Source organism: Myxine glutinosa, chromosome 5 (assembly GCF_964187855.1).
Source record: "Myxine glutinosa chromosome 5, kmMyxGlut1.1, whole genome shotgun sequence".
NCBI classification, from domain to species: Eukaryota; Metazoa; Chordata; class Myxini; order Myxiniformes; family Myxinidae; genus Myxine; species Myxine glutinosa.
In genome coordinates, this window is record NC_136265.1 from 120245445 (window position 1) to 120298029 (window position 52585).

General features: G+C 45.2%; 1 protein-coding gene across 2 annotated transcripts; it reads left to right on the forward strand.

The window, feature by feature from the left end:
• The first annotated feature begins 8854 nt into the window (after nucleotides 1-8854).
• NEURL2 (neuralized E3 ubiquitin protein ligase 2) lies at nucleotides 8855-45540 on the forward strand. 2 transcript variants are annotated; one of them, XM_078778605.1, is made up of 6 exons: nucleotides 8855-8975; nucleotides 35769-35933; nucleotides 36073-36274; nucleotides 36367-36559; nucleotides 37572-37715; nucleotides 43454-43910. In XM_078778605.1, the coding sequence occupies exons 2-6, from the start codon at nucleotides 35776-35778 to the stop codon at nucleotides 43567-43569; spliced, it is 813 nt and encodes a 270-aa protein (XP_078634731.1). In that variant the 5' UTR covers nucleotides 8855-8975; nucleotides 35769-35775; the 3' UTR covers nucleotides 43570-43910. The 2 variants fall into 2 exon arrangements, with proteins under 2 accessions (XP_078634731.1, XP_067972510.1); XM_068116409.2 differs by lacking the exon at nucleotides 8855-8975 and adding an exon at nucleotides 9057-9132 and having other exon boundaries at nucleotides 43454-45540.
• The last annotated feature ends 7045 nt before the right edge of the window (nucleotides 45541-52585 follow it).

The window sequence follows — 52585 nt, forward strand, 5'->3', positions numbered from 1 at the left end:
TGAGATTGGATTGTGCAAAAGCCATTGATTTATAAATGCGCTGTGTAATGAGAGATTCTCTGGAAATCACCGTTTGAACAGGTGGAGAGATCCTTCCTGGAGGTACGAGTGAAGCTTTAGAGGAACAAACTACAACACCTCCAACGCTACTTTGATAAAAGGCAGAATGGGAAATGGAGCCTGCAAGAATACGCAAGGACAACCAGAGATTCCACAAAAAGGTACTTGTACACATCATATGTACGACCGTTATGGTGCCGAAGCTATAAGGCAGGTCGAGAATTGGTATTTGTGGACAAAGGGACATGATGAGGAGTTTCCAAGAGATGGTACATTTGAGCGAAGTCGATTGGAAAGATTGGAACAAAGATTGAAAGCCAGGAAGAGACAGAATCTAACGGTAGACTGGCTTGCATTCCATCTTTGGGATGGTGAATCCAGACAACGGGAACAGCAAGAACGGATAACGGATCTAGAACTTAAAATAAAAAGGATACAGGATACAGTGGAGGAGACAAATGCACAACTGCCCTCGAAATTAGGAATGAAAGTGACAGTTGTCCCATCTGATTTCCAGTTGTCTCCCCAAAAAGGACTGTACAGAGAATTTTTTCGTGTTTCAGGAGATAACGAGAGATTGCAGTGGCAACTCAGGGATGTAGAGATGCAGCCCAGCAATACAAGTGCACAGGTGCACAGACCAGGCAACGACAGAAACCGGTGTTTCAAGTGTGGACGGATGGGACATTGGAAAAGAGGATGTCCGTATACCAAAAGGAAGACAAGTTCATAGGGTAAACCAAGATCAAGGGTACCAGTGCTGACCGATACCTCAGACAATGATTAGGCCTTCATTGCGACAAATCCCAAATGACGATTGGCCTCAACAAATTAGATTACTGGACAAACATGAATAACTGTCGATGATTCTTGGGTCTGAAAAGTTGTCGGAGCAAGAATTATTCATTTTTCTTTTGCTTGTAAGCAAATTGATAATTAATTGATCAAATGCCGAAATTGGATCTTTTATGTTGGGCACAAAATTTTAAATTTACAAAGTTTGGAACAATTGCTTTGCAATTTTTTTGGCAAACCAAGTGACAAGAGTCACATCATGACCAGGTGGGAATTTCGGACTATTGTTCCACACGAATAATAGGTCAGTGGTCGACTGACATACAAATGGGTGGGTAGTCAAATTTGGATAAATTATTGTGGGAACTGAAAGGGTAATGTCAATGTGACGTCATAGGGGTTTTCTAAGAATAAACTTTTTGGTCCATTTGTGTATTAGTGCTTATAAAATTGAAGGACAAATTTTGAGAAATTGAAATAAAGTTGACACCCATCCGGATCTGTAAATAAGGGTTCCAACGCAAACAAATACGCATAATGCATGTGTGTGTGGGTATTTTGTGTGTCAGTGTTTTTTTGTTTTTGTGTATCAATCTTACAAGATTGTTGACACCGACAGTGTGCCTTGTCTGGAAAATAGATAGTTCCATGGGGATGGGATCGCATATCGAGAGAATTCGTAAAATAAAAAATAGAAATATAATTTGATTATAAAAATTATCACTTTTGTCAAGGGAGATGGAGAATAAAGATTTGATTTGCTGAGTTATGAGCAGCTATTCATTAATAGTAAAAATTGGGAGTAATCTTGGGATTCCATTGGGATCGAATTTATATGAGAATCAAAGCTATTTATGGATATGAGCTTCATAAAAATGTGGGAGTACAAAATTAGCCAAATTTTGGAGAGGTCTTACACTGACTTCCGAGAGTACTCTGCTCATGGATTTTTTATATATATAAACTTGAATTTTATCAGCATATAAATTGTGCTGTATGTATGGATGTGTTTTAGGCATAGATGATATGGGAAAATAGTAAAGAAAATTTTGCTGGTTTGAACTATTATGAGTTTTTCAGTTCTGGAGTTCAAACAAAGTCACTGGTTAACAGATGAGAAAGGATAGTAAATAAATTATTCGATGATGGGTAAATTAAGTACGATATTACTAAGACTTATGAGAGCTATTGTTCTTCCTTACAGCAGTGGAAAATTATTGGAAAAAAATTAGATCCAACATCATGAATCTATAAAAGAATGTGATAGGGATAATATCCTCAATTTGTACTAATTATTTGATTGTGGGTAAAGGAATTAATTTATCGTAGTGGATTGTTAACAGCAGCCTGAAAATGTCCTGAGAGTGTGCATCCATGTAATCAGAAATCCCAGATTTGTTTTTACAAACAACATTTTGGTAGAGGTCTTGTGTGGACGAACACTTCCTTGGTAGATAAAAAACGGTACTGCATGCTGGCAGCCACTTTTGCGGCCAGTTAGGCCAAACAAATTGAGAGGAAATTGTAGTTAAATACGTAAGTTACACAAGGCTATTTGAAAAAAAGGAAATTTGGTGAGATGGGAAACATTTTTCAAAGGTTTATTAAAGTGTTATAATATGACATGTGGCAAGGCAAACTATTGGATGGGAAAATTAGATCTGGCTATAGAATAAATTTATTGACCCCTTGAAGTTAATTCTTCGAATCATTGTTTCACTGGCATTTTTTGTTCAAATTGGAAATAGTTTGGTAGAGCTTTGGTTAAAACCTTTGGTTGCGGTATCTTGGAACGAAATGACAAACCATAGGAGATTGATAAGAATAGGAAAAAATATGGACCCAAAATAGAAAGTTGGATTCATGCCCCTCATTGCAAACAAGCACATGGGGCTAAGGTGGACGATCCCACAGAAAATGAGGCTGCACTTAGCAGCCCAGCAGAACATTCAGTGGCAGATAAATGATAGTCGTGATTTACAGTCATTTGAATTACATTTTAACACCCCTTGCATTGATAAACATTACATTTTCAAAATGTGATATTCATACTTGGGATAGTGACATTTATTTGCCTACATGACATTCAATTACCTGCTGATATTAATACAACATGAGTAAAAAATGTATCACAACTACACTCATGATCAGGGGATTGAGTTCAACCCCGGGAGATAGGGGGATCAGGGTAAGACAAATAATCTGATTTATGTTACATATTAAGGGATTTTCTTTATTTACCTTTTAGGAAGCTTGTTAGTTTGGTATATAATGTTGAATGTCATCAACATATAATTATGTCATAGGTATGAATATATACAAGGAGTAGCAGACTTGTTTGTTGGTTTAGTAGTTATATTGGCAATTGTTTTAGTGGTGGCTTGCTTGAAAGCCTTAGTGACGGTGTGTCTGAATAAGGTAACCAACAACACGATGATAACACATGAAGTGACAAATGAGGAAAGAAATGTGGAACCAGAAAAGGAAGACTTTTATGGCGACATAAATACTGAGATTAAAAGATTAAATCAAGTGATGTTGCAAATGAATACAGTAGAATTAAGATAATGGCATAACGACAATGTTATGAGTTGTGTCAATTACAATATCAGTGAACTCATATCACCATGAGTGACACACTGTTAGGAAAAGAAAAGGAAAAAGAAAAGTGGAGAGGAATTATGGTAATAATACATTATGCTTAATTTGTTGGTTTGGGAAAATTGTTGTTGGGAATTAGATATTCCCGTTTGTGATTGTAATCATATACAATTTATTTTCTTAGAGTAGTGCTAAAATACCTGCATGAGTTAATTTTTGAACTATATTAACCTGAAAGCAATTGTGGATGCTATTCTTAGTTTAGTAGTGAAATACATACCTGATTGAATATTATTTGTGTGACGCATATAAATGAATATAACTTTTTGAATGTGTTAAGGAAAAACAACAAATTGTTGAATGTGAAACTGTCGGAAGATATACATGATTATGCTGATTTCATGGTAAGATGTACCCTATCTGATTCAGTGTGTGCGGAAAGCAGATTCAGATGTGACTGAGCATAAGGATAAGACGAGATCACATTTTGAAGGGAGTGCTAACGGAATTGGGAAGAAGTTCGAGAAAGAAAATTTGTGGCTAAAAATGAAGTTAATCATGGCATACACCCTCTTTCTCAAAGAATGATGAAGACATTCTCCCGTGTAACTTGGAGATGAATGCTTACCTTCACCAAGGAAATTTATGGGACCATTTGCCTGGATCACACTGCAACATATGAAAGAAAGGCGATCACTTACTCTTGTTCGAAGGCTTCGAACATTCATCACATCAGAAGTTGCAGGACAACGACATTTTACCCGCAACCTCTGTGAAATGCGGGGACATATGTTATTACTTCACCAACTTCCGGGGAGCCAGCATGGAGCTGCAAACCAATGGCTGTGCCTTTTCACAACAGCTGTGCGCGATTCTGCGGGCCACTCCTGGTATGGACCATGGATGACCTGAACACCATGGTCCCAACATCATTGTGGATGCATCCGGCATCCCTGTTCCACATCTTGCTGGCCAATCAACGTCACACCAATACTTGCTGCCCACTCACAATGAGGGAGGAGGCAAGTCGACTACAACTGGGTGAAGGCCTTGTTCAGGAATTACAATGGTTTACAGCAAAAAGTGGCAAGAATGCTACAAGGAGAGCAGGGTCAGTCTATGACTCCGCAATGTTACCACAACAGCGAAATCCTACACGAAGTAGTGCAGGAGCTATGAAGACATTAGGAGAAAATGTTTCATACCTGGATTCAAACACAAGTGATCAGCCCTTCCTTTCAAACAAAGTCAACATTTGTGTGGAGGCAAACGTTTTTTGCCAGATGGTGCAGATGCTTTACAAAACTTGAAAATGAAGTGAAATTGTTGTATCTTGGTGATGGTGAAGTGTTGTTTTGAAAATATATTTGTGATGCAAATGCAATAGATTGAACAATATGGAAGGAGTCAATGACCAACGAAATGTTTTGTGATTCTTGCAGGATGACGGTGTATGCCTAAGGGAATTTGATTACCAAAGTTATGATTATTTACTTATACTTGTAATGATGTTTACTTGCAGTGATTGATTATTTACTTATACTTGTAATGATGTTTACTTGTAGTGATTGACTGTTTACTTATATTGATGTTTAGATTAATGGTTAATATAAACAAAAACAAAAAAGATGAGGGAATTGTGGAAGTGTAACTCAGTGTAACTTATTGATTGGCACTGGTAACTCATTGATTAAAGACTGGTAACGATTTCGTAAATGGATGCCAAGAATGTGCACGAACATGGTAATCTCTTGTCCACCTGGTCACAGCCCCAGGCTGGAGCACCCCCCTATCGTTTGGTAAACGGAACTCGCAGCAGGAGGGGAGCGAGCTGATGCCAGGACTCGGTGCATGCATGACCTCGGGGCATTAGCGGAGAAAGGATTAGCGCGACAAGGCCCATAAAAACCAGAGCAAACGATGAGTCAGGAGACTTGTCACCAGAAGCTCTGACCTACGGAACGGAACGGAACCCTGTGAACAGCGCTGAGAGAGAGCACTCATACTCAGGACCTCTGCCCGACGGGAATGGCAGAGGAACATCGGCCGAACGAGAAGGACCATGCGGATAGAGTGACCTGGTCCATTGAGTTAAACGGTAGTTATTTGGTATTGGAATGAAAGTGAACAACCAGTTAATAATAAAGTCATGACCGTTTGTAAAACCTGTGTCCAGTCATTGGAGTCTTGAGTCTCCCTCACCATTTCCCCTACAGGAGCAATATGAAATCTTGGATCGGCTACACGAGGAAACGACCCGACGCACACATCAGATAAGTGACATGAACATGAAGTTTGCGTTTCTCATGTGACTCAATTATGTGATGGACTCAGCCAACGACAGAGACATTGCCATGAAAATCCATCATCTCACAGAAACGTGTGACGATATCATCGCCAGCGAGCTACAGAGGGAGATTCATCGTCTTCGTCAACACATCAAAATGTATGAGGAAACAACTGGAAAGGAAACGGTGGACTGGAAGGCATATTAAATCTTTCAATATGTTGTGAAGTTGGGATTCGAGGGATCTTTCCCAAACCTTCTCATCACATTGAGGACGTTTCTCACCATATGTGTGTGATTGTTGCAGCGTGTGAGAGGAGCTTCTCTAAACTGAAACTGATAAAGACCTACTTCACATCCACAATGAGCCACTCTAGGCTCAGTAATCGAGCCAAACTCTCCATTGAGTTGCAGTGTGTGAGAGGAGCTTCTCTAAACTGAAACTGATAAAGACCTACCTCAGATCCACAATGAGCCACTCTAGGCTCAGTAATCGAGCCAAACTCTCCATTGAGTTGCAGCATGTGAGAGGAGCTTCTCTAAACTGAAACTGATAAAGACCTACTTTAGATCCACAATGAGCCACTCTAGGCTCAGTAATCGAGCCAAACTCTCCATTGAGTTGCAGCGTGTGAGAGGAGCTTCTCTAAACTGAAACTGATAAAGACCTACCTCAGATCCACAATGAGCCACTCTAGGGTCAGTATTCGAGCCATCCTCTCGATTGAGTTGCAGCGTATGGGAGGAGCTTCTCGAAACTGAAACTGATAAAGACCTACTTCAGATCCACAATGAGCCACTCTAGGCTCAGTAATCGAGCCATCCTCTCCATTGAGTTGCAGCGTGTGAGAGGAGCTTCTCTGAACTGAAACTGATAAAGACCTACCTCAGATCCACAATGTGCCACTCTAGGTTCAGTAATCTAGCCAAACTCTCCATTGAGTGTGAACTAGCTGAGTCAATTGACATCAAAGATGTGATAGACGAGTTTGCCTCACTGAAGGCCAGGAAGAGGTGAACCACACAGTCACCACAACCTCACGCTTAGTCAGCCAATGACCATTTATAAAGGCAGAAAAAAAAACTTGAACTGTTTACTTGTAAAGTACTGTACCTAATTTGATTTGTAATAAAGTTATTTCATTGGGCTTTGTGTTTAATTGAGCATGTGAGTTATGAGGGGGCGGCAATTTGACATCTCACCCTGAGCTTCATTTTCCCTTCATACACCACTGGTCTCGGGTGCAAGTTTTATTTAAAATTTCACAGCTATGTCTGACCAAGATGGGCAGGCCAAGGTGGATTAATAGAGGAGGCTACTGTGTCTGAAAATGACATTATGGGAGAGGAAACAGTAGGGGGTGCACTGGTGCAGTTGAGGTGCCCAATGTGGACGATGACCCCCACTCCATCACCCGGAAAACACGGCGCCCCCAGTGTGTGTTCACGCCACAGGACAGTGGGTCGGCATCATCACCACTGCTCAGTTGAGGACAAAAAATGAAGTTGGTTCAGGAACAATTGGAAAACAGAATGGATAAGGGGCAGGTAGATGTTGAGGTGATGTGTCGTAAAAAGTTGAAATTTGGCATTCTGAAGGACATCCAAACCCATACACCGGGAAAAATCACAGAACAGTCGGAAAACGTCTGTAAATGGAAATTTTAATTAAAAAACCGTAAACACGTCTGTAAAAAATATTAAAAGCTCAATCGATATCGAGCATTTGAAAACTCTAATTTCTACAACTGTAAACTGTGAAATAAACATCTCAATGAAAATTTACGTAAAAACCATAAATGCGTCTGTGAAATAAATAAATAAACCTAAATTGATATCTAGCAGGAGGTCGGCGATGTTTGCCTATAATCATAAAGCTGCTATTTATTATGTACCTATGTACGAAGCACGGTTTGTTGTTGCTTCCGCAATGTGTAAGCACACCCCACAAGTATATCAGGTACACATTTTATATATAAACTGGACAGTGTTCCATAAAGACCTGAACTATTTTGGTTGTTAATATATTTAGTACCACAAATGATACAAGCAAGAACGACCTTGGTCAGGGAGGTGACCAATAACCCAATGACCACTGACAGGGCCACAGAGTTCCTTGGCTGAGATGGGAGAACCTTCTGGAAGAACAACAGTCTCTGCAGCACTTGACAAATCTCGGCTCAGTGGGCGAGTGGCCAGATGGAAGCAACTCCTGAGAAAAAGGCACATGACAGCACACCTGGGGTTTGCAAAAAGACACGTGAAATTTTCTGACAATATGAAGCAAAATATTCTGTAGTCCGATGAGATGAAAATTGAACTCTTTGGCCTGAATGCAAAGCGCTACGTCTGGCAGAAACTGAGCACAGCTTATCAGCCATATTACACCATCCCTACCGTGAAACATGGTAATGGCAGCATCATGCTATGGGGATGCTTTTCAGTGGCAGGGACTGGGAGACTTGTAAGGATACAGGGAATAATGAATAGAGCCAAAATACAGGCAAATCCTTGAGAGAAACCTGCTTCAGGGTACAAAATAAATATATATATATATATTTTTAAATCTCAATTAAATTTTCTTTAAAAGCCGTAAACGCGTCCGTAAAATAAATAAATAAATAAATTGATCTAAATTGATATCTAGCACCAGGTCGGTGATGCTTGCCTATACTCATAAAGCATATATTTATTATGTACCTTCAATCCTACATACAAAACATCTTTTGTTATTGATATATGTATATAAATAAAATAAAAATGGATTAAATTGAGATTATACATATAACTCATTGGTGAAGAATCACTTTAAAAATTCTACTAGCCGGATCCGGATCCAGATCTTCACCAAAATTGAATCAATTCTTCCTTGTCAGACACCCAACCTGTCCACCAAGTCTCGTCCAAATCCGTCCACAACGTTTTGAGATATCCTGCTACGTATCGTTTTTTACCCTATCTCCCACTGGTGAAGAATCACTTAAAAAATTCTACTTTGCGCATAAAGAAGCCTTCTTATGAATCGAGAGCGTTATATTATTAAAATAGAGAGAGAATGGGAAAAGAGGCAAGGGAAGGTAGAGAGAGAAGGGTAGGGGGATGAAAAGGGGGACTTTGAGAGGGAGAAGAAGAGGAAAGAAGAGTGGCAACCAAGGAATGTTGTGAAGAGGGGAAGAGGAGGAGAAAGGAAAAGAAGGAAGACTGGAGGAGCGGAGTGACTATCATGATGAGTGTATGAGTTAGCACACACACACATATTATATATACTGTGCCCCTTCTTTCATGACTGTCTGGAATGGCATATCGGATAATTATAGGAGGCACGTCCAGTGGTCTATTCTGGGTACGAGGGCCACAGTCTAAACCGGGCCTTCTAGCCACACAAAGAGGTAAATCAGAATGGTGTTTGTAAATTTCAACTGGTAAAAGTTTTATATTATGAGGTTACTATCGTTGTTATATATTTTTTATGGATTAACAAACTGTGAGGAGGAGGTGCCTGGGAAGATGTTTTATATATAGCTGTTTGGCTTAATTGTGTCAGTGTCACATTGTGGAGTTGATGGTGTGTTATTACTATCAGAGAAAACATATCAGCGATTAAAACCAGTTATATTATTATTATTATTATTATTATTATTATTATTAAGACTTTACCATGGTCTTGAAGATCCCACTGCTCACTGTAGCTTCATATCAGCGGGCTATGAGGCTGGTGCCTTGACCAAAACTCTTAAGGTCTTCCCTCTAAATAATACTTTAAGTAGATGTTTAAAATCCGCTCAACCTCAGAATCTTAGTGGTCACCTTTATCGGTTTCAGGTGAATGGCACAAAGAAAACATTACAGAACTTGTGTTGTGCTTAGTAGAAGGCTATACTGTAGTAGGGAATGCAGAGAGAGTGTTATATATAATGGTAGTATCAACTGTATGTGTGTATGTATGTATGTATGTATGTATGTATGTGTGTGTATGTATGTATGTATGTATGTATGTATGTGTGTGTGTGTGTGTATGTATGTATGTATGTATGTATGTATAGTTGTGGCTAAAAATATTGGCACCCTTGCAATTTTTCAAATAACTCACAATTTTCTCGACAAATAAGTGGAAATTGACCAAAAAAATTGGTCTCCACAATTCTTTATTTCACTGTTAATATTACAGAACCTTTGTTTTTTTATTTAGAACTTAATATATCATTTTAAATCAGAAAATAAAAAGAAATGGCATTGACAAAATTATTGACTCCCTAGACTTAATATTTGGTAGCACAGACTTTGGACAAACTATAATCTACAGTCAATCGCTTCCTATAACCATGAATGAGCTTCCTCCACCTCTCTACTGGCAGGTTGACCCACTCTTCTTGTGCAAACTGCTGAGGTTCTCCCAGATTTCAAGTTTGCCTCTCTAATCTTCAACTTAAATTACTTATAGAAATGTAATATCACGAATATTACAAATAAATGTGTGCAAAATAATTACCTCCACCACCAAAGGTTTATTTTGTTTGTATTATGATTGGTGTAAATCATGACAATACAGCAAGTCAGGTACAGTCATTATCCTCAGTTAAAACAAGCCCATTCCTCTGTAGCGACGTGTGGACAGGCGAGCGCAGCGAGCCGAGCCAAGCTAGTACATATATATACATATTGTTACTGATCGCGGTTTAGGATGTTGTTTGCCAAGCGAAGGCTCCGCGACCGAACAGTTGTTCCCCGACTCACCCGATTTTCACCCAGAACTTTGGCCGTATCGCACCGCAGCTGCCCAATCTGGAAAAGACTAAAACGACGAAATGCAAAGAGGAAAAGGAATAAGACGAGAAGACGGACAGAAGAGTAATTGGATTTATTATACACACAAGCAAAAAGAAAGCAGTCACGTTTATTTACAACACATAAGACGCAGGTGACACAGTGCAAATACTAGCTTATACAGACTTAATTAAATACCCAGGGACAAGACACACAGAACAAACTCACGTACACAAGAAGGGTGGAAAGGCAGGAGGTGGATGGCTGGAGGGAGAGGAAGGTCCAAGGGGGTCCTGCAGCACGATCGGCGCGTTTAGCAGCCGCCGTTCCTTCGCGGCCCTGCTCAAAACCGCCGTCCAGACCCCAAGCGGCTGTTGGGTGTTGTTGCTGCTGTGGCCGCCGCTTGCTTTGCCAGGACTCGTCTGACTCGTCTGGTCCAAACCCTCAACTCAACAACACTCTTGCACGTCTCCCTGTCCAACCACTCTTTCTCTCTTGGTCCAACCACTCTTTCTCTTTCTTGGTCCAACCACTCTTTCTCTCTCTTGGTCCACTCACTCCTCACCACCGACCTCCACCGACCACCCCACGCTTCTTGCGCGCGCGCCTTTATAGCGCCTCCGGCGATCAAGCCGCCGGCCTTCAGGACACGCCCATCGGTGTGCTCACCTCGGCCCTGGTTGGTCACGCGACCCTCTGGCTCCGCCCTTGATGACGACGGGCGGGCACGCCCCTCTTCCCCGACCCGAGCACATGTTCAATGGTGGTTTTGGAGGGGATGTAATTGGCAATCGAGGCTTGGCAATGACGAAAGGGGATGTGAAAGGAAATGGAGATTTTGGGGATGGGAATGAAAGGGGATCTATTCTCTTTCACTGGTGCAATGGAGTACTTCAATTAATGGGAGACACAGCCTTACCCTAAAACACAGAATAAGATATAACTATCGAACAGGGGTATTCTATTATTGGCTGACGTGTATGCTTGTGGACTAATTATGGGATGCCCTTTCACCTTTACACAGCTCCGGAGGCAGGGGGCGCAGAATAAACAATAATAATAATAATAAAGCACACAATCAAAAAAATACAGTCCTCATATCCGCAACATATAACTATAACATAAGATTCTATTATCGATATACCAAATATACCTCATTCGCTATATATCACCTTTAGCTCTTTTATAACCTAAAATTAGAATCAGGTGCACCAGCTCAGGTGTAAATGATTAGAACATCGTTGGAGAGGATCCTGGAGGAACCTGTCTTATTTAAACCTCAGACATTTAGTTTGGTTTCCTCTTCGTTGTTGAAGTGTGCGGCGTCACCATGCCGAGATCAAAAGAGCTCTCTGAGGCCTTCAAAAAGAAGGTTATAGATGCCTACGAGTCTGGGAAGGGATTTAAAAAGATCTCCAAACAATTTGAAATCAATCATTCGAATGTCCGGAAGATCATCTACAAGTGGAGAAGATTCCAAACAACTGCCAACTTGTTCAGGCCGGGCTGCCCCAGCAAGTTCAGCCCGAGAGCAGACCGCAAGATGCTGAAAGAAGTCTCTAGGAACCCCATAATGTCATCACGGGACCTACAGGTAGCTCTTGCCACTGTTGATGTCAAAGTGCACGAGTCTACCATTAGAAAGAGGCTGCGCAAATTTGATCTACATGGGAGGTGTGCCAGGAGGAAACCTTTGCTGTCCAGAAAGAACATCAGGGCAAGACTAAAGTTTGCCAATGAACACCGAGGCAAAGACCAGCACTTCTGGAACAATGTGCTCTGGACAGATGAGTCAAAGGTAGAGCTATTTGGCCACAGTACCAGAAGACATGTTTGGCAAAAACCAAAGACAGCATTTGAGCACAAGAACCTGATACCAACTGTAAAGCATGGTGGTGGAAATATTATGGTTTGGGGCAGCTTTGCTGCATCAGGGCCTGGGCAGCTCACCATCATAGAATCCACTATGAATTCTTCATTGTACCAGAGGGTGCTTGAGGATAATGTGAGGCCATATGTCGGAAAGTTGAATCTCAACCGAAGGTGGACCCTGCAACATGACAATGACCCCAAACATACCAGTAAATCCACCAAGGAATGGCTGAAAAGAAAGAAATGGAGGGTTCTGGAATGACCAAGTCAAAGCCCAGATCTAAGTCCCATCGAGATGTTGTGGGGGGATTTGAAACGAGCTGTGCATGCAAGAAACCCCTCAAACATCGCACAGCTGAAAGAATTCTGCATGTAGGAGTGGGAAAAAATTTCTCCCAGTCGATGTCAGAGACTGGTAAACAGTTATAAGAAACGCCTACTTGAGGTTGTTTCTGCCAAAGGGGGCAATACCACCTGTTAGAGCCAAGGGTGTACTTACTTTTTCCACATGCGAAATTTGCATTTATGTTTATTTAAATTATACAATGGACTACAAAATGTAAATGTTTCATGATATTTGTTATATTATATCACCTTTAGCTCTCAATATTGTTGAAATGAAGATCAAATAGCTGTATGTTGAAATATGTTGAAAAAGTCAAAACTTTACACGGGGTGTACTTACTTTTTCACGTGACTGTATATAATTTTATTTATATATATATATATATATATATATATATATATATATATATATATATATATATATTGTTGCGGATATGGGATTTGGCCTCCATCCATATCCGCTTGTAAATATTCCCCTATTTCCCCAATACTTCCCAACTATCCCCAATCCCCCATTCCCTAGTCCCATTTTCTGTAAACAACACTCTGTAGCCCCGATCTTCCCCTATTTCCCCCATTAAATGTCGCACCCAGGTTCACCGCATCTCACGTAGACAACTATAGGACATCTTGCTAGTTATTCTTAGTCTATGTCAGTTAAGGACTCGTTTCCATTAATTCTGACTCTTCGTTGCACCAGAATGTGATTGTATGGCACCGTTAGAAAGTTTAGGACCTCCCAATACCTCCCTGCAGCTCTTCCTCATGGTACAACAACAACTACAACAACAGCGGCGGCGGCGCGGGGAGTGTGCGTCCTCACTCCGGCTTGGTTAGCCGCCATTGAGCATGTGCTCCGACGGGGTTACCACGCAGGGGCTCGCTGTCAGCTCCTCGTCAAGGGCGGAGCCCGGTAACCCCCCGCACCCAATGGAAGCGGCGGACCGATTCCATCTGGGGCGGAGCTAACGAGCCGAGGGCGTGTCACTCCCCGCTGGACATGCGCAGGAAGAGGGAGGTGACGTCAGATGCGCCCACACCACGGAGAGAGAAGACGCCACCTCCAAGCGCTGAATACCTCCCCGCATCTCTGGATTGGACCGAGCTGTATCCTGTCCCTGAGCCAAGGTGCACCTTGAGCTATCGACTGCCTGCCCTTCCTTGCCATCAATCCCTGTGTAAGTCAGTCTTGTCCCGTTTGTCTGTGGTCTGTCGGGGATAAGATAAGACTGTGTCTAAGTGCCCATCTTTTCTGTGCTTTACCTCTTACCGTGTAATCTACCCGTTTCTGCATCACCAATATTATATCCTCCTCCGGAGGTCTTGAGAACTGTACCCCTTGTGTCGTTGCATTTATCCCAGCCGTTGTGTCCTTTCCTTCATTGATTTAGCATAGCGCGACTTGGTCAACGTCGAGTGGAATCGGGCGGGATAGGGTTCTAATCGGGGAGTAACTGTGCGGACGCGGCAATACCAAACCGCTCGGTAAACTAACATCTAAAACCGCGTCTGTAACAATATACAGTGGAACCTTGACTTACGAGTTTAATTCGTTCCGTGACCGAGCTCGTAACTCAAATTGCTCGTATCTCAAATCAAATTTCCCCATTGAAATGCATTGAAATGCTATTAATCCGTTCCAACCCGCCAAAAACCACACCATTTTTTTTTTTAATATACAGTATATATAAAAATATCTCGCGCTTTATATTTCACCTGTATGCAGCATACAAGTTGACAGGATGGCCTGGACTGGAGGTACGCACACTTGACTCTAAAGTCTAAACTGTCCAGCCTGGGTTTGAATCCCGACCCAGCTATAACCTGTCATGGGTGAATCACAGGCAGGGTGATTCATCAATGTGTGTACCGCTAAACTGGGCGCCCCGTTTGCGACCCATTAGTTGTTGGATGTTAAGGATCTCACCGTGTTTTCCACAAAGAGAAGGCGAGCTATCGCCGGCACTCTGAACAAGTTGTGGCCTGGCATGGCATGAACATGAAAACATGAACATGAACATGAAATGTTCGACATGAACATGAAATTTTCCGAAATAACCAAAATGCGAAAACTAAAATGCATCGCTATACGACAGAGATACGTACTGTACTTGAACGGCAAGATAACCACGTGACCAGAACCTACCTGGCGGCGTAAACTCGAAATAACCAAAATGCGAAAACTAAAATGCATCGCTATACGACAGAGATACGTACTGTACTTGAACGGCAAGATAACCACGTGACCAGAACCTACCTGGCGGCGTAAACTCGAAATAACCAAAATGCGAAAACTAAAATGCATCGCTATACGACAGAGATACGTACTGTACTTGAACGGCAAGATAACCACGTGACCAGAACCCACCTGACGGCGTGAACTCGAAATAACCAAAATGCGAAAAAAAAAATGCAGCGCTATACGACAGAGATACGTACTTGAACGGCAAGATAACCACGTGACCGGGTGGCGAAAGCTCGTAACTCGGATCTCGGCTCGCATCTCAAAGCAATAAACTGCCGGAGCGACGGCTCGTATCTCGAAAAACTCGTAAGTTGGGGCACTCGTAAGTCAAGGTTCCACTGTATATATATATATATTGTTACGGACCGCGGATAAGGATTTTGGTTTGCCGAGCGGATGGCACCGTGGCCGAACAGTTACCCCGACTAACCCGATTCCCGAACGTTGGCCGGATCGCGCCACAGATATTCAATATGGAAAAGACAAAAGCGACACGGATGTGAAGGAGAAGGAGACAGAAGTAGGGAATACGAATATAATTTATTTACTATTTATAACCAAAAGTAACCAAGGAAGAAGGAAAGATAAGAAAATAATTTACAGAAGATATTAGAGACACAGTGCAACACTAGCTTACCTACAGTCTTAATTAACCCAGGGACAGAACAAACAAGGACAGACTCACGTGGGGAATGATGATAGGACTGGCAGGAGGTGAATGGCTGGAGGGAGAGGAAGGTCCACGGGTACTGCAGCACGATCGGCGCGTTTAGCAGCCGCCGTTCCTTCGCGGCCCTGCTCAAAACTGCCGTCAAGGCCCCAAGCTGCTGTGGCTGAAGCTGCTGTGGCTGCTGCTGCTGCTGCTGATGCTGCCGCTGTTGCTGCTGTGGCTGCTGCTGCTGCTGCTGTCTGTACGTCGCGTGCTTTCTCCAGGACTCGTCTGAGTCGTCTCGTACTCAGTCCAACCACCCTTTCGCTTCCTGCGCGCGCGCTTTTATAGCGCCTCAGGCGATCAAGCCGCCGGCCTTCAGGACTCGCCCATCGGTCAGCTCGCCTCGGCCCTGATTGGTCGGCACGGCCCTCTGGCTTCGCCCTTGATGACGATGGGCGGGCACGCCCTTCTTCCCCGAGCTGAGCACATGCTTAATGGCAGCCTTTGGGCGAAATCAACAACCACAGCTGTAGCAAACCTGGCAAACTGCCCAGTGCAGTTGGCAATGGAGGCTTGGAGGGGATGTAGCTGGCAATTGAGGCTTGGCAATGGAAGTTTTGGGAGTGGGACTGGGGAATGAAAGGAATCTATCTTATTTCACTTGGTGCAATGGAGTGTCATTTTAATGGAAGACAAAGCCTTAACCTAATACACAGAATAAGGAAATAAACTACTGAACAGGGATATTATAGTGTCCTTCATGTATGCTTTATGGAACTAACTACGGGAACGCCCTTTGACCTTTATACAACCACTAACGGAGGGAGGAGGGGCGATATTTTCAACAACCTTTTACAACAACAATAAAATAAAATAAAACATTCTCATATCCACAACACTATATATATATATATATATATATATATATATATATATATATACACACTAGCCGAAACCCGTGGAACATCCACGGAAGGGAGGATGTGGTGTATGGATAGAGTGTACCATTATGGATGGCATAGGGGATTTGCTTGTCCGAGTAAGAGTTAGGAAGAAAGATGAGAATGAAGAGTGTGTATATGAACAACGATCGCCGACACCGGCACACATGCATGCTCTGGATTGTCCACTCACTGGACGGCTTGCTTTCGCCTTCGCCTGTCCAATCAACGGACGGCTTACTTTGCCTTCGCCCAGCAGACGCCAATACGATGGCGTCGTAAGATGGCGTCGTATCGGCAGTTAATCGGATGCTTTTGGGCCCCAACGTCGGCTCATTCAGATTTTTCGAGTATGTCTGTGCGTGATAAACAAAGAGCGTGGTTCGTAGATCGTAAATCCATTAGTGCAGTGGCATCGGGTCACTGGGTGCGGCGTAAAAGGGATAACAAAGTCGAGTCCTTACACTATTATTATAGACTAGCCGAAACCCGTGGAACATCCACGGAAGGGAGGATGCGGTGTATGGATAGAGTGTACCATTATGGATGGCATAGGGGAGCGCTCATGGGATCTTCTTCTTCCGTTAAGCTCCAATTTTTTCTCTTTAGGTTAAGTCCAATCAGTCCTCTCTGCTCGAAGTGCTCAGGCCATGCCTTCCCGCTCTCATACTTTTATTGCCGTTCGGTGTAGAAAGGGATTGACATATCGTTCGTCTGTTTTCAGCTCGTTATCTTTAAGCTTCCTTACGTCTCGCCACCTGCTACACCTCTCTGAGTTACGAGGATTTATGCAACGCACCCCGAGTATCGCAACGTCACTCCATTTAACTTTATTAAAATGACGATAAAGACGTTTCCTTATATATCCTAATTTAAAATGTTCAAGGGAATAAAAAGACCATTTGGTTCACACCACCCATCACACCACTCGACTGTCGAATCAGCGGACGGCTCGCATCGCCTTCGCCCAGCAGACGCCAATATGATGGTGTCGTAAGATGGCGTCGTATCGGCCGATAATCGGATGCTTTTGGGTCCCAAAGTCGGCGAATTCAGATTTTTCGAGTATGGCTATACGTGATAAACAAAGAGTTTCGTAGATGGAAAATGCATTAGTGCCGTCGGCATCGGGTCACTGGGTGCGGCGTAAAAGGGATAACAAAGTCGAGTCCTTACGGTATTATTATATAGATATATATATATATATATATATATATATATATATATATATGTATGTATATATATATATATATATATATTGTTACGGCCTGCGGATAAGATGTTGTGTTTGCCGAGCGGATGGCCCCGCGGTCGTACAGTTACCCCGACTAACCCGATTCCCGAACGTTGGCCGGATCGCGCCACAGATATTCAATAGGGAAAAGACTAAGGCGACACGGATGTGAAGAAGAAGCAGACAAAAAGGTTGGAAATACGAATCTAATTTATTTACTATTTACAGGCTCAAAATAACCAAGGAGAAGGAAAGATAAGAAAATAATATACAGAAGATTTTAGAGACACAGTGAAAATCGCTAGCTTATCTAAACAGACTTAATTAATACCCAGGACAGAACAAACGAAGACGACTCACACGGGGAATGATGATAGGAATGGCGGAGGTGGATGGCTTGGAGGGGGGAGGCCGGTCCATGGATACCACAGCACGATCGGCGCGTTTGGCAGCCGCCGTTCCTTTTCAGTCCTGCTCAAAACGTCCGTCCAGGCCCCAAGCTGCTGTGGCTGCAGTTTCGGTGGCTCAAGCTGCTGTTGATGCAGCCGCGGTGGCTCAAGCTGCTCTCTTCAGGGATCCCTTACTCAATTCTCTTCTCGGTGATCTCTTCGCCGCCACTCTTGTCATGGACCTCCTCTCACGGCTTCCGCGCGCGCTCTTTTATATCGCCGCCGGCCTCCCGGACACGCCCATCGGTTGAGCTCCTTCGGCCCTGATTGGTGGGCACAGCCCTCTGGCTCTGCTCTTGATGACGAGGTCCAGACCTGCCCTTCTTCCCCAACCTTGCCTCGTGGCCAATGGTGGTTGAAGAAAACCGCCCAAAATGCAGTTGGCCATTGAAATGAAATGAAAGGGGATCTACTCTTATTTCACTTGGTGCAATGGAGTATTTAAATTAATGGGAGACACAGCCTTACCCTAACACACATAATAAGGATATAAGCTACTGAACAAGGGTATTATAGTGTCCTTCAATGTATGCTTTATGGAATTAACTACCGGAACGCCCTTTGACCTTTATACAACAGACTGGAGGCAGGAAGGCAATATTTTACAACAATTTACGATACAATAAAAACACAATTAAAAAAACACAATCCTCATATCCGCAACAATATATATATATTGTTGCGGATCTCGAGCTCGTCGACGTACTGAGGGGGGTTAAGCCCTGCTCCCCCTCGAGCTTCGAGTCCACGAGGCCGCCACCCACACTACACTCGTGGGGGGGCGGATTGCGAAGCAATTCCAGCCGCCGAACCCACAGCTAACGCGTGGAAGGGTTAACGGTCATGACCCGAGTACCTTCGACACACGGCAGCCGTGAGAACGGGGACTGAACCTCGCACGAGTCACACTGGTATTTAACGCCCGAGCGGTTTGTGCATCGCGTAACTCGTGCCGTTAACACTATGGAACCCGATCGAGCAGTTTCAATTCGTGCAATGCTAGGTCAATGGTGAAAAGACGATGATGGCCAGGTTGGAAACGAACCACAGGATTTATTCACAAATGTACAGTATTCATAGAAAAGGGACACAGTGAAGAATCTTAACGGCCTTACTTACGTTCCCAGACAAGGGCCCTCAGACTTGTTTGGGGAAGGGGAGGAAGAGGGGAATGCGCCCAAAGCGCGGCCGCTCATGCAGTTTGCCCGGACGGGCTCATTTGGCAGATACCCCCAAGGATCGCTCCAACCCCAGGACACTACAGCCGGGGATGTTCACGGCAGGGGCATTGATCATGGATGTGCACGTAGCAGGAATCCGAGGAGCATATCTCAAGGTCAGCGAGGCAGAGCGCACGTGCAGGGAGTCCAGGCAGAGAGAGCTTTCAGAGCCCCGGGCCAGAGAGAGCATTCAGAGTCCGAGCCAGAGAATCCAGAGAGTCCAGAGAGTCCAGAGAGAGAGAGAGAGTGGGGTACAGGTCGGGTTTTATAGCCCCCCCACTCCCCCCCGGAGCCCCACTCGAATGTTCCATGGCCTCCACTGGCCGCCTGGGGTCACGTGTCGTGACAGCCCCTTATTGGTCACCCTCGGCCACTCCCTTCAGCTCTCATTGGCTGTAACTTATAGGCCACTCCCTTTAGCTCCCGTTTGCTGTTCGCTGCTCTCCGGCCACGCCCTCCAGCTCCTCCCTCGGCCTGCAAGACCTGTCCTCGGCCCATGACACGGCACTTCAGGCTGCAATGAGGCCTACCATTACTCTACCTGCCTCAACGCATACTAACACTGGGAAGGAGACTATACTTCACATTTAATAAGAAATAACTAACTAAGCGAGGCTACATGTTGTGGTGGAACGAACAATGGGGGGGTTGCCTTTATTTACAAAACCGCAACAATATATATATATATATATATATATATATATATATATATATATATATATATATACACACAAACATATTATAAATGAACAGGATGATAAATAATTAAATTGAGATATGTGGGAAAATTACACATCCAGACCAGGAATCGAACCCAGGTCCTCCAGAAAGCCATACCAGTTCTCTGCCATCTGAGCTATCAATGCTTCCGGGGCACTCGATGCCAACAAACACAGCAACAACGGCCTGACCACAAGAGGGTCTTCCTCTAATAGGAGGAACAATACGCAGGACCTACGCTGGAAGAACTATTACACAAACTAGTTGGTGGGAAGAAGTATACGAAGCTTGATTTGTCCCAAGCCTACCACCAATTAGAGTTGGCCCCTGGGAGCAGAAAGTATACTAGGTAAATACACACCGAGACCTGTACCAATACCGAAAACTCTCATTTGGGGTAAACACAGCCGTTCCAGTTTTCAATGTACCATGGAGAATTTGCCAAAAGACCTTCGCGGGTGCTGCGTGTATATTGATGATATCCTGGTGACGGGAGATAGTGATGACAACCATTTTTAAAACCTTCACAGGGTTTTGAAAAGGCTGCAGGAAAACGGAATTACATTAAAACGTGACAAGTTCCACCTCATGCTGGACGAGATTGAGTATGTTGGATTTGTTATTTCGGCTGCGGGGGTATTCCCAACAAAACGGAAGCTTGAAGCTATCCAACAGGCAGAGGACCCCGAAAACGTGGGTGAATTAGTCATTCATTGGCCTCGCAAATTTCCTTTGTCGTTTTGTTCCAGATTTTACCGAAATCATGTCTCCTTTGTGCAAGCTACTAAAAAAGGAGGTGAAATGGAAATGGGGAAAGGCTGAAGGTAACTAATTTGAAAAAATTAAAGCTGCTTTGTGCTCCAGTCACGTACTACGTCATTACAACCCTCATGCCTGCTTGGTCCTTCAGGTGGACACATCCTCAGTTTTTTTTTTTTTTTTTTTTGTATACTGAATCGAGGCTCGTGAAAGAGCTGACATTTATTTCACAAACAAATCAACCAGACAAACAAAATATATAAAAAGAGGGAGTGGAAGACAAGAGAAGGGGAAGCACACAAACACTTGAGGGCACACAACATTTAAGAGCAGGGAGATGTGTGGGAGGGAGAGGGCTTGGGGGGAGGGGGTGGCAGAAGTATCAAACACAAGGACACCAAGGACTTCCAGGACAGAAGTTGGTATTTCAAAAAAGTGGAATTGGGGTGAAATTAGCGGGGATAGAAAAGATCAATGTTTTGGATGGGGGAAGATAAGAGATGGTGGTGAACAGCTGTTTTAAAGACCTGGAGGGTGGAGTGGGATTGAAGAGAGTGGGGGAGTTTGTTCCAGAGGCGGGAGAAAAGAGGAATGAAGGAGTGAAGGTGAGCAGAGAGCCGAGATTTTGGCAGTTTAACCATAAGAGGGTTTTTTTTTTGTTTGTTTTTTTGTTTTTTTGTATACAAGATCGAGGCTCGTGAAAGAGCGAACATTAATCACACAGAAAGACAAACAGACACATAAAACAAATAACATCGGGAGCGGTAGACAAGATGGGGAGAGAGGGGGAAGGACACAAACACAACATTTGAGAGCAGGGACCGAGAGACATGGAGACATCGAGAGATCTGTGGGAGGGAGAGGGCTTTGGGGGGGAGGCATGTGAAGGGGGGGAGGCATGTGAAGGGGGGGGGGGGTGGGAGAGGTATAAACATATGGACACTGCCAGGATTTCCAGGAAAGAAGTTGGAATTTCAAACAAGGTGGATCTGGGGTGAATTAGTGGGGGTAGAAAAGATCAAGGTTATGGATCGGGGAAGATAAGAGATGGTGGTGAACAGCTGTTTTAAAGACCTGGAGGGAGGAGAGGGATTGAAGGGAGTGTGGGAGTTTGTTCCACAGGCGGGAGAAAAGAGGAATGAAAGAGTGAAGGTGAGCAGAGAGCCGAGATTTCGGCAGTTTAACCATCAGAGGGTTGCTGGCAGATCTTGTGCGACCTGTAGGAATATTTGGGGGACAGAGCACAGAGAGAGCTGGGGGAGCAAGGCCGGAGAGGAGTCGGTAGAAGACAGAAAGACCACCTACCTGCCTGCGGTGAGTGAGTGAAAGGCCCTCAGAGATAGCTTCATCGCGGGAGATTCCAATGATTTTGAAAGCTTTGGATTCAACAGCGTGAAGCCGAGCCAGGTGTGAGGCAGGAGCACCAGCCCATAGGGGAGAACAGTATTCCATTGAGCTGCGGATGAAAGCCTTGTATGTGGTGAGGAGCTCAGGTGTGCCGAGGAAGGACTTCACACGACGGAGGATGCCCAGTCGGCGACTGGCTTTGGAGGCCAGCTTGGAAATGTGGTTTTCCCAAGAAAGATCATGGCAGATAGTGAGACCCAAAAGCTTGAGTGACAGAACTTCTTGGAGAGGATTGTTGAGAAAGTAGATGGGAGGGTTGTCCAGTCGATCTTTTCGGAGAGACATAGTAAGAGAGTGAGATTTGTCAGGATTGAAAGACATGTTCCACTTGTTTGACCAGTCTGTGATTTTGTCCAGGTCTTCAGAGAGTGAGGAGGCTGCAGACTGCCGATCTGAGGGAAGAGGAATGGAGCGGCAGAGAGTGGAGTCATCAGCAAAGAGATAGAGAGGATTTTCCAGAGATTCAGAGAGATCATTGATAAAGACCAGAAAAAGCACAGGGCCAAGCACACTTCCTTGGGGAACTCCAGCCTGAACAGGAAGGGGAGATGAGAGAAATCCATTCAGGGCAACACGTTGACTACGACCAGAGAGGAAGTCCGCAAGCCATGCATGGAGATTTCCATGGATACCATAGGAGGAGAGTTTGGTGAGCAGAGCTGGGTGCCAGACCGTATCAAAGGCCCGTGATATGTCAAGGGAGACAGCTCTGATTTCCTGTTTGGCATTGAGGACCTCCATCCATTGTTGAGACAGCAGAAGCAGCATGTCCAGAGTAGAGTGACCTGGTCTGAAACCAAATTGATGATCAGAGATCAAGCCATTGGAGAAGAGGAAAGATTTCATATCCGAAGCAATGATGGATTCCATGACTTTGCTGATAATTGGGAGCAGGCTGATTGGTCTGTAGTTGCAAGGATCTGTTTTTGCACCTTTTTTGTGTAAAGCGGTAATGTTAGCTGATTTCCAGGATGCTGGCAGATGACCTTGAGCAAAAGATAGGGTGAAAAGAACAGAGAGAGGGTGAGATAGAGCGGCAGAGCAGGATTTTAGGACCCGTGGGCTGATGCCGTCTGGTCCAGTTGCAGAATCAGAGTCGAGGTTTGACAAAAACTCCTCCACCTTGTCAGGAGAGAAGGACACAGAGTCCAGGAGCAGTTGGGTTCGACTGGGAAAGGTGGGAACAGAGAGAGATGGGTTTGGGACTAAGGATTTCGAGGCGAACACAGAGTTGAGGCATTCGGCTTTGTCACGTGCGATGTCAACTGTGTGGCCATTTGAGGTAAGGGAGGGGATGGAGGGGGAACAAACACCAGAAACGGATTTGACCAGACGCCACCAGGATTTGGAGGAAGGAGACAGGTTTGAGAGTTCATTCTTGAGTGAGGAGAGGTAGTGCTTCCTGGCACTCCTGAGGGTAGACACACACTTGTTCCGAGCTTGGTGGAAGGAACTGAGATTTCCTTCAGTTGGATTAGCCTTCCAAGAGGCAAAGGCAAGTTGTTTCAGGGCAACTGCCTCACCACAAGATTCAGTGTACCATGGACGGGAGGAAGGGTAAGACAATTGAAGGCGAGATGGGATAAATCTGTGCATGAGAGAGATCAGTTTGCTTTGGAAGAATTCCCAGGAAGAATTGATGTCAGAGGCAGTGGAGATGGGAGACCAATCCAGACGATTGATGGCTGCTTGAAGACCGTCCCAGTCGGCCTGAGTGAAATGCCAGACTCGTCGACGCTGAGGAGGCTCTCTGAGAATGGCCAGAGAGATGTCCACTTTGACAAGCACATGATCAGAAGAACCGATTGGAGCAGAAGAAGAGCAGCAGACATTAGCAGGGAAGTTTGTCATAACCAAGTCTAGAAGAGAAGATACTCCATTGGCTGAGATCCGGGTCGGGAAATTGACAGATTGTGTCAATCCCAGTGAGTCACAGAAGTCCTTTGCTGAGGTGCAATGACTAGTGAGAGAGGAACCCACACCCAACCAGGTGGCATGATGACAGTTGAAGTCACCACATATGAGGAAGAGAGAGTTGGGATGAGTGGATAGAAGTTGGTCCATGTTGTCAGACATTGAAATGTAGATGGAGTCATCACTGTTTGGGGGACGGTACAGAACACATCTGAACAAAAGGTGGGAGCGGAGAGGAAGCCGTAACCAGAGGTACTCCTGCGGGTGAGGAGGAAAGAGAGCAGTGCAAGGAGAGTGAGGAAGAGAGTTTTTGACAAAGATAGCCACCCCACCACCAGGCCGAGGCTCAGGTCTATCATACCGGAGGAGGGAGTAACCAGGAAGAGATATTAAGGAATCAGAGACATCTTGAAGGAGGAAAGTCTCTGTTAAGCAGATCAAGTCTGGATTGTCAGAAGCAACCTGTATGGAGAGATCAGTCAGGTTTGAGCGAAGGCCCCGGATGTTTGAGGTCCATACCGTTAATGAAGAGAGAGGGGGAGCATCGGGTACAGGACAGGGGAGGGGAGGAGTAGGGTAAGATGAAGGATGAGAGGGGGAGGTAGGGAGAGCAGTTGATAGTGTTTCAGATGTTGCAGAAGAGTTCCAAGAAAGGGAAGGATGAGGAGGATGAAAGGTTTGATGGTGAAGGGATGCGGCACAGTGAGGGGTTGTTTGAGGGGGGGCAGAGGAAAGTAGAAGGTTTGGGGGGGTGGAGGTATGAGATAGAAGGGAGACGAAGTGGGGAGGAGGCAGCTTGGAGGAGGAGGGGGGAGGAGAGAGAATTGGAGAGGAATGGTATGGGGGGAGAATTGAATGGGAGGGATTGGGGGGGAGTTTTGAAGGGGAGGAGTGAGGGGGGAGTTTAGGAGGGGAGGGGCAAGGGGGGAGTTTTGGAGGGAAGGGGAAAGGGGGGAGATCAGGAGTGGAGGGGCAAGGGGGGGGATTAGGAGGGGAGGGGCAAAGGGGAAGTTTAGGAGGGGAAGGGCAAGGGGGGAGTTCAGGAGTGGAGGGGCAAGGGGGAAGTTTCGGAGTGTAGGTGCAAGGGGGGGGATTTGGATGGGAGGGGCAAGAGGGGAGTTTAGAAAGTGGATGATTAATGAAAGACGAACATTGATAACAAATTCGGTTTGTTGTGATTTTCAAGTTAGCAATCCGATTCAGAACGATGGAGGAGGGATGGAATGAATGTGAATTTAGACCATGTAGTGAGGGAGACGTATAAGATATTGAATTTCTTTTTTTTGAAGTGGAATGAGTTGGAGAGGAAATTGAGAAAAGCCTTTTAAATAGGAAGAAAAACAGCGTGTTGTAATATACCACTGAATAAAAAACAGAAGGGGAAAGGTTAAACATATTTAAATAATATTTAAACAGAACTATGAACAATCTTATATGCACAAAAATACCAACGGGGGGAGAGCCGAGACGGACCACCACGAGTCACGTGAAGGGCAAACGGTGGATGGCAAGGAGATAATGGGGGTGGGGCGAACAGCACACCTGGACAGAAAATACAGGATGAGCCAACAGTACACGTGGAGAAAAGAAAATAAATGTTTTTGTTTTTTTTGTTTTTTTTTGGGGGGGGGGGGGTGGGGATTTAGAACGTTAGACAGTATTATGTTCGGGGTAGAAGGGAAAAAACCAAGAGCCAAGCAAAACACGCTTAAGTTAACAAAACACCGACGGGGGTACAACTACAGTACAAGGCCACACACGAGGAGCAGAACACGATTAATTAATTACGAGTTACAGGAAATTCAAACCAAAACTAACTATAACTAGAACGGGCACTCGGTAGAGCGCATACCTTCGCCGCAGCTATGGTAAAAATACGATTTTGACCTTTTCGTGACCTTGACCTTGACCTTTGACCCGATTGCTCCCAAAATCTAATCAAATGTGTCCCGTATAATAACCAATCATCCCACCAAATTTCATGCAATTCGGTTGAATACTTTTTGAGTTATGCGAATAACATACACACACACACACAGACATACAAATAAATACACAGCGATCAAAACATAACCTTCCGCTTTTGCGAAGGTAATCAAACAATATCGCATGGACGATAAAATAACGAGTTGAAATTTGACAATCTATCTGGGGAAATGGGGGAGAAACACGTGGTCGAAGAACGAACGAACGAATAAGAATGAATAAACGAATGAGCACAGAGAAGGTAATGTCTTTTTTTGTTGTTTTTTTGAGTTGAGATTTACATAAGGAAGTAGGCTTTGGGGTGGAAAGACTGCGAAAACAGAGAACGAAAGTTATTGGATCACAAACGACAGGCGCTGAGAGAAAAACAAAGCCTCAAGGTTGTACAGTGTACACTGTACAAGGCCTCAAGACGACACGAATTAACACGATTTTCAATACAGGTATGAAAGATTTGCACCGAAAATCTTTGACGGGACAATATACGTACATACACCATAAAAGAAATACAGTTATAACGAAAATACAAATGGGAACAATTACTTAACTTCGATTTCGATGGAGAGCGTGTCCAGCCGCGAAAAAACGAACCATCGCCAGCAAGACCGGAAACGGAAGTGAATCTTGGAGAGGTTGCATGCAGATCTTGTGCGACCTGTAGGAATATTTGCTGGACAGAGCCCAGAGAGAGCTGGGGGGGGCAAGGCCAGAGAGGAGTCGGTAGAAGACGGAAAGACCACCAACCTGCCTGCGGTGAGTGAGTGAGAGGCCCTTGGAGTTAGCTTCATCGCGGGAGATTCCAATGATCCTGAATGCTTTGGTTTCAACAGCGTGAAGACGAGCTAGGTGTGAGGCAGGTGCACCAGCCCAGAGGGGAGAGCAGGATTCCATTGAGCTGCGGATGAAAGTCTTGTATGTGGTGAGGAGCTCAGGTGTGCCAAGGAAGGACTTCGCACAACGGAGGATGCCCAGTCGGCAACTGGCTTTGGAGGCCAGATTTGAAATGTGGTTTTCCCAGGAAAGATCATGGCAGATAGTGAGACCCAAAAGCTTGAGTGACAGAACTTCTTGGAGAGGATTATTCAGAAAGTGGATGGGAGGGTTGTCCAGTCGGTCTTTTCGGAGAGACATCGTAAGAGTGTGAGATTTGTCAGGATTGAAAGTCATGTTCCACTTGTATGCCCATTCTGTGATTTTGTCCAGGTCTGCAGAGAGTGAGGAGGCTGCAGACTGCCGATCTGAGGAATCAGGAATGGAGCGGCAGAGAGTGGAGTCATCAGCAAAGAGATAGAGAGGATTTTCAAGAGAGTCAGAGAGATCATTGATGAAGACCAGAAAAAGCACAGGGCCCAGAACACTGCCTTGGGGAACTCCAGCCTGAACAGTGTTACGTGGTCCCCTCGGTGACTACCTGGTCTCGGTGACCCCCGGACCGTGAGAGGAACTTCGCCAGAAAGTGGTATTATATATGCGCTTTCGCAACGCAATCCCTATGAATTCCACCCAAGAGAAAACTGATTTTCAATGATATATTTCAATGGTAATGATACCATACAATTTCAATGATACAATCAAGGATATATTCCCCGAGCAGTCCCCCATCCACAATTCACACTCAACAATCAATCCCCTAGATGATTAAGATGGCCATCTTACATACGTGTGTCCCCTTTTGTACTCACGACCCCCTTTGGTCTCTGTCCCTCACAATGTCTCTGGGCCCCTCCTGACCAAGATGATGGTCGGCTTCGCCGCACTCGGGCGGTTGAACGAACCCCGGGTGGACGTTTTTCCACCGGGCATGTATCGTACCGGGAACCACGGCTGCAGCCCCCTCCTGGCCACGCGAAGCAGGTACTGTAAAGCAGGCAAAAGCCACACGCCGCTTGCAACGCATGTTAGGCCCCAACGTGCGACCCGTACGCGTCTTTGTAGACGGTGCCGCGAACGGTGCCAGACGCTGGGTCGGTGCACGGCCCCACGGCAGCTTGACGTGTCCACCGGGTAGGTACCCGTCCCGGTAACTCCTCTCGCCAGACGGGCTTGGGAACGCCGCTTTTCCACACGGCTCAATATCGATCCCACCTCTCGTCGGAGCGGGGCGAGGAAGAAGAATCCTCGTCGCTTCCCTCGACCTCGTGTCTTTCTTCTTCCGTTTCCGGTCTCTTTTTCCAGAAGGGCTCCTGACCCTCCAACCACAACAACCCTTAATCGACTACACATTGATAAGCAAAGACCTGAATAGTAATTCACATACATTCCCATAAATATGTAACACTCCCCCCCTTCAAGAAAGAAAGTTTGAACCCAGCGAAAACTTTCTTTGCCGGCCAACTTGGATAAACAAACCAGATAACTCAACCCCCAAATCATCAGTTCCCCTGGGCAACAATTATCACAACTCAAAAATAAAGCAACAAAATTTCACAAAACCCCCAGAGATTTTCAAAGGTAATTCACTCTGGACAAAGCACCAGCAACGACATTGTCCCTGCCCTTTACATGTTCAATTTCCCGTTGGACTCCTGCCAAGCCAAACTCCATCTCATGACCCTCTGACTTTGACTGTCAGTTTCTTGTGAATGAAGGTTAAGGGGTTGATCAAAGATCCAAAGTTAAGCAACTCGATAGCACTTTTTCCGGGAGGCCAAGCCGAGTATTCACTACATGGATGCCTTTAGGAACGTGGAGTTCACGGTTAGTCCGTGCAGGAAAGTTCTCTACATGGACGCCTTGAGGAACGTGGAGTTCACGGTTAGTCCGTGCATGAAAGTTCACTACATGGACGCCTTTAGGAACGTGGCGTTCACGGTTAATCCGTGTAGGAATCTTGGCTCGGCGGCTCCGCCGCATTCAGTGCTTCAACTTTTCAGAACTTCCCTAATAATTATGGTGGGACCGCTTGTCACTGTAGTCCCATGAATAGCGGTCTCCTTCTCGGCCACTACTTTGACAATCCTTCCTTCGGGAGCTGCCGTAACTCAGGGAGCCTCCATAATAATATTGATTGCGGCCACCACCAAAACTACCGCCCAGTTGTACTCTCCTGTAGACCTCTCGACGCCTACGAAATGCCTTCCCTACTGTTATGGTCCGACCCTCCAAATCCTTGCCATTCCAATTCTTCTCTGCCTCTCTGGTGTCTTTTGTGCTTGCAAACGTGACAAAGCCGAACCCTCTTGACTGTTGCGTTTCCCTGTCTCTTACCAACCGCACTTCCACCAGCGGCCCATATCTGTTGAAGACAGAGGTCAGAACTTCTTCCTCTGTTTTGAAGTTCAGTCCCCCTACAAATAACTTGGTACTTTTGTCGCCATCCCGAGCTGGTGTGGTGTTATTTTCCCTGCTGGGCTCTTTACCAACCCTCAGGTTACCATAAACTTGACCCCCGGCCAAATCATTCCCGATAACCACAGATACACCCTCTACAGGAAGTGTGGCTTGTAAACCGACGGTGACCGGTCCTGACACCAAATCGGACTCCAAATGGATGACATGAAGTGGAGCACTAACACCGCCCCCGATCCCCTGTAAACGAACACTATCCCCCGTTGCCGTCTCCTCGGACCATGGCAAAATGCCTTCAAGCATTAAAGATTGATGTGCTCCTGTGTCCCTCAATATCCTAACCGGTCTCCGGTTAGTCGAGGCTCCATCCAGTGACACAAACCCCTCTGAAATAAATGGTTGGTAACCCTTTTGATGGCGATTTCTCACAATGGCCATTGCATTTGGAGTCGTACTAGTCGAACTCCGCTCCTGATTTTCCTTTTTCAGGGCATAACATTGGGACATCACATGTCCAGGTTTCTTGCAAAAAGCGCAAGTAGGCCCGGAGGAAAAACTCGTGGTCTGCCTCGGGCCCCCCGGAAAATAAGTTTGTCTTGGGCCCGTAGCCCTCTGATTTCTAACAGTTGGGGTATCATAGTTGTCCCCATAATCATCTCGAGGCCGCCGCCATGTAAGGTCGTTCTCCGCACCGGGTGTTCCATAACTCCCCTGCTGAAGTCTAGGCGAGGAGTTAGGTTTGTGGACCCCTATTCGGTGGGTTAAGGCATACTCATCTGCCATGGTGGCTGCGTCCCACAACTTTGGTACTTTCTTTTCCTGCAGGTACACTTTGATGTCCTCGTGGACACACTGCTGAAATTCCTCCACCAGGATCAAGTCACGCAATGTTTCGAAGTCTTTCCCGACTCCTTTTGACTCACACCACCGATCAAACATGTTTTCTTTCACTCTGGCAAACTCCACATGGGTCTCACTCTCCCTCTTCCTGGCATTCCTGAATTTTTGCCTGTAAGCTTCCGGAACCAACTCATAGGCTTTGAGGATGTGCTTCTTCAGTACCTCATAATCTGCACATTGGTCCATTGGTAGCGCCGAATAAATCTCTTGAGCTTTTCCCACCAGCACACTTTGCACTAGTATGGTCCAGGCCTCCTCCGGCCAGTTTAATTGTCGAGCCACTTTCTCAAAGTGTGGAAAAAATTTCGCGACTTCCTTTTCACTGAACGGTGGAACCAGCCTCACATGTCTGCCCACATCCCAGGTTTTCTGGTTAGGTGTCGACCCCGTCAGCAAGGGTGGTGCCTCTCCCCGTTCTCTCATTAACTCCAGCTCCTTGAATTTAATTTCCTGCCGAAGCTCCATGTCACGTTCCTTTAATTCCCTTTCTGCTTTTCTCTCCTCTGCTTCGAGTTCCCTTGCAGCTCTCCTCTCCTCTGCTTGTTTCTCTTCTCTCCTCTCCTCTGCTTTCCTTTCTTCTTCTGCTCTTTCCTTTTCTGCTTTCCTTTCTTCTTCTTTTAACCTTTCCTGGAGTTCTCGTTCCACTCTCCTTTCCTGTGCTTGTTTCTCTTCTCTCCTCTCTTCTGCTTTCCTTTCTTCTTCTTTGATCCGTTCCTGGCTCCGTAATTGCAACTCCAGTTTCCGGAGCTCAACGTCTTCTGGTTCTTCGGGTAGCCACTCCCAGGCTAACTCGTCCCATGTTCCTAATCCCACCATAGATTGTATCACCGTGGCCTGCAACTCTGCCTTCCTCAAATTAGTTCGGACCTCCAAGTTAAAATGTTTGGCCAATTTCAAGAGGTCCGACTTTAGTAACGCTCGGAACTGTGCCTCACTCGGGGTTACCGCAAAGTTCTGTGCCACAAATGCCATGGTGCCTATCGTTAACCCCTGTTAACCTTCACCCAATACTTTACCCCCAATTTCCCCAAAAATTTACCAATTAATACTTAATTAATAAATTTTAATTAATAAAAATATTATTTTATTATTTTATACAATTTTAGATCCCGGACGTAGACCCAATTGCGAATCCGCAAATCGTAATTTGGACGAGCCCCCAATTCTGTTACGTGGTCCCCTCGGTGACTACCTGGTCTCGGTGACCCCCGGACCGTGAGAGGAACTTCGCCAGAAAGTGGTATTATATATGCGCTTTCGCAACGCAATCCCTATGAATTCCACCCAAGAGAAAACTGATTTTCAATGACATATTTCAATGGTAATGATACCATACAATTTCAATGATACAATCAAGGATATATTCCCCGAGCAATCCCCCATCCACAATTCACACTCAACAATCAATCCCCTAGATGATTAAGATGGCCATCTTACATACGTGTGTCCCCTTTTGTACTCACGACCCCCTTTGGTCTCTGTCCCTCACAATGTCTCTGGGCCCCTCCTGACCAAGATGATGGTCGGCTTCGCCGCACTCGGGCGGTTGAACGAACCCCGGGTGGACGTTTTTCCACCGGGCATGTATCGTACCGGGAACCACGGCTGCAGCCCCCTCCTGGCCACGCGAAGCGGGTACTGTAAAGCAGGCAAAAGCCACACGCCGTTTGCAACGCGTGTTAGGCCCCAACGTGCGACCCGTACGCGTCTTTGTAGACGGTGCCGCGAACGGTGCCAGACGCTGGGTCGGTGCACGGCCCCACGGCAGCTTGACGTGTCCACCGGGTAGGTACCCGTCCCGGTAACTCCTCTCGCCAGACGGGCTTGGGAACGCCGCTTTTCCACACGGCTCAATATCGAACCCACCTCTCGTCGGAGCGGGGCGAGGAAGAAGAATCCTCGTCGCTTCTCTCGACCTCGTGTCTTTCTTCTTCCATTTCCGGTCTCTTTTTCCAGAAGGACTCCTGACCCTCCAACCACAACAACCCTTAATCGACTACACATTGATAAGCAAAGACCTGAATAGTAATTCACATACATTCCCATAAATATGTAACAACAGGAAGAGGAGATGAGAGAAACCCATTCAGGGCCACACGTTGACTATGACTAGAGAGGAAGTCCGCCAGCCATGCGTGGAGATTTCCATGGATACCAAAAGAGGAGAGTTTGGTGAGCAGAGCGGGGTGCCAGACCGTATCGAAGGCACGTGATATGTCAAGGGAGACAGCTCTAATTTCCTGTTTGGCATTGAGGACCTCCATCCATTGTTGAGAAAGCAGAAGCAGCATGTCCAGAGTAGAGTGACCAGGTCTGAAACCAAATTGATGATCAGAGATCAAGCCATTGGAGAAGAGGAAAGATTTCATATCCGAAGCAATGATGGATTCCATGACTTTGCTGATAATTGGGAGAAGGCTGATTGGTCTGTAGTTGCTAGGATCTGTTTTTGCACCTTTTTGTGCAAAGCGGTGATGTTGGCAGATTTCCAAGCAGATGGCAGATGACCTTGAGCAAAAGAGAGAGTGAAGAGAACAGAGAGAGGGAGTGAAAGAGCGGAAGAACTGGATTTTAGGACCCGTGGGCCGATGCCGTCAGGTCCAGTTGCAGAATCAGAGTCGAGGGTTGACAGAAACTTTTCCACCTTGTCAGGAGGAAAGGACACAGAGTCCAGGAGCAGCTGGGTACGACTGGGTACGGTGGGTACAGAGAGGGATGGGTTTGGGACACAAGATTTAGAGGCAAACACAGAGTTGAGGCATTCAGCTTTTTCACGTGTGGAATCAGCCGTGTGGCTGTTTGAGGTGAGGGAGGGGATGGAGGGGGAACAAACACCAGAAACAGATTTGACCAGACACCACCAGGATTTGGAAGAGGGAGACAGATAAGAGAGTTCTCTCCTGAGAACGGAGAGATATTGTTTCCTGGCTCTCCTGAGGGTGGACACACACTTGTTTCGGGCTTTGTGAAAGGAAATGAGATTTCCTTCCGTTGGATTTGCTTTCCAGGAGACGAAAGCAAGTTGTTTCTGGGCAATAGCCTCACCACAAAATTCCGTGTACCATGGACGGGAGGAAGGGTATGACAACTGAAGACGAGATGGGATAAATCTGTGCATGAGAGAGAGCAATTTACTTTGGAAGAATTCCCAGTATGAGTTGATGTCAGAGGCGGTAGAGATGGGAGACCAGTCCAGATGATTGATGGCTGCTTGAAGACCGTGCCAGTTGGCCAGAGTGAAATGCCAGACTCGTCGACGCTGAGGAGGCTCTCTGAGAATGGTCAGAGAGATGTCCACTTTAACAAGCACATGATCAGATGAGCCGATTGGAGCAGAAGAAGAGCAGCAGACATTTTCAGGGAAGTTTGTCATAACCAAGTCCAGAAGAGAAGATGCTCTGTTGACTGAGATCCAGGTCGGGAAATTGACAGATTGTGTCAGTCCCAGTGAGTCACAGAAATCCTTTGCTGAAGAGCCATGGCTGGTGAGAGAGGAACCCACACCCAGCCAACTGGCATGGTGACAATTGAAATCACCCACATATGAGGAAGAGAGAGTTGGGATGGGTAGATAGAAGTTGGTCCATATTATCAGACAGCGAGGTGTAGATGGAGTCATCACTGTTTGGTGGACGGTACAACACACATATGAACAAAAGGTGGGAGCGAAGGGGAAGCCGTAGCCAAAGGTATTCCTGGGGGTGAGGTGGAGAGAGGGCAGTGCAGGGCGAGTGAGGAAGAGAGTTTTTTATAAAGATAGCAACTCCCCCTCCAGGACGAGGCCTAGGTCTATCATACCGGAGGAGGGAGTAACCTGGGAGAGATACCAAGGAATCAGAGACATCATGAAGGAGGAAAGTTTCTGTTAAGCAGATCACGTCTGGTTTATCAGAAGCAACCTGTATGGAGAGATCAGTCAAGTTTGAGCGAAGGCCCCGGATGTTTGAGGTCCATACTCTTAAAGAAGAGGAAGGGGGAGCATCGGATACAGAACAGGGGGGGGAGCGGTAGGGTAAGATGTGGAAGAGGAGGAAGAGGTAGGGAGAGCTGTTGAAGGTGTGTCAGAGATTTCAGAATAGCTTGGAGAAAGGGAAGAATGGGGCGGACAAAATGTTTGATGGTGATTGGTTGAGGCGCAGTGAGGTGTTATTTGAGGAGGGGGAAGAGTGAGGCAGAAGGTTGAGGGAGATGAAGGTGAAAGTTGGAAGGGGGAAGAAGCGGGGAGGACGCTTTGAGGAGGAGGGGTGAGAGGGGAGTATAGGAGGGGAGGAGTGAGGGAGGGTCTTGGAGGGGAGGGGTGTGGGGGGAGTTTAGGAGGGAAGGGGCAAGGGGGGAGATCTGAAAAGGATGGGTGATGGGGAAGATTTGGAGGGGAGGGGCAAGGGGGAAGATTTGAAAGGGATGGGTGATGGGGAAGATTTGGAGGGGAGGAGCAAGGGGGAATATTTGAAAGAGATGGGTGATGGGGAAGATTTGGAGGGGAGGGGCAAGGGGGTGGATTTGGAGGGGAGGGGTGATGGGCAAGTTTTGAAGGGGAGGGGTGATGGGGAAGTTTTTGAGGGAAGGGGTGATGGGGAAGTTTTGGAGGGAAGGGGTGATGGGGAAAATTTGGAGGGGAGGGGTGAGATTGGATTTTAGAAAGTGTACGATTAATGGGAAACGAACATTTATTGCAAAATGAGTTTCTTGAGACCTTCGAATCAAAAATGCGTTTGAGGACGCTGAACGATGGGTGGAGTGCTGGAGAGTTTAGGGAATGTATGAAAGAGGCACTGTAACTGCAAGAGATGAAATTTTTTTTGGAATGAATAGATTTGGTGAGCAAGTCGAAAGCATCCTTTTATAGAAGAAGAAGAAAAAGGTGTTATAGTATATGACAGAATACAGTTCTTCAGGGGACAGTTGAAACATTTTTTAACGACGTGAACATGTGATCACGAACAACGTGGTCGAAGCACCAACAAACAAATAAGAACGAACAACGGATAAGAATAGAGAAGGTTTTTTTTTTTTTTTTTTTTTTTGTTAGTTGAGATGAAAACAGAGACAGAGACCGAACGTGAAACGTGAAAAATAGAGACCGAAACCCCTTCTCTATTCTTATCCGACCGAATAAAGAGACCGAATATCCGCTATTATAAACACCACTGGGGGCGCAGTAACACAATTATATAAATTAACAGGATTATAAATAATTACTTGACATATGTGGGAAAATTACACGGTACAGTTCACCAGATGATTACACAGTAGGGTTCACCAGATGATTATACGGTACGGTTCACCAGATGACCTGGGCGTGTAATCTTTGCGTTTTTGTCTTCCACAGTTTGGTTATGCTCAGCATATACGCAGGTGAGTTCAGCGATGATGACAAAGACACACAGCAGACATATGCTCGCTTCCACCGTGTACATGGACAAAATGTGATGCTGAGCGATGGACGCACGCGCTCTACCCGCTTGCACAGCTTCGCTGGAGGTGTTTGCTTCAGGTATACCGTAGTTGATCTCGCTTCATGTTTTTCAGCATATGATGTCATTCCTTTTGCCAGACCAATACAGCTCAACAACATACCAACAGAGAAGCAGCATTTACACTTTACAATGGAATGACTGGGTGTCCTTTCCCAGTGAGGAGCCACTCTGTGAGGGTCGCCCCTTTGTGGTGGAAATCGCGGAGAAGGAAAATGGTTGGTGTGGCCACTTGCGACTAGGCCTCACAAGCCGTGATCCGGCGAGGCGCCAGACCGTCCCGGAAAGTTCCCTGCCAGACATGGCCAACTCCGGTGAGGCCTGGATCGTGGCCATCACACGTGGTCTCAGCCTGCTGCCGGTCAGGGCCTGTTAACAAATGTTCATGTGATGTCATTGTAGGTACAAAATATTATCATCGGTGGCTGATTGTCATTGTTGTTGTGGCCCTAGGATAGTGGTGAAATGGGACCCACATTGCAGGTTGGCGAATACCTCATACCGCGGGAGAAGCTGGTGGGCCGAAGCCTTCCAGGGCGCTACAGCCATGTGCTAGATGCTGCCTTCCATACCGGAAGTATTCCAGCGACGGCCCGGGGTAGCCGTGTAGGTGTGCTGTACACCGTGTTGTCACGAGGCCCTCACGGTGTGTTTCAATAACATGTACCAGTTGTGTTGCCAATCATTCATACACATATCACATGTTGGTACCATAGTGCTGCTGGTTGTATTATACGAATGATGCAAACCCCCACTCCACATTCCCCCCCCCCTTCCCATGCCTCCTCCCCCACCCCTTCCCATGCTTCCTCCCCCACCCCTTCCCATGCCTCCTCCCCCACCCCTTCCCATGCTTCCTCCCCCACCCCTTCCCATGCTTCCTCCCCCACCCCTTCCTATGCCTCCTCCCCCACCCCTTCCCATGCTTCCTCCCCCACCCCTTCCCATGCCATGCCTCCGCACGCCTCCTCCCCCACCCCTTCCCATGCCTCCTCCCCCACCCCTTCCCATGCCTCCTCCCCCACCCCTTCCCATGCCTCCTCCCACACCCCTTCCCATGCCTCTTCCCCCACCCCTTCCCATGCCTCCTCCCCCCCCTTCCCATGCCTCCTCCCCCACCCCTTCCCATGCCTCCTCCCCCACCCCTTCCCATGCCTCCCCCCACCCCTTCCCATGCCTCCTCCCCACCCCTTCCCTTGCCTCCTCCCCCCCCCCCCTTCCCCTCCCCATGCCTCCTCCCCCCAAGCCCTCTCCCTCCCACAGATCTCTCAATGTCCCTGCTCTCCATCTTGTTCTCCCGCTCCCTTTATCATATGTTTTATGTGTCACTTTGTCTTTGTGTGATCAATGTTAGCTTTTACACGAGCCTCGACCTTGTATACAAAAAAAAAAAAAAAGTTAGGAATATGACAAATGCATTATCTGAGCAATTCACACAAAGAAGATGTACAGGGAAAGACAAAATAAGAGAAAAGAGCTGCTGCACATTGTTGATGCTGTATCTTGTAAAATGCGAGTCATCTAACCCTAACCCTAATATCTGCAAATAGAATCTCAACAACGTGGTGACTTACTAACATCACCCCCATATCATTCCCCAACTCCCTCCTCAATCCCTTCTTCATTTCCGATCTCATCGTGCCGTACACCTTGAGCAGGTGTGGCTTCCATGCACCTGCTCGTGAACGGGAGGCCCGTAGGACCGTGTGCCACTGAACTTCCCATCAGCAGGCCTCTTTGGGCCCTCGTGGACGTGTTCGGCTGCACCAAGGCGGTGCAGGTGATCGAGCTGGAATATGGAGGTGTGCACGGTCGGTCGTGAAAACGCTTATCAACATCAGCAATGGATGAAAACAAAAATATTACTAATTAATTAATAAAAATTAAATCAGAAAATTAAAATTGTGAAAAAATGATCACCAGGGCAGGTGCAGAATCTCTGAAGAATTAGCCAATCAGGTGTAGAATCTCTGAAAAATTAGCTAATCAGGTGTAGAATCTCTGAAAAATTAGCAAATCAGGTGCAGCATCTCCGAAGAATTAGCCAATCAGGTGCACAATCTCTGGAAAATTAGCCAATCAGGTGCAGAATCTCAGAAAAATTAGCAAATCAGGTGCAGCATCTCCGAAGAATTAGCCAATCAGGTGCAGAATCTCAGAAAATTAGCAAATCAGGTGCAGAATCTCTGAAGAATTAACCAATAATATGCAGATTTCTGAAAAATTAGCCAATCAGGTGCAGAATCTCTGAAGAATTATCCAATTAGGTGCAGCATCTACGGAGAATTAGCCAATCAGGTGCAGAATCTCTGAAAAATTAGCAAATCATGTGCAGAATATCTGAAAAATTAGCCAATCAGGTGCGGAATCTATGAAGAATTAGCCAATCGGGTGCAGCATCTCCGGAGAATTAGCCAATCAGGTGCAGTGTCTCTGAATAATTAGCCAATCAGGTGCAGCATCTCCGAAGAATTAGCCAATCAGGTGCAGAATCTCTGAAAAATTAGCCAATCCGGTGCAGAATGTCAGAAAAATTAGCAAATCATGTGCAGCATCTCCGAATAATTGGCCAATCAGGTGCAGGATCTACGAAGAATTAGCCAATCAGGTGCAGAATCTCAGAAAAATTAGCAAATCATGTGCAGAATATCTGAAAAATTAGCCAATCAGGTGCGGAATCTAGGAAGAATTAGCCAATCGGGTGCAGCATCTCTGAAGAATTCGCCAATCAGGTGCAGCATCTCCGAATAATTAGCCAATCAGGTGCAGAATCTCTGAAAAATTAGCAAATCAGGTGCAGAATCTCTGAAGAATTAGCCAATCATATGCAGAATATCTGAAAAAGTAGCCAATCAGGTGCAGAATCTCTGAAGAATTAGCCTATCAGGTGCAGCATCCTCGAAGAATTAGCCCATCAGGTGCAGTATCTCTGAAAAATTAGCCAATCAGGTGCAGAATCTCAAAAAATTAGCAAATCATGTGCAGAATCTCTGAAGAATTAGCCAATCAGGTGCAGATTTTCTGAAGAATTATCCAATCAGGTGCAGCATCTCCGAAGAATTAGCCAATCAGGTGCAGAATCTCTGAAAAAATAGCAAATCAGGTGCAGAATCTCTGAAGAATTAGCCAATCAGATGCAGAATATCTGAAAAATTAGCTAATCAGGGGCAGAATATCTGAAGAATTAGCCAATCATGTGCAGCATCTCCGAATAATTAGCCAATCAGGTGCAGAATCTCTGAAAAATTAGCCAATCGGGTGCAGAATCTCTGAAAAATTAGCTAATCAGGTTTAGAATCTGACAAATTAGTCAATCAGGTGTAGAATCTGAAAAATTTGCCATTCAGGTGCAGAATCTCTGAAGAATTAGCCAATCAGGTGCAGCATCTCTGAAGAATTAGCCAATCCAGTGCAGAATCTCTGAAGAATTAGCTAATCAGGTGCAGCATCTCCGAAGAATTAGCCAATCAGGTGCAGAATCTCTGAAAAATTAGCAAATCAGGTGCAGAATCTCTGAAGAATTAGCCAATCATATGCAGAATATCTGAAAACTTAGCCAATCAGGTGCAGAATCTTTGAAGAATTAGCCAATCATGTGCAGCATCTCCGAATAATTAGCCAATCAGGTGCAGAATCTCTGAAAAATTAGCCAATCAGGTGCAGAATCTCAGAAAAATTAGCAAATCAGGTGCAGAATCTCTGAAGAATTAGCCAATCATATGCAGAACATCTGAAAAATTAGCAAATCAGGTGCAGAATCTCTGAAGAATTAGCCAATCAGGTGCAGCATCTCCGAATAATTAGCCAATCAGGTGCAGCATCTCCGAATAATTAGCCAATCAGGTGCAGTATCTCTGAAAAATTAGCCAATCAGGTGCAGAATGTCAGAAAAATTAGCAATTCATATGCAGAATATCTGAAAAATTAGCAAATCATATGCAGAATCTCTGAAAAATTAGCTAATCAGGTGTAGAATCTGAAAAATTTGCCATTCAGGTGTAGAATCTGACAAATTAGCCAATCATGTGCAGAATCTCTGAAAAATTAGCTAATCAAGTGTAGAATCTGAAAAATTAGCCAATCAGGTGTAGAATCTGAAAAATTTGCCATTCAGATGTAGAATCCCTGAAGAATTAGCCAATCAGTTGCAGAATCTCTGAAGAATTAGCCAATCAGTTGCAGAATCTCTGAAGAATTAGCCAATCAGTTGAAGAATCTCTGAAAAATTAGCCAATCGGGTGCAGAATCTCTGAAAAATTAGCCAATGAGGTGCAGAATCTCTGAAAAATTAGCCAATCAGGTGTAGAATCTGACAAATTACCCAATCAGGTGTAGAATCTGAAAAATTAGCCAATCAGGTGTAGAATCTGACAAATTAGCCAATCAGGTGCAGAATCTGAAAAATTGGCCAATCAGGTGTAGAATCTGACAAATTAGCCAATCAGGTGAAGAATCTCTGAAAATTAGCCAATCGGGTGCAGAATCCCTGAAAAATTAGCCAATCGGGTGCAGAATTTCTGAAAAATTAGCCAATCAGGTGTAGAATCTGACAAATTACCCAATCAGGTGTAGAATCTGAAAAATTTGCCATTCAGGTGCAGAATCTCTGAAGATTTAGCCAATCAGGTGCAGAATCTCTGAAAAATTAGCCAATCAGATGCAGAATATCTGAAAAAGTAGCGAATCAGATGCAGAATATCTGAAAAATTAGCCAATCTTATGCAGAATATCTGAAAAATTAGCAAATCATGTGCAGAATATCTGAAGAATTAGCCAATCATATGCAGAATATCTGAAAAATTAGCCAATCATATGCAGAATATCTGAAAAATTAGCTAATCAGGTGTAGAATATCTGAAAAATTAGCTAATCAGGTGTAGAATCTGAAAAATTTGCCATTCAGGTGTAGAATCTGACAAATTCGCCAATCAGGTGTAGAATCTGAAAAATTTGCCATTCAAGTGTAGATTCTCTGAAGAATTAGCCAATCAGATGCAGAATATCTGAAAAATTAGCCAATCAGATGCAGAATGTCTGAAAAATTAGCTAATCAGGTGCAGAATCTCTGAAGTATTAGCCAATCAGATGCAGAATATGTGAAAAATTAGCCAATCAGATGCAGAGTATCTGAAAAATTAGCCAATCAGATGCAGAATATCTGAAGAATTAGCCAACCAGATGCAGAATATCTGAAAAATAAGCAAATCATATGCAGAATCTCTGAAAAATTAGCAAATCAGGTGTAGAATCTGAAAAATTTGCCATTCAGGTGTAGAATCTCAAAAAATTAGCCAATCAGGTGCAGAATCTTTGAAAAATTAGCTAATCAGGTGTAGAATCTAAAAAATTTGCCATTCAGGTGTAGAATATCTGAAGAATTAGCCAATCATATGCAGAATTTCTGAAGAATTAGCCAATCAGGTGTAGAATCTCTGAAGAATTAGCCAATCATATACAGAATCTCTGAAAAATTTGCCATTCAGGTGTAGAATCTCTGAAAAATTAGCTAATCAGGTGTAGAATCTGAAAAATTTGCCATTCAGGTGTAGAATCTCTGAAGAATTAGCCAATCATGTGCACAATCTCTGAAGAATTAGCTAATCAGGTGTAGAATCTGAAAAATTTGCCATTCAGGTGTAGAATCTCTGAAGAATTAGCTAGTCAGGTGTAGAATCTGAAAAATTTGCCAATCAGTTGCAGAATCTCTGAAAAATTAGCCAATCGGGTGCAGAATCTCTGAAAAATTAGCTAATCAGGTGTAGAATCTCTGAAGAATTAGCCAATCATGTGCACAATCTCTGAAGAATTAGCTAATCAGGTGTAGAATCTGAAAAATTTGCCATTCAGGTGTAGAATCTCTGAAGAATTAGCTAGTCAGGTGTAGAATCTGAAAAATTTGCCAATCAGTTGCAGAATCTCTGAAGAATTAGCCAATCAGTTGCAGAATCTCTGAAGAATTAGCCAATCAGTTGAAGAATCTCTGAAAAATTAGCCAATCGGGTGCAGAATCTCTGAAAAATTAGCTAATCATGTGCACAATCTCTGAAGAATTAGCCAATCAGTTGAAGAATCTCTGAAAAATTAGCCAATCGGGTGCAGAATCTCTGAAAAATTAGCTAATCAGGTGTAGAATCTGAAAAAATTGCCATTCAGGTGTAGAATCTCTGAAGAATTAGCCAATCATGTGCACAATCTCTGAAGAATTAGCCAATCGGGTGCACAATCTCTGAAAAATTAGCAAATCAGGTGTAGAATCTGAAAAATTTGCCATTCAGGTGTAGAATCTCTGAAAAATTAGCCAATCAGGTGCAGAATCTCTGAAAAATTATCCAATCAGGTGCAGAATCTCTGAAAAAGTAGCTAATCAGGTGTAGAAACTCTGACAAATTAGCCAATCAGGTGTGGAATCTCTGAAGAATTAGCCAATCATATGCAGAATATCTAATTTTTTTTTTAGCCAATCATGTGTAGAATATCTGAAGAATTAGCCAATCAGGTGAAGAATCTCTGAAAAATTAGCTAATCAAGTGTAGAAGCTCTGACAAATTAGCCAATCAGGTGTGGAATCTCTGAATAATTAGCCAATCATATGCAGAATATCTAAAAAAAATAGCCAATCAGGTGCAAAATATCTGAAGAATTAGTCAATCAGGTACAGAAGCTGTGACAAATTAGCCAATCAGGTGTGGAATCTCTGAAGAATTAGCCAATCATATGCAGAATATCGATTTTTTTTTTTTAGCCAATCAGATGCAGAATATCGATTTTTTTTTTTTTAGCCAATCAGGTGCAGAATATCTGAAGAATTAGCCAATCGGGTACAGAATCTCGTAAAAAGTTTCCAATCATGTGTGGAATCTCCGAAATTAGCCAATCAGGTGCAGAATCTCTGAAGAAGTAGCCAATCAGGTGCAGAATCTCTGAATAATTAGCCAATTGGTATCACACTTTATAAAGACAACATTTCTGTAACGTCCTGGTAGAAAACAATAATATTCTCACAAGGCACTGTTCGTAAATCTCCCTCAAACACAGGTACATTTATCTACTAACTGTGATCATCGGAGGTAGTTTACTTCACAACAGGTGGATTGAATGATCACCAGGGCAGGTGCAGAATCTCTGAAGAATCCTGAATGAATGATCCGGTGCGAAAATGCACAATGTTGCCGACTTTTTGATTGGAGGAAAATGCTCAGCCAATCGAATCAGTTCAACCCAAGTATTGCAAAACCCTCCATGGATTCAGTTCAAACATAGCGCTCTGTCCCTGGTTTATCTGCATCACGTGGTATCGCCAATATTCTGATTATAACTCGGTATTTTAATTTTTTTGTGCAGAAGAAAAACTGCTCAAGACCTTTGGTGTTTACAAAATGTCCCGATAAGACCCTTGAGCGGAATAAGATCAGAACGAACCAATGAAACACTAGTACACAGATGTATAAATGTTATAAAACTTTTCCATTTTCATAACATAACTTGCACCCACCTGCTCTTCATCTCTTCCCAACCTACCCACCATCACATGATTTTTCAGTTCCGAGTCTGAAAACTCTGTGTCGACAGCTCATCCAGAGAAGGGTCTCTCACAGAATGGACATCGACGACCTGTCCATCCCCGAAGCGCTGAAAAACTACTGCAAACTCGAATAAAGGTCTTGATGCAACACCTGTATCCATCCACTTCATTAAATGGCGTTTATATTCATGACGTCACAATGGACACTTTCATCACTACAATTATTTACCATTACCGGTGATGAGGAATAACAAATGGTACCATTTGTTGAAAGTTTTGTTCAAAGGGCAAAGAGAGAATACTAGAATAAAAGACCCGTCGCTTCACTGATGAGAATATCAATATTTGTGTAATTACAAAAAAAAACTCAACAAAAAAGGATTCTTGGGACATTCTGCCCTCCGTGCGGGGATAACCAGCATCGCAAGTTGGCATTTGCAGTTTTGACATGTGTTCCCATGTGCCCATACACACAAACCGACTTTTTCTTTTTGGATCACAAACATTCCCGGGAGTTCCCTGAATTCACCGTAGTTGGATTTATTGAAATCCGTTAATCCGTTCTTAAGTTATAACACGACAGACAGACACAGCTCCTTTTATAATACAAGTGGGCCCCCCGTTGGTCCGTTGGACCAAATTGTCATTGGTCTTCACCGCCTTGTGGCATACATACCTACCGGACTTGGGGGTCTTTTGGGTCTTCTGAGTCTTTAGGGTATTTTGGGTCCACGGGGACTTTTGGGTCATCTGGGTCGTTTTGGTCCATGGGGACTTTTGTGTCATCTGGGGCTTTTGGGTCCTTGGGGACTTTTAGTTCTCAAAGTGTGTCAATATCGTTGGCACTACTGGAGAAAAGGAGGGATGACATTTAATAGCCGACTTAATGAGACAAAACAGCAGAATCAGCAGAACAGAAGAGTTGGAGGATGTGTTGGAGGACCTACATAGTGACACCTAGTCTAACTCCAGGTCTTCAAACCCAAGTCCCAATTTATAGAGACCGAGTCGACAACTCTTCTTATGAATTCTTCCTGAACACAAACACAACCTGTCCACCAAGTTTTGTCTGAATCGGTCCACATATTTTTGAGACATCCTGCTCACAGACAGAAAGACGAGCAGGGGTTGAAAAAGAACCTCCGTCCACCTTTGGTGGCAGAGGTGAAAATGGCAACAAACTGACAGTTGTACCACAGTTGGACACAGAAAACAAGGGGAGTGAACGAACAGGCACGGGGCAGTGGGGAGATTGAAAAGGTTGCATTGGGAAGAGTTCCTGAGGATATAAAGATCAAATTATGGATGAGGGATGAGATGGTTCGGTACAGCTTGCTTGAAGCCTGGAGGTAAATGCAAATGAAGTGTGAAGGCAATTCCACAAACTAAAGAAAAGTGTGAAGAAGAGGTTGAGGAGAGTGAGCTTGGATATTGGAAGTTTAACTAGGATGAGGTTATTGGAAGAACTCATGTGTCCCGGTGGATCTGGGGAGGATTGTTTGAGGGCTGAGCGATCAGAGTAATCTAGACTGGAGGAGACACCATCGACATGTCTGCAATATGAGAGAAACAGGCCTTGCACTTCGGCCTCACCGCACAGAAGCTCCAATAATATTGAGAGCATTATATTCCACAGAATCCAAGAGATGATTTTGGGGCTCCAACCAATAGGGGACAGCAGTACGTCAATACAAAACCAAACGACTGTTGAGGGAATGCGGGAGGCCCCGGGAGTGAAAGTTTCCACGTAATCAGATTGAGATGCAGTGGGAACGCCAGAAGTCATAGGAGTTGTGGGTCAGAGAGTCCTGGAGTCTGGATTTGATAAAGTAAGACCAAGAGGAAGGCCAGTGAAGACCTGGAGATCTACAGGAACCGAACATTGAGGAAGTTTCAACCAGACAATGCTGGCATCCGGGACCCGTTGAAAAGCGGAACGCATCATCAACTCAGAAGAAACAGAACAAGACAGGGGATCAATAAGGTGTTACAGCAAGATTTTTGCTGAAGGTACGTTCTTATGAAATGCCCAAGTGTTTCATAATCAACATATGATTTACACAAAGATTGTACTTTTCAATACAATAATAAACTAGATGGTATTCATAGAATACTTACCCTGCGTAGTCAACTTTTTGTGAGCCAACTCTTCTGTTTTTGAACATTTTTTTCCTTTGATCCAATATGGCTGCCAGACCACGTGAGCGATGACATCATAAATTTATACTCTCTAATATAATTGTTGCATAGATCACGCTCAATACATTTCAAACTGATCAGACTAAGCGTTGTCCCTGTCGAATTATGACGTCATAATTATGGCACCAATGACGTCATCGTTAACAACACCTATTCCCCATATGGAGTTCTTTACAATGAACCATGTTCAAAAAAAATTCATGCAGGGGTTTTGGAGATATAGAGGTACAACATTTTTCAGTTTTTCCAAGATGGCACCTGTACAACATGACCTGTGACGTCATGATTATCATTAAAATATTCTACATGAGGAGGCGCTCCTATGGTGAAAATTTCGTGTTCATCAGACCAACAGTTGCTGAGAAAAAAAAATTCACAATGATCGGATGGATGTGTTGTATTTGTCGAAGATAAGTGTTGTACTTGTTGAATTATGACGTCATAAGGAAGGCACCGATGACATCATCATGAACATATCTTATTCCACTGGGGCAGCACTTGACAATGAGCCATGTTTCAATTTTTTCCATTGAGCGGTTTGGGAGATATAGAGCATGGAGGTGTAAAGTTTTTCCAAAATGGCGTCCATACCACGTGACATATGACGTCATTATTATCATTAAAATATTCTACAGGTGGAAGCGCTCCTACAGTAAAATTTCGTGTCAATCGGACCAACGGTTGTCGAGAAAATGAATTTTTAAAATGCAGACACGTACGGCACAGATACGCACCTGAATGCTTAACCTCGTTTTCGCTTTGCGAGCGCAGGGTAAAAATCTTGTATTAGTTAGGTGAGGGTAAAGTCAGGGGCGGATCCAGGAATTTAAAAACGGGGGGGGGGGGGGGTGCATGGAACAATAGCGCTGGGGGGGGGGGGGGGGTTGAAGGGGGATCTTGGGGTCTTCCCCCAGGATTTTTTTTTTTTAATGGATCGTCAGAAACGGCATTTCGTGCGTTCTTGGAAGTTTCTGCAGTTCCTTGCGTTCTTCTCTGGTCCAACAGTTCAACAGATTCGCGATGACTAATGGTCATATAGAGGAACTGGTGAAACGACTTGCCCAGCTGTTCCTTCTGCTATAAATTGATGAAGTGTGTGTGTGTGTGTGTGTGTGTGTGTGTGTGTGTGTGTGTGTGTGTGTGTGTCTGTGTGTGGTGTGCATGCATGTGGCATGTTTTTTTGTGTAGTTCCACTGGAGCTTTCTGATATGTAATTTCTGATTTGTGTAGTTCTCGCAAAATGATTGTTTTGATCTCCTGAGTTAATTAGGCTAATTAACTACAAATAATCCAGAAGAATTCCCATGTTTCTAAACGCACGCCATGTTAAGGTGTGTAGAGCAGCTTAATAGGAACCGCCATGGCATGCCATTCTCATTACTAAATAAATAACAAAAACAATGATATAAATATTGTAGTTGTGGATAACGAGAGGGCGAGACACTTCGTGGCTTGATCAAAGCTCCTTTATTCCAACAGAACTAACCTCATACCGGAAGTCACGCATCTTTTATAACACAAAAACACTCGTCAGGGGGCGTGGCTCCAACAACCGAGCGCACGCCACGCCCATACCATCGATAGCCCCACTGGTCCCGTGCCGGTAGATTATGTCTCAATGGGGTAACCCCCACAATATTTTACAAAGCATTTATTCCAACTCAAGCACTGCAGCAGGCAGGTGTGCTGCAAGGCCATGAAAGCCGATGAAAATTTGGTCCATTTGGATCAACGGGCTCACTCCTAGTTATAAAAGACCTGCGCACTCCCATAGTGTGAAATGATGGCGATGACAGACTGTGTGCTGGGCAAAGCCCGGCACCGCCATGCGCCGAGGTTGTGAAGCTCAAAGCGGGGGATTCTCCCCACAAAGCACGGCACCACCATGCGCCGAGGTTGTGAAGCTCAAAGCGGGGGATTCTCCCCACAAAGCACGGCACCGCCATGCGCCGAGGTTGTGAAGCTCAAGGCGGGGGATTCTCCCCACAAAGCCCGGCACCGCCATGCGCCGAGGTTGTGAAGCTCAAGGCAGGGGATTCTCCCCACAAAGCCCGGCACCGCCATGCGCCGAGGTTGTGAAGCTCAAAGCGGGGGATTCTCCCCACAAAGCCCGGCACCACCATGCGCCGAGGTTGTGAAGCTCAAGGCGGGGGATTCTCCCCACAAAGCCCGGCACCACCATGCGCCGAGGTTGTGAAGCTCAAGGCGGGGGATTCTCCCCACAAAGCCCGGCACCGCCATGCGCCGAGGTTGTGAAGCTCAAGGCGGAGGATTCTCCCCACAAAGCCCGGCACCGTCATGCGCCGAGGTTGTGAAGCTCAAGGCGGGGGATTCTCCCCACAAAGCACGGCACCACCATGCGCCGAGGTTGTGAAGCTCAAGGCGGGGGATTCTCCCCACAAAGCACGGCACCACCATGCGCCGAGGTTGTGAAGCTCAAGGCGGGGGATTCTCCCCACAAAAAGATCAGATCGGACAGCGGAATGTGAATTATTTTATTAATCGATATCTGATGTCACGATATTGTAGCGACCCTTGGGTCCCCCAAGCGAGACCAGCAACAGAATCTCCTTGCTCCAGCCGGTGACGTAACCGGCGGGCAAACCACGGCGCCGGGATGGCCGGTCACGTGACCACCAAAGCGTGCCGCGCGTGCGGTTGTAATCCTTTGCACCTGTCGGTCACGTGACCACCAAAGCGCGCCTCGCCTGAGAGGCGTGGCTTTCGGTTTCGGTTGTGCTTTCTGGTTTTGATATATATGCAGCCCGATAAACGGGCTTTTCAGAGTTCCCGAGTTGGTTTTTACAATAAACATCTTCTCGGACGAGTTTGTGTCTTGCCCGTCACTTCGTCCGTCTCAAGCAAGAGCCCTGCCCTTCAATATCATGCTTTGGATGGTGGATTTATGTGATGAAAGTATGGTTTTTTACCGTCGCACTTGGAGTGTTTTATCATTAAGCAAAAGTGATTTAAAAGCCCTGAGCGTTGGTAAGCCGCCTGAAACGTTCGTCGTTCAAAATAATCTGGACACGAGGGCTGTTCCAGGATATTCAGAGCTTATAATTAATCAAAAATTCGGAGGGGGGGTGCGCACCCCCTGCACCCCCCCCCCGGATCCGCCCCTGAAAGTACGCCTGTCTGGAAAGGAGGGGCAAAATCATTCCATCTCTGTCTATTACGTACATCCTCTTCGGTCCTTTTGTCCACTATTCTGAACATTTTTATGTAGAATATTGTCCCCTAGAGCCTAGAGGCCAAGACCATCAGGCAAAGAGCTCATGGTGTGGATGTTCAGGATAACGACAGGTAAGCAAGACTGAGGATGGAACATTAAACGGGGCGAAGCGAGGGGGTTGATTCACCTTCCTCAACAGGGGCCTCTTGCCCCAACCTTACCTTATCTCAAGCTGAAGTGTTTAAACAATCAAGATCATGTCATTGCTCACCTAAAATCCACCTGCTCTGCATATTGAGTGAGGACAACCGTCACGATTTCCTAACGGTGGTTGTACTTCAATTACATAAAACGAGTGGGCACCTGGACATGCACATCGTGTACACGTCTGGGTCGAGAGCGTACATCACATGGACGTCATTTACCTGCGCTGAGCAACAAACCCACAATAACTTCATATATTTTTTGCAAAAATGAAAATAAAACAAACGTTGCATTTGCCTTAATCTGAAATGCATAAGGAATTATTTTTAAATCTCTGAAATGAACATTAATAGGGATAACTCACCGAAACCCCTGGGAGACAAAAATCCCGGTAACTCAGAGTGGAAATAAAAAACAAATAAATGGCATTTAATTGGGGCCGTTGCCATGGTAACTGATGGAAGTTGTATCATGACGAAAGAAATTCTTGTGTATTTGGACTGTACATCATTGTACAATGAATCTGACTATACTAATTGTATTATATCTATAATAACTTTAACTAGAACTGCCACTTTAAAACTGCTGGCAGTGATGACCGGTTTACTCGCACCCACTTTTGATACAACCCCACTTTTGATACAACCCCACTTTTGATACAACCCCACTTTCATTGGACATGCTTTGACACAACCCCCTTGGATACAACCCCGATACACACACGCACACATACACACACACACACATCCCCCTTACCCCCACCCACACACACCCCTCCCCCCACACGCACACCCCTCCAAACACAAACACACACCAACCCCCAACCCCCCCCCCAAACACATCCCTCCCTCCCCCCCCACACACACACATCCCCCCCAACACACACACACACACCCCCACCCCCAACACACACACACACACACACACACAGCCCCACACGCACAAACATATCCAGACAAAGGCACATCCCCCTCCCCCCCACCCCCCAAGACATCCCCCTACACACATCCCCCCACACACACACACACACACCCCCACACACACACATCCCCACACACACATGCACACACATCCCCACACACACACACATTCCACCGACCACACACACACACATCCAACCCCCCTCCTCCACATGCACACCCCAACCCCTCCCCACACACACACATATCCACCCCCCTCCACACCCACACACACACATCCCCCCACACACACATCCCCACACACATACCCCCCCCCCCCCACACACACCCACACACACACACACACACATCCCCCCCTTCACACACACACATCCCGCCTCCCCCCACACACACACCCCTCCACACATACACCCCCCCACCTCCACACATACACACACACACACACACCCCCCCACACCTGCCCCCCCCCCTCCACACACATCCGCCCCCCTCCACACACACACATATCCACCCCCCCCTCCCCACACCCACACACACGCACATCCACACACAAACACATCCCCTCATGCATACACACACACATCCCCCCACCCCTCACACACACAAACACACGCACACATACCCCCACCCCCCCACCCCCACCCCTAACACACACACACAGACACACACACACACACACACATACCCCCACCCCCACACCCCCACCCCTAACACACACACACACACACACACACACACACACATCCCCCCCCTCCCCCCACCCCACACCCACATCCACACATGTCAATCCATGCACTGAATGCAGAGAAAGCGATTTTTAAAAGAAAATTAACCTGAAATTGCAGAGACAGAATTATTTATTTTATCTGGGAAGCCAAACGAGGTTTCTTCTTCTTTAGTTTCTCACAACTTTGTGTGAAATGTGATCGAGTTTAAAAAAGGCAGAATTTGACCAAATCTGTTTCATTTGTTTGTTAATATACCTCATCTATTGACAAATCTGCAATTGGAATTATATTTGAGGTTCAACTGACCGCGGGAGATCGCGTTATCGTGATCACGTCCTGGGAGGACAAAATAGTGCGTTTCTTCATCTTTCAACAATAAAGACTTATAGCTTCGAGACCGTACATCCAATCATCTTGAAATTTTGCACACTTGTTCTGCTTGATGAGATCTACATTGCATTAAAAATTCAAGTCGATCAATGCAGTGGTTCAAGAGTTAGAAGCTTTTCAAAATTTACCTTCCATTATTTATTGCGGCCAAACCATGTGACTTATCAAAACGTCTCAAGTAACATTGAAACATCCCCCATGAGGAACATTTGTGTAAAGTTTCCACTCGATATCTTCACAAATTATGGAAGTGATACCATTTCTAGTTTGAGCTTAAAAACGTCATAACTCTGAAACCATGTGTCAGATGACATCATGCTCCAAGGCTTTTTTGTTTGTCATGGGTGTGCGAATATGCATGCCAAGTTTGGGCTCGATCCGTTCAGCCGTTGTGGAGAAAAAGGGGTTTTTGTGTTTTTTTTTCATGAAAAACAAGATGGCGGCCGAACCATGTGACGTATGACTTCGAATTTTTTTTCATTCTGAGTTTTTTTTAACGAAGCAACTGGGCAAAAAATCCCATTTTCAGGGGAGAAAATTTTTTGTTTGACGAATTCTAACCTCTTAACGTTAGCATTTCTAATATACTTGATACACACGTCTTTTGTTCCTATTGAAGCGTTCTTTAGAATAAGCCATTCCTCAAATTTTTCCGTTGAGCGGTTTCGGAGATACAGAGGGGCAAAGTTGAATGTGTTTTACAAAATGGCGCCCATACCACGTGACCTATGACGTCATAATTAACATTAAAAATTCGAGGAGCCGAGACGATCATTTGTTGAAAATTTCCTGTCAATCCGACCAGCGGTTGCTGAGAACATTAATTATGAAGTTTTCGGAGGTGCAAAATATGGCGGAAGAATAATAAGAATAACTCGAGCAGTAATTATTATTATTATTATTATTTTTGTATACAAGATCGAGGCTCGTGAAAGAGCGAACATTAATCACACAGAAAGACAAACCGACACATAAAACATATAACATCGGGAGCGGTAGACAAGATGGGGAGAGAGGGGGAAGGACACAAACACAACATTTGAGAGCAGGGACCGAGAGACATGGAGACATCGAGAGATCTGAGAGAGGGCGAGGGCTTTGGGGGGGGGGGGCATGGGAAGGGGGCGGTGGGAGAGGTATAAAACATATGGACACTGCCAGGACTTCCAGGAAAGAAGTTGGAATTTCAAACAAGGTGGATCTGGGGTGAATTAGCAGGGGTAGAAAAGATCAAGGTTTTGGATGGGGGAAGATAAGAGATGGTGGTGAACAGCTGTTTTAAAGACCTGGAGGGAGGAGTGGGATTGAAGGGAGTGAGGGAGTTTGTTCCAGAGGCAGGAGAAAAGAGGAATGAAAGAGTGAAGGTGAGCAGAGAGCTGCGATTTCGGCAGTTTAACCATCAGAGGGTTGCTGGCAGATCTTGTGCGACCTGTAGGAATATTTGGGGGACAGAGCACAGAGAGAGCTGGGGGTGCAAGGCCGGAGAGGAGTCGGTAGAAGACAGAAAGACCACCTACCTGCCTGCGGTGAGTGA

Coding starts and splice junctions, on each gene's coding strand:
- NEURL2 (XM_078778605.1), top strand. CDS start 35,776: ATGCTCAGCATATACGCAGGTGAGTTCAGCGATGATGACAAAGACACA. Junction 35,934..36,072: donor GCTGGAGGTGTTTGCTTCAG/GTATACCGTAGT, acceptor GTCCTTTCCCAG/TGAGGAGCCACTCTGTGAGG. Junction 36,560..37,571: donor GTTGTCACGAGGCCCTCACG/GTGTGTTTCAAT, acceptor CACCTTGAGCAG/GTGTGGCTTCCATGCACCTG.